We start from the raw sequence: 72089 nt of genomic DNA, 5'->3' as shown, positions 1-72089 counted from the left end.
GGCCTATAAAGAGAATAAAATGAGGTCCACCTTTTACCAAATTTACAGGAAATTCTTAACTTGTCCCGGAGACAGATTCCATCCCCCTTCACAATCCTCTCCCTCCCCTTCCATCCTTCCATCTCAGGCCTTTTCCTTGCCTTTTCCACGGCTTTGAAAGCCCCCCAGCTCTCAGGAATCTCATTCCTCCTCACTCAGCTCCTCTTTCCCTTTCCAGCCTGTACCAAGAAATCTGAAATCTCAATTAAACTACCAGGCAGGATTATCCCATCAGAGTCCCTGACAAATTTCAAATCCCACGCCCTGAACTAAGCCGAGCCCCAGACCCTGCCCCTGGCCCCCCAAACCTCTGGGATTTTTTCTTTGACCTTCCCCTCCTCCCAGCCTCCCTTCTTAATCCTCCCAGTCGGGAAACAAGTCCAGGTGGCTCCCGAATTCCCCTGGTACTCTTGGCTTTTGCCAGAGCTTGCCTAGGGTAACTCATTCCATATGTCTGTTCCCTTTGCCCTCCCCTCGCCTCCCCCAGTCGCCCACCTGCCTTCCTTGCTCAGATTTCTTTCTAGCCTTTCTTTCCCATTGCATGTGTGGCTTGAGTCCTGGAGCTGCCTCTCCTTTGCTCCCGGCCACCTGAACAAAGGAAAGAGTAAGCTGGATCTCCTGGTACTGATTCATCCCGTTCCCTCGCTTTCGGGACTTAAGAACTAAAAAAGGGCCAACCATGCAAACTCTTTCTGCTGAGAAGGGTGTGAAAGGAAGGAGAATCATGGGAGAGCTCCCATTTAGATAATACTGTAAAGGCTACAGCCACCCTTTCCCAGAGTGGCCGTCCCTCCTTTACAGAGGCTGCCCAAGATCACACAGCCAAGGCTAGGAACAGTGATCTTCTTTACCCATTCCTTGCCTGTCAAGTCTCAGGGACATGGATTGGTTTTGTTTTTTTGGCCTCTAAGCAAATAAATACTTCCTGTGTGTAGCATTGGGCTTCTACTACAACAGGTGCTCAAAAATATTTATTGATTAACCACCCAAGACAAATAATGTGGCTTTTTCCTTAACTCTTTATGTCTCACTTGAGGCTCAGATAATGGTTAGCATTAGAAAAAATACCCTTACCTTCCCTCTGTAAAAATGGAGATTTGAACCCCAGACTTCAATCCCCAGAAGTCTTTGGTACTTCTCAGAATTCCCTATAATCTCACCTGAGTCCTCACCTGAGTACAAGAACACAATTTAGTATTTAAAGGGCTCTCTGCCTCCCAAGAGCCGCTCTTCTTCTGCTTCTAAGCACAGGTGTCTCTCTACCTGGCAGGCAAGATGTAGTGAGTAGGTTGTGAATGGGCTAATGTGCCCTAGGCACATGCTTTTCTTATTTTGTATTTCTTTACCCTTGATTTCTAATAATCTTTAATAAACCTCAAAAAATATAATACTTTTATTATAAGAGACTAATTTAACTGTTACACCTCTTAGAAACAGTATTTAGAATCCAAGGCAGAAGAGTGGTAAGGGCTAGGCAATGGGGATTAAGTGACTTACCCAGGGTCATACAGCTGGGAAGTGTCTGAGGCCAGATTTGAACCCAGGACCTTCCATCTCTAGGCCTGGCTCTCTATTCAGTGAGCCACATAGTTGGTCCCAAATAATTTTTTTTTTTTAAAACCCTCACCTTCAGCCTTAGAATCAATACTGTGTATTGGCTCCAAGGCAGAAGAGCAGTAAGGGCTAGGCAATGGGGGTCAAGTGACTTGCCCAGGGTCACACAACTGGGAAGTATCTGAGGCCAGATTTGAACCAAGGACCTCCCATCTCTCAATCCACTGAGGCACCCAGTTGCCCCCTAATAATTTTTTTTAAGATGCCTCTTTTAAAAGATTTCCATGTTGGATAGGTCTTGATCAGTGACACATGTAAAACCCAGTAGAATTGAGTGTCAGCTTCAGGAATGGGAGATGGGGGGAGGGAAGGGAAAGAACATAAATCTTGTAACCATGGAAAAATATTCTAATTTAATTAATTAAATAACAATTTCCAAAACTTCAAAAAAAAATTCCATTTTGGAAATACCATGCAGGATCACAGAATCTGTGTTGGATCAGACCTCAATGTTCAGTTCATCAAATCTGTAACTCTCTGAACAAGAATCCTTCTATAACTGCCTTGGCATTTGCTCCTCTTGAATTCTTCTGGTGAAGGCTATTACCTCCTGAGAAAGTCCATTCCAGAATGGAGCAAACATTTATTAGATATGTGTCAGGTACCGTACTAAATACTTCACAAATATTATTTCATTTGATCCTTACAAATAGAAATTCAGGGAATTAGATGTTATTATTCTCATTTTTATAGTTGAGGAAACTGAGGCACAGAGGAACTAAGTGACTTGCCCGGAGTAACAGAGTTAGAAAGTGTCTGAGGCTGGATTTGAACTCAGGTCTTCCCAACTCCAAGTGTAGTACTCTATCTGATGCATCAGTTAGCTGCCTCCCTAAATAATAATGACTCCAGTTACCTAGAGGTTTTTTTTCACAGGGAGTCTAGTGGAAGGTCATAGAGTCCAACTGGTATCTAAATAGAAATGACTCTAACTTCTTTGATGTCTTTGCTATTGCTGCCATATTTAATTGATTAAAAGGTTCCCTATTTTCTGAGGAAATCTCTATTCCCCTTCTGCAACTCAGCATGTCCCTCTCATCCTTCCCTTTAGCTTCAGAAAAATCATAGAAACATATATTTAGGGCTGGAGGAGGCCTCAGAAACCAACTAGTTCAATCCACTCCTATTATAGATGAAGAAACTATAGTTCAGAGTTACTGCTTTCTCGAAGTTGCTCAGGTAGAAAATAGCAGAGTAGGTCTTCTGATTTTTTCCCATTGTGCCATCTTCTCAAATGAGATCATGTTTGTAAAGTGTCTAGCACAGTGCCTGGCACATAGTAGGCACTTTATAAATGCTTATTCCTTTCCCCTTGAATATAAAAAAGAGATGGCAGAGCCAAGAAAGAAGACTTTGTCTATTGCAGAAATTCATGGATTAATTGCTCTGGTGCTATCAGTAGACACGTCCAATTGAACTGTGCTCCCAATATCTTCCCTGCCTCTTCACCTATATGCTTACTCTCGAATTCAAGAATAATGTGCTGTGTTAGAAATCAGTAAAGCAGAGATGATCCTAGAAGGCTTTCAACTTAAGTAGGAGCTCCATCAAGTAAGCCAGAGCAACTGCCTGGCCCATCCCAACCAACTAACTTGGGCTTCCTATTACAGAAACACAGAAGATATAAAAGCATTGGCATCGGGCTGTAGAGCACAACCCTCCACTCAAAGGAAATAAAACCACAAAACAAATCTCACCTACCCTGAGTACTTTCTCCTTAGCTTTGTCTCTATATCTATTACCATTCTTGTATGTGACTTATATTGCCTGTCTCTACTTCTCATCACTTATTTCTTCCAACACTCCAGCACTTAGCACATTTTTATTCATTCATTTATTTACTCATTCTTTTATTAATTTATATTCAGAAAGATTTATCATTTATTTTTAACATTAAAATTTTTTTGAGTCCCAAAATCTCTTTCCTTTCCTCTTGACCCTCCCCTACCCCTTGAGAAGTGTAATAGAAAGATAATCTAGGAGATATTTCTGGTTGTAATAATTAAGATACTCTGGCTTGACTAGAGAGATACTGGGGAAAACCTGAGGGTGCCTAGTTGTAATGGAGCTAGAGATACTTCTGAGAGATAGAGAGATACTACTAGAGGGGATACTCTGGGGTTGCCTATTGATCATTACTGATGGCTGATAGATCAAGATATTTCCTACCCTCCACCCTTCACTGCCTAGTTTTCCACCCACATCTCCTGCCTCTCTTCCCCTCCCCCTGTTATTCAGCCACCCTTCTAAGTAATTCACAGGTAAACTGTGAGGTTTAGAGAAGATACTCTTATTCTCTTTCTCAAGTAAGGAGGTTTATTGGGGAGGACAAGGATGGAAGATGAAGTGAGAGGGATGAGGATTTCCCTAATCTATAAGGAGGGTTAGGAAGATTTTAGGAAATGTCAGTCCTGTCACAGCTGTGACACAAAAATCTGTCAGGGAGATGGGAGGACAACTGTTTAATTTTCTTTCTTCTTCCTTCAAACTCGTCTCAAATATACAATCAGTTCTTGAAACTCTAAGCCACCAACAAAAGTTAATTTCTTCTCAGCCTAGCTCCAGAAGCCCCCCTGCTCCCAAGGGTCCTTCAGCCTAGGACAGAAGCTAACAGGGGTCTAGTTCAGAGCTTCTTCCCCCTTCAGCCTGGCTTGACTCTCCAACCGTCTTTCCTGGGAACATTCTATTTGGAATGTTCTTTTTTGATTGACAGCCGAGGTCCTTTACTTTGTCTTGCATGCATGAAATTCTCTCTTCCTTCATGCCTCTTCCACAGAAGGTAAGTAATATAATATCAATTAAATATGTGAAATCATAAAAAACATATTTACATAACCAGACATTGCAAAAAAAAGGCAAGAAAAATAAAGGAAATGAGAGAACTATACTTTGATTTGTGCTCATAGTTCATCAGTTCTTTCTCTGGAGATGGGTAGCATTTTTCATCATGAGTACTTTGGAATTCTTGGATCACTGTACTGAACAGAACAATGAAATCTTTCACAGTTGATCTTCATTAAAATATTACTATTACTGTGTACAATAATCTCCTGGTTCTACTCACTTCACTTTGCAACAATTCATACAAGTCTTTTCATGTGCTTCTTAAACTATCCTGCTTGTCATTTCTTATAGCACAAGAATATTCAATCATAATCATCTGCTACAACTTGTTTGGCTATTCTCCAATTGATGGGCATCCTCTCAATTTCTAATTCTTTGCACCACAAAAAGAGTTGCTATCAATATTTTTGTATGTATAAGTCCTTTTCCTTTAATCTCTTTGGGGGTATAGATGTAGTAATGATGCTTTGTCAAAGAGTAAATCCAGTTTTATAGCCCTTTAGGCATAGTTCCAAATTATTTTCTAGAATGGTTGGACAAGTTCACAACTCCTCTAAGTTCATTAATATATTTATTTTCTTTCATCCCTTTAGCATTTGTCATTTGTGATAGATCTGAGGTGGTGCCTCAGAATTGTTTAAATCAGCATTTCTCTTATTTCACAGTGATTTAGAGCATTTTTAAATGCGACTATAAATAGCTTTGATGTCTTCTTTTGACAACTACCTGTCCATATTCCTTGCTAATTTATCAATTGGGAAATGGCTCTTTATTTATATGTGTGTATATATGTGTGTGTGTGTGTGTGTGTGTGTGTGTGTGAGAGAGAGAGAGAGAGAGAGAGAGAGAGAGAGAGAGAGAGAGAGAGACTCAGTTCCCTGTATATTTATCATAGAGACTTGTGGTAAAATTTTTATATTACTTCATTGTTTATTATACCTTTTTATCAATATGTGGTTTACCTGATTATCTCATTTAATTAAATCTATTTTTGCTTTATTTGAAATCATGATTCCTACCCCTGTCTTTTTTCACTTCAGCTGAAGCATAATAGATTCTGTTCTATCTTGTTATTTTAACTCAATGTGTATTTTTGTCTTTTGTAAACAATATATTGTTTTCTAATCCATTTTACTATCCATTTCTGTTTTAGGGTAAAATTGTCCCTTTCAAAATAATTCTTATAATTATTAACTGTCGATTTCCCTCCATTCCATTTTCTTCTGTTTATTCTCTTTCTCTTATTCCCTTTACCCTCCTATTAACCTGTTGGGTTAGATTGATTTTTATAATCAACATAGTTTATCTATCATCTATCTATCTATCTATCTATCTATCTATCTATCTATCTATCTATCTATCTATTTATCTATCTATCTATCATCTATTTATCTGTCTATCTATCTATCTATCTATTTATCTTTCTTCCCTCTTTAAACTAATTCTGATGATGCTGAGGCTCAGACATTGCCTACCACCCCTCACCCATTTTTCTATTCCACTATAAAATTTATTTCTTGGATGTCTTTTATGTGAGCTAAATTCTCCCATTTTATCTCACCCTTCTCCCTTCTCCTAACACATCCCTCTTTCTCAACCATTCTTTTTTTTTTTTGAGATCATCTCAACATAGCTGACTCACATCTGTGTCCTCTGTCTATATAGATTGCTTTTAAGTGTCCTAATAGTGATAAAATTCTTAGGTGTTACATATATTATTTTCCTATAGAGGAATGTAAACAATTTAACTTTATTGAATATCTTATGATTTCTTTTTCATGTTTACCTTTTTATATTTTGCTTGATGACATATTTTCCATTCAGTTCTGGTCTTTTCATCAGAAATGCTCAAAAGTTCTCTATTTAATTAAATATTTGTTTTTTCCCTTGAAGGATCATACTCAGTTTTTCTGGGTACATTATTATTGGTTGTAATCCCAGTTCCTTTGCCTTCCAGCATATCATATTCTAAGCCCTCTGTTCCATTAATATGGAGGCTGCTACATCTTGTGTGATCCTGTCTGGCTCCATGATGTTTGAATTCTTTCTTTCTGGCTGCTTATAATAGTTTCTCTTTGACCTGGAATCTCTGGAATTTGGTTATAATATCCCTGGGAGTTTATGTTTTGATGTCTCTTTCAAGGTGATTGGAAGTTTCTTTCAGTTTCTATTTTATCCTCTGGTTCTAGGATAGTGGGGCAGTTTTTCTCAAAAATTACTTGAAACATATGCCAAGCCTCATTTTTAAAATCATAGCTTTCAGATAGACTAATAATTCTTAAGTTATCTCTCCCCTACCTATTTTCTAGGTCATATGTTTTTGCAATGAGATATTTCACATATTCTTCTATTTTTTATCCTTTTGATTTTTGTTTTTTTGTTTCCTAAGTGCTCTGTTCTTTTCTTCTTTGTCACAATCTCTGTTTGGAAGAGTCAGCCATTGTCATGCCTTTAAATGTCAGCTTTCTGCTGGTGACACCAAATCTACATACCCAAGTGTGACCTCTCGCCTGAACAGCAGTTCCAAATCCAGTTGCTTCCATATTTCCACTTTACATTCCCTACCCATCTCTTCAAATTGATGTGCTTTGAACTGTTGTCCTCTGTCTTTGAAAGTCAGCTACTTTCTCCAACTTCTGATGTCACAATACACCTGATCACCCAAATTATTGAGCTTAGACTCTTCCTTAACTCCTTTCATCTTTCATTGTCCATAGCTAATTAGTCAAGAGATTCTATTTTTCTAGGTCTCATGGACTCACCCCCTCTCTCTTTGTGCCTAATCCACATGACCAAATCCTCATTAATTCATTCTTGAATTTTTGATAACTCAAGTGGTCCACCTTAGCTCCCTCTAATCAAATCTGATACTAGATTAGTTGTTATTACATATGAATTTTATTATTGTCATTCTCTTGCATAAGAACATATTCGAAATTTCTCTTACCTATTAGATCAAATCTGAATTTCTTAGACTAACATTAAGTCTCTGCTACAGTCTCATACTTTCTCTCACTGGGTTATTTTTCATTAAGCATTATTCTCTTGTATATAATGTTTGATTTATCAAATCATATAAACTTCTCAAGGTCATCTTCTACTTATTTTGAATCTCGTATAGCACCCAACATAGTGCTGAGAGCACAAGAGTATTAAACAAATGCTTGCAATTGGTAGGTATCAATGTTCATTTTGTAGATGACTGAATGATATCTAAACCTAACCTGATACTGCAATTGTACACAAGTCCAACCCTTTTATTTCATGGAGGGCAACAGACTTGGTAAATGATCAAATCTTTCCCTTGATCTTCTCTTCTGGCCAAACAATTCCAATAACCTCAGTTTTCCCCAGCCTTTCCATAATTTAGAAAAGTAAAAAGAGATTCTCACAAATTTCTTTTCCTCCAGTAGTGAATCTAATTTTCACTTTGCATTATATGTGAAATGATTAATGAGAAGATCATGAATGTGGCTTCAGAGAAGGTGAACATATAATACCACATTGGGAAGGATGGGTTGGTAACCTCTAAGGTCTCCTCCAGTTCTGAGATTTTATTATATAAAATGAGCTAATACTTGTGAAGTGTTTAATAATACTTCTAGTGCTAGATAAATGCTTTTATTGTTCCATCATTTTCAATCATGCCTGACTCTTCACAACCAAATTTTAAGTTTTCTTGGCAAAGATACTAGAGTTGCTTGCCATTTTCTCCTCCATCTAATTTTACAGATGAGGACTCTATGGCAAACAAGGTTAAGTGACTTACCCAATGTCACACAGCCAGTAAGTGTCTGAGGCCAGATTTGAATATAGGAAGAGTCTTCCTGACTCTAAAACCAGGACTCTAACAATTGTGCCACCTAGCTGTCCATATAAATGCTAGCTATGATTTATTATTACTATTCATGAATAAATGTATGAAGGCTATTTGCTTGACACTGGGGGAAGGGTTTATTTTGTTTTCTGTCCCCAAGAAAAGTGTTAGAAAAGGGGTCATATCAGCTGCCAGTCAATGATAGACCAGATCTAATTTGAAGATCAAATAGGATGACCTGTTCAGGATCACTGAACCAGGGCATCCTAGGTTCTTCTTGTGAGCTCTATCTGAGGGCAGATGCCAACTTCTCTGGGAGTGTCTCAAACTAAGACCAAATCTCAGCTGCCAGAATTGATATGGAAAATTCACTTCTGGAGGGAGGAACATATCTTTTCCAGGACCCTAGTCTTTTTTCCTTCCAAACAGTTATAGTGAGCTTGGGCATGCAGGAAGGCATCTGCCCCCACAATATTAGCAACCCAATGGCAGAACAGTCATAAACAACTCCATGTTGTGCTTATCTCTGCAAATATTGACTTTGAAGGATCAAACATGTACCTTAAAAACAACAATATTTTTCTGCAGAGAGAAGGTTTTGTTCCATTTATCAAAGACCAACTGGGGACAGCTGATAGCTATAGGAGACATACCTGGGAGGTGAAGGTCTTGGATGAGCATCGCTGCTCCTGTTCTGGAAAACCCCTACTGAATCACCCCAGCCAGAGGTAGCCTGTTCTGAAGACACCTAAATGTACACAGAAACACTGTGGTTGACTAACCCTTTACAGCAAAGTTGTTCAAGTTAGAGAATTTGTAGAAGGATGATAGCTCATATCTCTCTCTCTACTCCTTAAGTCGTGCAGAGTGCATTCCTCACAATTCCAGCTTAACAGATGAAGAAACAAAGGCTCACAGAAATAGGTGATTTATTCTTGGTCATGGAGTTCCTAAGTGTTGAACTTGGGGTCTAAATCTTTGGTTTTTCTGACTCATAGTGCTGTTTTCTTTCTGACTTTCCAGGAATAGCAATGATTATTATTACAATTAATATTTATATAGAATCTATTACATGTCAGGCACTATGCTAAGCACTTTACAATTATTATCTTATTTGATCCTCATAATAACCCTGGGGCTTATGTGCTATTATAATCCTCATTTTGGAGATGCGGAAACTGAGGCAGATGGAAGTTAAGTGACTTGCCTAGTAGCTAGTAAGTATTTGAACTCAGGTTTTCCTGACCCAGACTCAGAGTTCCATATACTGGATCACCAATATTCTACTAACCTGCTTCTCAAAGATTACCTTCCATTTTAGAATTAATACCATGTATTGGTTCCAAGGCAGAAGAATGGTAAGGATCAGTAGTAGTAGGCAATGGGGGTTAAGTGACTTGCCCAGGGTCACACAACTAGGAAGTGTCTGAGACCATATTTGAACCTAGGGTCTGGCTCTCAATCCACTGAGCCACCTTGTTGCCCCAGGGAATCTTATATTTTAAAGTCTGTAGCCCCTGGACCTCATCCCTAATGCTTGATCATTCTTGATTACTCTGATGACTCAGTCAGTCTGATACCAAACCAAGAACACTACTTGAGTTGGATAACTTGACTGGCTCTTTGGCAAAGGCCACAGATTATCCTTGATGGATTGTAGGGTCCTAGAACTACAAGTGGCAAAACTGGAATTCAAAACTATCTTCTGATCCCAAATCTAGTGCATAGTGTAAAAAGGAAAGCTTGCAAACTAGAGAATGTGTGCACTCACCTAATATTGTTACCCAAAATAGACAAACCAAGTAGAATGGGTCAAGTAATAACTTGGCTAATGGCACTAAACTGAAGGTACAGAGGTATGTATATGTCTCTGTGTGTTATATCTATCTGCTTGTTTATGGGAGATCAAGAGTGGAAACGTGAAGGAGAATAGTGTAGCAATAATAGACAGGTGTGTATTCAAAGTCTCTCACATCCAATAGATTCTCTCCCAAAGCACTGAAGAAATCTCAAGTTCACCATGTTTAGGTAAGGTAGGGAAGGGTAATTGACTTATAGAACTTGCATGTAGTGACAGAGTAAAAGATTGCAAGTAAAAATACTAATGAAGATAACAGTGAACATTAAAAGAAAAAAGGGAAAAGAGGAGATAGAAAATTCAACAGAAAGAATCCATGAAAGACAAAATACATAGAAAAAAGGGAGAGAGAGACACAGAGGGGTACAAAAATTCTTTGGCAGGAGGGCAGAAGGGAAATTGAATTGGGGGTGGCAGCTGGAGAGAGCAGGGTGAGAAGAGAGCAGGCACACAGCAAGGCTGTGGAAGTGAGTGGGTGTACTGGAGGTGGTGGTGGAGGGGGAGGACTTCAGAACAACACACAGAGATGAGAACAAATGGGAGGTACCCCCAGACAGTCTCTGTGCAGATTTTCTTCAGGCACCAATAGCTGAAAGCAATGGGAGAAAAGAGTTGAAAGAACCACAGAATTTCTGAGTTGAAAGAAAACTCAAAAGGTCATAGGATCATAGATTTGGAAATATAAGGGACCTTGGAGAGCAGCTAGTTCAACCTCTTCCCTTTACTGATGAGGAAACTAAGGTCAAGTGACTGGCCCCAGAGCATACCTGTACAACAGAGCATCTGAAGTCAGATTGTAACTCAGGTCCTCTGACACCAAATCCAGCTTTCTTTCCACAATTTCAGAAATATCTGGCCTTCTCTTTACTCACACCCTTTGGCCTTCTTCTCTTGGACAACCATCATCTTATCCTCCAGCACTGGAGAAACTTTTGTTCTGGAGCTCCTTCTCTCCTGGTTGACTACCTTCCAAGGACTGTTATTTCAGGGAGAGTTCCAGTCATGTATCACTGTACTCCTGACTCTTTAGATATCTTCATAACCTTGCCAATACCCTTTTCCCCCTTACCTATACCAGCTCTAGAATTATGAGCCATAATGAAACCAACTTTGTCATTGTTCTTGGATGGTATGTATCCCAAAGTGCCCCTTCCTTGTCACCATTCCTCTTTGTGTGTTCTCCAACTTTTATGGAGGTAAGATAATATCTTTTTTTCTTTTTGTATCTGGGTCTTCATATTGGGATCATTGTAAGCATTTTAAAAAGTCATGTAATCAATTCATTCACTACATTAGGTAGTCTATTCCTCATCTAGCTCAACTTATATTGTCATTGTTGTTCAGTAAGTCAGTTGTACCTGATTCTTCAAATCTTGTGGTGCATATTGAACCAATACTGTCCATGGGGTATTCTTGGCAGAGTTACTGAAGTGGTTTGCCATTTCCTTCTGTGGATTAAGGCAAAGAGGGTTAAATGACTTGCCCAGGGACACACAGCTAGTAAGTGTCTGAGGCCAGATTTGAACTATCGTTCTCATTCCAGACTCGGTGTTCTATTTACTGAGCCACGTAGTCCAATCTATACTTGACTAAAAATCTCTTCTTTTAGCATTTCTAAACAGTGGTCATCCAACCTTTATTTGAAAATCTACAGGGCTAAGGTTAGAGAACCCAGTACCTTCCAAGGCATCATCTGCTCCCACTATTGGACAGTTCTAAGTGTTATGAAAATTTTCCTTCATTTTAACCAATATTGTGTTTTCTGGAACTTCCATTTATTATTCCTAGTTGTATCCTCCAGGGCCAAGTAGAACACTTATAATCTATCTTCTTCATAAAAACCCTTTAAATATCTGGAAACAGTTATTGGCTTGCCCCATCCCCCAAATCTTTTCTTCTTCTAGTTGTCCTTTTCCAGAAACTTCTAGTTCTTCAAGTAGGCATAGTTTCCAATCTCTTCACTATTCTAGTTGACCTCTAATTATTTTTGTCAATGCCTTTCATTGAATGTGGCTCCCAGAGCATGCATTATCCAGAGAACCACAGAACTACATTTCCCCTTCCTTCTCTTCCTCCTGGATACAAGATGATTCTTCCTAATCAAGGTATTAAAACCCATGAAAATTTCTCAATTATGATCAATAACTATATACAAATAAACTATACACAGGATAAACTGGAAATAATCAACAAAGAGAAGGCACTATAATTAAGGAACATCCAAAAACTGGAGCCCAAAGTGGGAAGAACTTAACCAAGGTTATTCAGGTTTTAAATATCAAAGCCAGGATTTGGACCTGGGTCTTCTGACTCCAAATTCCCTACACTTTCCATTACACCACTCTGAAAAATTGAATCAATCTCTGAAAGGAATGTGAAATACTTCCTCACTCCCTTTCTTCCTCACCCCCCACCCAACTTAGTTCATTTTTTCAAAGTTGGATTTGGGAAGATTTCTTGATGAATATATTTTATTTCTTTTCTCCTTCAGAAGGTCACCTCTTCTGTTAAGCCTTTCCAGAGTAACCAGTCTCTACTCATTTATTATAATGAACTCCAATGTCCTTTTCTCCCACTTATGAACAGAGAGAACACATAGTAGGCATTTCATAATTGTTTATTGACTGACTGGCTTATGAGAGACTGGCATATATGATCTCTAAGAATCTTTCCAGCTTGTAATTCTGTGATGCAAGACACAGTTTTCAAATTGAATTCCATAAGCCCCTGGGATTTCCTGACTTGCCCCGGGTCCTCCCCAAATTTTCCTGTCCCCCTCCCCCCAACCACCGAGCCAAAGCAGTCTCACAGGCTGGCATGAGAGGCTCCAACTTAATTACAGAGTGAACAAGACTTACCCGTAGAATGGGGGTCTATAGATCATTCTCCTAGGCGGGAAATAGCTCAGGGATGGAGGGAGGGTGGGGTAGTGGTGGGGAGGGGAGCAAGGAAAGCTTAGTAACCCTTTGAACTGATTTTTCACCATGGAATTTGCAAGAAATCATTTTGCTTGTAGCATCTGCCTTGCATGCCATTAGACTCTTTTGATGATTCCTGGGGAAGGTTGCTTTTGGGCTTGGAGTGGGGGAGGGAGGGACAGGATTTATCCATGTGGATCAATGTTGCACAGATCATTTTTCCATACCCATGTATGACAAGGACAGCTGCTGGCAGGGCCTTCAGTAAAAAAAAAAAAGCCTTTGCATGTGGTTTTTGTGTTCAAAATAGGGATGAAGGTGAGGGAGGGAGAGGCAATGGACTGTGTGTGTGTGTTTGAGTACTTTGATGAGACAAGGGTGAGCTGGAGAGGAAAGCAAGCTTAGTAAATTTGCTTGGGATCTTACATTTCTTTCCCCTTGGAGAAGTTGGCATGGCTTTCTTCTGTTTGCTTGGTTTCTGCCTACTACAGCTTGGGACCTGAATCTGGGTGGTGGTGGGGAGGTGGGTAGGGATGAGATAATGTTGAGGGGAGAACTAGTCTGCTCAGACAGTAAGTAATCTGTGAGGCTGGCATTAGTAAAGAAAGGAAGAAAGGAAGAAAGAAAGAAAGAAAGAAAGAAAGAAAGAAAGAAAGAAAGAAAGAAAGAAAGAAAGAAAGAAAGAAAGAAAGAAAGAAAGAAAGAAAGAAAGAAAGAAAGAAAGAAAGAAAGAAAGAAAGAAAGAAAGAAAGAAGGAAAGAAGGAAAGAAAGAAAGAAAGAAAAGAAAGAAAGAAAAGAAGAAAGAAAAAGGAAGAAAAGAAGAAAGAAAGAAAGAAAAGAAGGAAGGAAAGAAGGAAGGAAGGAAGGATGGGAGGAAGAAAGGAAGGAGGAGAGGAAGAAAGGAAGGAGGGGAGGAAGAAAGGGAGGGGATGAGGGAGGGAGGAAGGAGGGGAGGAAGAAAGGAATGAAAGAAGAAAAAAAAGAGGGAGAGTAGGGAGAAACAAAGGAGGGAAGAGAGCAAGCAAGAAGGGAGGGATAAATAAAGGGAAGGGAGAGAAAAAAATAAAGGCAGAAAGAGAACAAAAAAGAAGTTATCAAGAAAGGAAGAATGGAGGAAAGAAAAGGAAAGAATTAAGGAGACCGAGATGGAAAGAAAGAAAAAGTATAGAAAAAGGCAGAAAGAATGAGAAAAGAAGAAAGGAAGGAAATAAAGACCAAAAGAAGATAAGGGGGCATCAAACCCAGTAAAACGAAATATAAACTCCCCAACCCTCAAGTCAGTGTCTTTTCCAGCTGAAAGGCGAAGGTGGAAAGTCGCTGGCACTCTGACAGTAGCTGTATCGTCTCCTTTCTAGGATGGGTCAAAGAGGATTTGGTGGTGGTGTGGGGGAGTCTGGAGTCGGTGGGTGGACTGTGGAGGGGAGTGGGGGGGGATGTTGCAGATAGCTTTAGGATTAAGAAGTCGACTCTGTTTGGGTAGCTCACGGGTTGGCATAAGATGGGCTCTTGTTCCGTAGGGTCTGAAAGGTTTATTTCACCATTCTAGATAGGGTATCTCCAAACAGATGTAGTCTTGTTCCTCGAAAGAAAAGATCTGCCTGGGAGGAGGGGAGCAAGCAACACTCCGGGAGGCCTCAGCCGTGTTCAAAATTTTCACAGATGCTCCAGGGTTTCTAGAAACCTTTTCAAGGTCAATCCTCTCTCACTTCCTCCCTCTGGGCATTTCTCTCGGTCCCGGTACTTAACACCCCCACACCCTCACGTCTTCCTCCCCAACTCCCTGCGGGCCTCCCACCTTGCTCACTTTTCTGCTTCTTCCCTTCCTCCTCCATGCCTCCCTCCCTCTAAGAATTCCCAGGGATCTCTCTCTCTCCTGTCCTCCCCCTCCCTTCACCCCTTGTACTTTCTCAAAGAGGGTTGCTCTAACCTGACCACAATTGAACGACTACAGTCTCCTGTTCCAGGAGTATCTGAGGGGAAAAAAAACAAAAAACAAAAAACACGACTAGGCTTTGGTTTTGTTTTCAGAGTTTTGAAGAGATCCTTTGCTAGTCCAAACCTCTCCTTTTACAGGTGAGGAAACTGAGTTCTAGCAAGCTGAAGAAGCAAACTGAAGCCCTGGTCACAGAGCTGGGTCATAGAAACTAGTTTTTCTAATTCAAATCAAATGTTTTCCCCTCTTTACTTACACCAAGGCTTCTTCCTATGTAGATAATGTGACCTAAGACAAAAGAATGGAACTTCCTTCTTGGAGATGGAATGACTTAGCATTACAGCTACTTGGAAATGGAAAGGATGTTAGTGGTTTTCCCTTAACAAGAGGAAGACCAGAAGGAAATACAAACAAGCAAGACTTTTGCATATTAAACACTATTTTCTTTCAAGCTAAGGTAAGCTGAATGTAAGAAAAAAAAAAGATATACATTTTCACCTACAACACTCTTTTTCTGTTCTACCTGGAATATGGAGATGGTGTTTAGTTTATTTGGTGTTTGGTAAGCACAGAATCTTTTTTTAATTAAAAAGGGGGAAAAAGGACCAGAATTTTAGAGGCCATCTAGACTGTTCTCCAAATTTGACCACAATGCATCCCCCTTTGCAACATTCCTATTGTTCATCCACTCTGTTTGAATGTCTCCAGTGATGGAGCAGAAAGAAGATTCTTTATTACATAGTCCATTCCATCTTAGGAAAGGTTGATATTTAAATTAATTCAATTAAAAACCGTTCATTTGCTCCTATCATGTGCTAGGCACCACAGATTAGATGAAATCAATCAATCAATTATTAAGCACCTACAATGTGTCAGGCATAGTTCTAAGCTCTGAATGACAAAAAACAAAAAAAAATCCTACAAAAGTTCCTGTCCTCAAAGAGCTTAAATTCTAATAAATCAGCCCAACAAAAATATTTTTAACTGTCTGCTATGTAGAAGGTAATGTGCTAGAGATGTGAAGACAAAAATGAGGCAGTCCCTGCTCAAAGGGGCTTTACATTCTACAGAGGGAGACAACATGTATAGAACTTAGTTGCTAGAAAATTCTTATCAGTGATATGTTACAGCAATAGTTAGCTATGGTGCAGTTTGGAGACTTGTATTTTCCCCTGTTCTTCAACTCCCAATATTCCATTTCTGTCAACTTTCAAATGGCAATGGTCAACCATAATTTTGTTATTCAGCAATGATCATGAAATAATTCCCTGTAAACAAAGAAGATGGGAATATTTCCTTCTGATATTAAAAATGTTTTGTAAATTCCTTAGGATATGCCTCCAAACTCCACAAGATCAGAATTCCCCCATCTGGCAAAGGAAACTCGTTCAAAATTTAAAAAGGAAATAAACTTCCCAGCCTGGGGAAGTTGACTCAACCAAGTAGAAGCTCCAGGTGTTTGGTGCTCAAATGAAAAATAGTATTTTAAAAACCCTTTAAAATGTACCTCTAAAATCCCCTCCAGACAAGGGACCTGCATATCCTGGGGGATTCACTGATGTGGAAGGAGAGAGAATGGATGGAAATTGGGGACCCCACTTGAAACTCCCTACTGTTAATTGGTTTACTTTTTCAACATTACACTCTGATGCCCCCTGGGGGTTAGAGATTCGATCAACTCAAAAAAAAAACAGGTTATTTAGTGGGCAAAAATTGGGAGCAGGAATTGGGGAAGCTTGAATATTACCCTTTAGGGAGAGATATTTTTATATGAGAGAACTGTAATGTGAGTCCAAGTAAGCCCAATATTAATAACGTGAATTCTGACAGCCTCTTTTGGAAGGGAGATTTATCCTCAAATGGCAGGAAAATGGCCTTCATGATGAAGAAAGTAATATCTTCTCTTGGATAAATGTTTCTTGGTTATAGGTCCGTACAGATCTGATTTTGTCTATATGGGAAGACTAAGGAAGACTTTAGTCTTACTCACCCAATCTACACTCCTTTAGCAGGTTGAGTCTCCAGAATATAGCTGGCTACATCTTTCTCTCAAGGTTCTAGGGGTACTCTTGAGAGCCAATAGGGTTCTTTTAATGTTATAAGCTTGAGCATTAATTCCAGTCTGTTTTCCACAATATGATCACCAACAATTAAAACCCTAATATCATTTAACCTATTGGTTTCTCTTTGATATCATTAATAACCAGTTAACACCAATTAGCTCTTTACAAAAGGATATCTGCTGAAAATCTATAGCAAAAATTAAAGTATAAAAATATCCCTTCCAGTTGGGGCATAATCTCTCCTTTACTACTTTGGTCCCTAGGGAGAGTGGGCTCAAACTCAATGAGGAGTGACTTTTGCAGATATTTGCCCTGTCCATTTTGCTTGTGAATGGAGCACAGGAGGTGGACAGAGCTATTTCTTTACTTGCAGAATTTGGTGTCTTTGCTGCCTAATCTGTCCACAGCTGGGCTGGACCCAGCAAATTGCCCTTTAGGATTTGGACTTGCCTACTGACAAACTATGGTATTTACTCCAGAACCAGGACCTCCACGGGTTCTTCTGACCTTTTGAGGTTTACAAAGTCACTCTTCTCTCTCCAACAGTCATGCATGAGATGGAACAGAAAGAACAAACAACAAGGCAGTAAAACAGCAGGGCCATGGGTTCAGGAGTTACCTGGAGACTTGAATTCAGAGATAAGGGCTCAAGGTCTCTCTTCCCATTCAAAGATTTAAAAAGTTTATTCTGTTGATGGATTAGCCCATTTTGTATACTTACTTAGTTCTGGCTGAGCAGCTTAACAAACTTTTTTCTTCCCAATTTAATAAGCAGACAGAAAACAGTCGCATAATACTTAGGCATGCTTTGAACCCAGAAGCAGGGTCCTTTCATTATATATCATTATATGCCTCTGGAAATGGGATCACCAACCACCTTTACCTGGGTGAACTGCAGTCAAAGCCCATTTCTCATGCCTCAGGAATTGACTTTCATTGGCCAGTCCCTGTTACACTTAAAAACATACCTCGAATGTATTCCCTTCTCTCTATTCATCCAGCCTTTTGTTCAGGATCTCATCAACTCTGGCCTGGACAATCACAACAGCTTTCTAATTGGTCTTTCTGCCTTAAGTCTTTCCTCTCTCTAATCCAACCTGCCCATAGGCTCCCAAATGGAAACTCTTAAACTGTTAGTCTAATCAAGTAATTCCCCTGTTCATGAGGCTTCAGTAGACTCCCTGTTGTCTTCAGGATAAAATATAACTCTATGTTTGATACGTAAAGCCCTTCGAGATCTGGCAGGAGCCAGTCTCTATGGACTAAATTTATATTATTCTCTCTTACTTACTCTATGTGCCAACCAGACTGGTCTACTTGTTTGTTCTCTGTATACTAGACTCAATCTCCTGTCTCTGCATCTTTGCACAGGATATCCTTGAATGCTTTTGATCCTCATTTCTGGCCCTAGTTCTCTTCAAGGCTCAGAGCAAACAGCCTCCTATAGAAAGCCTTTCCTGATGACCCCTCCCTCTTACTTTGTACATTCTTCCTAATTATTCATCAGTGTATACACTGCTTCTCCATTACTAATTACCTTTTCCTTTGACCCTAAAAGATAAAATTCTTTGGGGACCTACAATGCTTTTCCATAAAATGTACGTGTATACATATATGAAATATGTTTTATGTATATGAAAATATTTTATATAAATATATGTGCACAAACTTGTGTGTATATACATATATATTTAAATTCTATCCCATTGTTTAACACTATGCCTTCCAAGAAGGAAAGTGTTTAATAAATCCTTCTTGACGAATTCCATTGAAAGTGGCTCTGTTGGTCCCCAAATGATAAATTCTCAAAGATATTAACAGGCATTTTTTCAAAGGAAGAAATCCAAGCTATCCACAGCTATATAAAAAAGAAAAAACAAACACTTCAAAATCAATCATTATTAGAGAAAGACAAATTAAAGCAACTCTGACATTCCACCTCACATCCACCAGATTGACCAAGAGAGATAACAAAAAAGAAAATAATAAATGTTGGAGAGAAAGAGGCTGTGGGGAAAAAAAAAGTAAGTGACTTTCTTGGTATGCTACTAAGTACCAATGATACTTTTTCTCTTGGTACTTTACTTAGTCCTCAGAAACCATCTAGTTCAAGCCCCTCATTTTATAGATGGGGAAACTGAGGCTCGGGGAAGTTAAATGACTTGCCTCAGGTTATAGAAAAATGGAAGCATCTGAGATAGGTTTTAAATTTGGGTGCCAAGGCCAAGGCTCCCCCACTCTCTTTACCATGATGGTTTTTTTTTTTTGAAGCTGATTGGAGTTGCAATAGTTGTATTGCATTTATACATATATATGTATAAATAAAATACATGGGGAAATAGAGACAGAGGGGAAGGTTTTCTGTCTGTTACTTTCATTAGTGTTTAGAGAATCCCAGAACTTTAAAATGCCAGAGCCAAAAGGATCATTAGACACCACCATCTTCTCTCTTTCAATACAAGGAAATAAAGAATCAGAGAAGCTGTCTTGATGAAGATGACCTAGTTGGTGGCAGAGACAAGAGCAGAAGAAAGTAGGTTAGAATCCTGTGCCAAATGCTAGGACATGCAAAGTGTTCTTTCTCCTATACTCAGTACCTTTCCTCAACACTTTCTAGAGACCTTGTAGGTACTTGGGTAAGGCTGGCCTTTGAAGTCTAAGGCACATTTAGTGGATGGAATCTGGACATGGGATTCAGCAAGCCAAGTTTTCAGGGATGTTGGTGAGTCAAACCCATGGCCACTAGTAGTTTTTGGCTTCCCAACAATCATATATAGCCCCCTTTCCTTTCTTTTCCTCCTCTCTTCTCAACTCTCTCTCTCACTCTTTCTTCTTTCTCTTTACCTTATCTCTTTTCTAACTTCTCTAGATCTCAGATTCCTCATTTGTAAAATGATGGAATTGGACTAGACGAGCTCTAAATCTTTGCTAACTTCCAGTCCTAAAGTCCATGAACTCTTGATTATGTTTTTCTTTCCTTTCTTCCTCTCTTCCTCTGCAACAATACTTATATCTCAATGCTCCCTTACATCATAAAATCACAGAGTTGGAATTGGAAGGGACTTTCCATATTATCTAACAATACATTTGAGGAAACTGAGACCTAAAAGGATTAAGCAACTTGCCCAATGTCACACAGAAGTGTCAGATATATAATTTGACCACAAAATCTAGAGATAAGCTTCCCTCTAACCTAATGTCTTCCTTTGTTGCCATTTCCCTTTTTTTGATTCCTCCTATGAGCTATAGAGAGAGGAAAGAAGTAGGAATTATGTTTTTGTTTGTGGATATGTGTTTATTCACACAAAGCTCAATTTGGGCTAAATAATAGCTTTGATTGCTGACTTACAACCAGGAATCTGATGACGTCCTCCATTTCTCCTCCAGATACCTAGGAACCTCTATGTACTCCTCTTGGTAGTCCTATTATTCCTCTCCTCCCTCACACATACTCTTACTTTATAACCCCACACATGTTAATATCCTCCCCCTGGACTTACAAATAACAACAAACCCTTGGTTGGTCTTGTAGGTAACCATCAGTCAATCAGTTAGCAGCCATCACAAAGTCTCTGCATCTTTAAAGGGCAAGTGATAATGTTAGAGCTGGAATGGGCATTAGAGAGAATCTAGTTCAAGAATTCTTTACCTTTCTGTGTCATTGATACCTTGAAGGAATGTTCCAGAGCTAGCTCCTACCCAACTAGTTGTTAAATTTTCACTGCAAACTTATACAAGTTGGAAATCAGCAAATGTTTCAAAATGGTCTATTGTTTTGTTGGTTGCTTCAGCTTTAAAAAGTCATGAGAAATGTTAATAATGAAGATTAAACCTAAAAGTGTGTCATTGGTTGACAAAACATTTATCAGCATATCTTTGCCCTTTTGGTAATGTGGTAAAACCTATGGATCCCTTCTTAAAATAATGTTTTTAAATACCTAAAACATATGGAATTACAAAGAAAATCATTATACTGAAATAGTTTTCAAAATATTAAAAAAGGTCATGGACCACAGGTTAAGAACCCCTAATCTAGTCCAATGCCCCTCATTTTACAAATGAAGGAACTGAACCCCACAGCAATTATGTGACATTTCCAAGGTCACACAGATAACAAAGGTAAAATTCAAACCCATGACTGCTGGCTTCAATCTTGCCACTATGCCATTCGAGCTTTTGGTTCTCCTATCCCTGCTCACTAAGACTGCTTCCACTTTCATCTAAAGAGTTCCTAAACTACATCTTCACTTTGATCAGGGTGTTCCAATAAAGAGAATTGTTTATTGCTAGTCAAATATGCTTCTCATACAGTCATACATAGAATATTCTTTTGCCTCTGTGCCCTCTACATGTCTGGCCACGTCATACCCAGATGACTTCATCTAGCAAGCCCCACAAGGGCAGAGCCCAAGTCTCTCCAAATCACTCCATACAAAACCTGGCACTGGCCCACATGCAAATAGGTGCTTGTTAAAAACATTTTGACAACAGAGATAAGGAGGATGAAATAAAAATGTTGGCAAAATGCCTGGAGTATATTCAAGAGGTGGCCATAAAGCATTACTGCCCCATCATCCCAGATATGTATATGTGCCTGCATTTTTATTTTTAAATTTAGACTTTATGCTGTGATGCTCCCTAGTCTTTAGCAGGAAGGCTTTAAATCAGAGCATTGGCTCACAAAGTTGATGGGCTAGTGGGCTTTAGCTCCCCTTGATTTTATGCCTTTGTGGATATTAGGGGCTGGGGGAAGACATGAATAAAGGGAGGTCTTGGGTGCCAGGTATAAGAGGTGAAAAGAAGGGGGGGAAATGTCTTCCCTCTTGGCATACTCTTTTTCTCCTCTGAACTTTGTCCTTCATTGTTTTCCAAGGGAAAGAGAGAGAGGGTGATGGGATGGAAGGAGGAGACAGTCTAAGCAAGTTGTTCTCATTTCAAAATGAATTCTTGAATCAGTCTGACCCTGGAAAACCTCTTTAGACAGGAATCATGAGACCCTTATGTTGGCAGAGAGCAGAAGAGCTAAATGGGGCAACTTCTTAAGAATTGGAAAGGACCTCAGGAATCCCATATCTAATTCAAAAAGAAGTTATCTATATCCTTATCCTCTACAAGTAGTCTTCCTGCTTTTGTCTGAAGACCTCTCTATTAAAAGCAAAATAAACCTACTACTACATTTTTGTTATCATTTACTTTTTTAAAATAGGTAACAATATATTTAATATAACAATAACACAACACATATGATTTGTTATGTAATAAATTATAATAGGTGTGATTATCCAAGAGAAACAAATCCTCATATTCACAATGTCCAAAAGCCTATGTTGTCTTCTCCATCTGACCACCTTCCTCCCTAAGAAAGTAGGTAATATGATATAGGTTATACGTATTTCCCTGTTCATCATATTGTGAAGCAAAACACATATTGCTTACACTAGAGAAAATTTCATGGAGGAAATAAAGTGATGAATGGTATGTTTTAATTTGCTTTCGGACTTCATCTGTTCCTTCTACATGGTCGATATCCTTTTTCTTCATGAGTCCCTTGGAATTATCCTGGATCCTTGCCTTGTTGATAATAGTTAAATCATTTACAGTTGATCATCATAAATTAATTGCTGTTGCTATGCTCATCATTCTCCTGGCTCTGCTTACTTTACTTTGCTTCACTTCACATAAGTCTTTCCAGATTTTTTTTTTATCATCTTGTTTGCCATTTCTTATGGCACAACAGTATTCCGTTATGATCATATATCACAACTTGTTCAGTGATCCCTCAATCGATGGACATCCCTTCAGTTTCCAGGTCTTTGCCACCACAAAAGAGCTGCTATAAATATTTTAGAACATATAGTTTCTTTTCCTTTTCCCTTGATCACCTTGGGAAATAAACCTAGGAGCATTATTACTGGATCATAACTCGATGAGTATAATTCCAAAATGGTTAGATCAGTTCATAGGTCCACCAACAATCTATTAGCATCTCTATCTTTCCACATCTCCAATGCTTGCCATTTTGCCTTTTTATTATTTTAGACAATCTGATAGGTGTGAGATGATAGCTCAGATTTATTTTGATTTGCATTCTTATATATTTTAGATATGAAACCTCTATCTAAGAAACTATCTATAAAATCTCCCCCCCCCCCAATTGTTTACTTTCCTTCTAATCTTGGCTACATTAGCTTTATTTGTATAAAACCTTTTCAATTTAATGTATTTAAAAGTATCCATTTTACATTTCACAATTCTTTCTATCTTGTTTATCCATGAATTCTTTTTTATCCATAAATCCACTAGGTAATATGTTCTCTTTTCTTATTTGCTTATTATATCTCCCTTTATGCCTGGGTCATGCATCCATTTTGATCTTATCTTGGTAAATGGTGTAAGATATTCGTCTCTATCTAGTTTCTGCCAAACGGTTTTCCAGTTTTCCTAACAATTTTTACCAAATAGTGAATTCTTATCCCCATAACTGAAATTTTACCTTTGTCCAGCACAAAGCACTATAATCTTTCATGACTGTTTGTCCTATGTCTATTTTGTTCCAGTGTTCTACTTTTCTATTTCTTAGGCAGTACTAGATAGTTTTGATACTACTTTATAAATCTAATACTGCTACTTTTGGAGAGCTCTAGTTCTCCTGTCTTCAAGTCTAAATTTGCCTCTTTAAACTTCCACCAGTTATACCTAGCTCTGCCCTCTGGGGCTAAACAGAACAAGTCTAATCCTTCTTCCAAGTGAAAGCCCTTCACATCCTTGATGACAGCAATCAGGTCTCCTGAGAGTCTTTTCTTCTTTGGGCTAAACAGCCACATTTCTTTCAACTGATCCTCAACTAGCACGAACTTCAGGCCCTTCACTATCCTGGTTGCCTTTTTCTGGCCTGCCCTCCAGCTGAACAATCTCTTTCTTAAATTATGGTTCCCAGAATTGAACACCTTGAACTCCATGTTGTTTAAGCAGGTAGAGTACTGATGGGCTATCAACTCTATTAATGGAAAACTGGAATTTAGTTAATGGAAACTCTGCCTGTATTAATTCAATGAATGATTTTCTTAGCCTCATTGGCCATCACATTTCATTATTCACTCACGTAGAGTTTGCACTTCACTAATCTTCCCTATAAAACCTTCCAGATTTCCTCACCTCCAGTTATCTAATTGTGTCTTCTTCATCTTATACTTGTAAAACTACTTAAAAAAAAAACAACCTCATTTATATGGCCTCAGATATTTTCTAACTGTGTGACCCTGGTAAAGTCTCTTAACTCCTTTTGCCTATCTCTTACTGCTTGTCTGCCTTGTAATCAATACATAGTATTGATTCTAAGATGGAAGGTAAGGGTTAAAATATTAAATTTTTACATGTAGTCCAACCCAGTCCTCTTTTGAAGTGAGAATACAAGGTGGAGGACAGGTTGGTTTGCTGAGTATGAACAAAGATAATGAGAAGGGGTTCTGGAAAATTGTGCTGGTCCATCAGAGTAACTCATGAATAAAATGTTTTTGGTTTACAAAACAGTTTATGCACATTATTATACTGATCTCTACAATCCTGTAAAGTGGTTAGTATCAAATATTGTTATCCTCAACTTACAGATGATAAACCTGAGCATCTGAGAAGTTTACCCAATATTTAAAAGCAACTTGAGACCAGAACCCAAATCTTCTGATTTCCATGGTTTCTGATTATGAGTCTAAAGCTGACATTAACCAATTATTTACCTCTTTGCTTCATCCCCACCTCCATTTCTGGTGGAGATTCATTCATCATTTCAAGATGAATAGTGTTTTTAGAAAGGTGGGCTAAGTGCTGTCCAGAAGGCTGGCTGAGTCAAGAGAGTAGGAGGACGTAAATAGAATGTTAGCACTGAAACTGGAGGAAGAAGATGAAATCTTGGCATTGTTTCATTTTGTTCATTTACAAAATGATCATTAAGCTCCCCAAATCCATCTCTCATATTTTATGTTCACATAAAGAAAATAGCTGGAAAGGATCTCTTGTTCTCATATTCTTTCATTGAAGCAAATTAGACTAGTGGACATTTTAAGCCCCTATATGGAGCCCAAGCTTTCTAGATTTTTTTTTTTGAGACATAATCTTACAAAGGGCAAGGAATCTTAGGAGGGAAGGGAGCAGAGGTTGGGCACTGGGATACTTAGCTATTGAGTAATGTAATGGACCTCCTGATATTAGGGCATGGAACAGGAATTCCTCCTGACAAGGATCTTTGTTTGGGCCATTCCCAGGGAGTCTGAAAGGTAATTAAGCAAGAGTCTTGTCTGGAAGGAGAGTAGGAGAGATGATTCCATAAATCAAAGTGTACAATGAATGGAGACAACCCTTGTCCATCTGCTATTGTTGGGGGGTGAGAGAATTGTAAAGGATGGAGCCCTTGGGCTTTCTCTCACACCTGGTAGACACAGATGACCTCTCAAGGACCCTTTCCAGTGCTGTGGTCTGGAATCCATAATCCTACACAGATCACTTCTGAGTTTTGGATCACTGAGGGAAACTATCCAGGAGCAGGGAAGGTGGAGGGTCAGAGTGGGGAAATGATTGTACATAAGCAGAGGAAGTACCAAATAGCATGAAAAGAAGAAGGTGCAGGATATTGTCCCTTTACCGCCCCCCCAAGATTGCCCCCATCTGAGTGTGACTGTGAGCAAGAGCATGGCAGGTCTAGAACGTTGATCCTGCCAGAATGCATTTGAATTAAAGGAGTCTTTTTAGGCACCTACTATGTGCCAGCTTCTGTGTTTGGCATTGGAAGTACAAGTTCAAAAAAAGGAAACATGCTTCTCCCTAGGAGCTCACATTCCACTTCTGGGGCAAACATGGATTGTAGGAGTTTGAAACTCCTGGCCAGTCCTTAGGGGGTGCTGTTTTAGAGGTGACTTGGGGGTTGAAATTAGTTCATTTCGTACTGAAGATCCAGGGTAGAGACCAAGATTAGCTCTATCCTGCTTATATGACTCCAGAGACTAGAGGGGAGAGAAAGAGACGCCCCCAAAGGGTATCAGTTTGGGGCCATTTGGACGCTCTCAAACGCGGCTTCTAGATTTGTGCCAGAGAACTGTGTTGGGAGTGGAGTTTTTGAAATGAAATAGGGTGGCAAATTTGAGTGTCCTCGACGTGCCCATGCTCTGTTCTCTTTCTTGATCTAGGCTTTTCTGGTAGTGACCCTAGAGAAGGCAGAGAGAGAGAGGGCAGCGAATGGAAGGGACAAAGGAGCTGCAGAGGTAGAGGGCAGAAGGGGACTGGGAGCTGACCGGAGCGAGGTATGTGTGCGCTTCTGGGTCGGTTAGCTTAGCACCGCTAAAGAGGGGGTGGTCTCAGAAGGGGAGGGGAGAAGTTCGGGGGGCGGGGAGAAGTGAGGCCCTTTAGGACCCGGCAGCTCCGGGTGGGGAGGAGAAGGACCAGAAGGAGGCGGCTCTAGAGCTCCGGAGGTTGCCACCTGCCCCCACCCCGCCCTTGTTGTCACAATTGCCAACATGCTGCCGAGGCTGAGTGGCCCCGCGCTGCTGCTGCTGCTACCTCTGCTGCCTTCGCTGCTGGTTTGGGGAGGGAGCCACGGGGCCCTAGCCGAGGTGCTGTTCCGCTGTCCCCCTTGCACCCCAGAGCGCCTGGCCGCCTGCGCTCCCCCTTCCGCAGGGCCAGTTGCGCCTCCAGCGGTGCCCCCAGCTGCCGCCGCCGCCGCAGTCTTGCCCTGCACCGAACTGGTCCGGGAGCCCGGCTGCGGCTGCTGTCCGGTCTGCGCCCGGCTGGAGGGCGAGGCGTGCGGTGTCTACACCCCGCGCTGCGCCCAGGGGCTCCGCTGCTACCCACACCCAGGTTCGGAGCTGCCACTCCAAGCTCTGGTCCAGGGCGAGGGCACTTGCGTCAAGCTACGGGACACCGAATATGGCACCAGCCAGGAGCAGGTTGCAGGTAAAGAAGGGAAGAGGCTGTGCAGAAACCTAGACAACTATTTTGTAAGGGAAACTTGAGGGATTGAGGGACTGCCTTTCCATACTTATGGAGAAGAATTGGGAGGGGAAGTGTGAGAAAAATGAGCCACAATTTTAAAGGAGGGCACCCAAAATCCATTTTGGGTGAGAGGGTGGATGTTAGGACGGATGGGTGAAGCGAAGGGGGGGGGGGAATTAGCATTTATATAGCCCCAACGAAATGCCAGGCACTGTGCTAATAAGTGCTTTATAAATATCTCTTTTGGTAGAGAGGTGGAAAGAGTAGGGGATTTTGCACTATAATCCTAACCTGGGCTTAATTCTTTACTCTTAAACAAATCCCTTGGGTCCAGTCTTAGTTTCCTTATCTGTACAATGAGGGTGCTGGATTCTTAAAAGCACCTTTCAACTCTAATGATCCATAAAAAAAGAACCTAACTAGTATTTGAGGGACGGATAGAAGGAAATATCTGGGGGGCTTGAGGGTGGAGGGAAGAGCTTTTCTCCCTCCTCATGGAGGGGAGAGGGTGCAAGGAGAACTTGGATTATGATTTGGAAAGAGAACCTTCTCAGATCCTGGGAGGAAGGACCTTAAATACACTGCTTTGTGTGGGTGGAGAAAAGATTCATGCCTACCTCCTCTGGAAGGGGGTATTGAATGGGGACAAAGGTGCTTCTTACTCTTTAAAGATTTTCTCACTTTTAAAGGTTTTTGGAATGTAGTGCTCTGCCCACCACAAGGTACACTTGGCTCACTGTCCTGCCTAGATGGAGAAAGAGATGGACATTTATCACTTTCTTTTGTAGTAGCAAGAGCCTGGGCTTGTGGAATCAAAATGCTTGTGACCATTTACCAGCTGTGTGACCTTGGGCAAGTCTTTGCCTCTCCCCAGGGTCTCTCATTTTCATTATTTGATAAAATGAAGGGAGCATGATAGACCTAGAGGCAGAAAGAAAAGGACATGGGCTATTATTTTGGAGGGAGAATTGCTTTTTAAAAAAAAAGGCAAGACTTCTATTTTGGGAGGGAACAGGGAGGATACTTCCTACAATGTTGGAAGCATAGAAAAGAGGAAACATTTAAGTGGGAGAAAGAGAAATGCTGCTCTTATGGAAGGCAAAGAACATTTGAGTGAGCACTCTTATGGGGGATAGTTGGTAGTGTCTTGGACAGTAGGGAGGACCAATCTAACTTTTTAATAAAAGCCCTTCCCTTCCAGATGGCACAGAGGCATTTATACTTTGTGGGGGTGGAGGAGGGTGATGATTAGCTTTCAGGCATAATTCAGGGAGGCCATGTGGCATAATGGAAAGATCCCTGGACTGTGAGTCTGAAGACTTGGATTCTAATGTTCTCTGTGTTTAATTCGGTGTGTGACCTTGGAAATAAGTGACTTCACCTTTTTCAGCCTCAGTCTCCTCTTCTTGTAAATGAAGGATGTTGGTTTGTGTGATTTCAAGTATAATTTTCTAGTTCTCTAATTCTGTGGTTCCAAGACTCCCCCTACTCTCATCAATTCAATTATGTGGCTTGTGCCTCTGCCCACATTTCAGGAATCTGAGAGGTGCAATTAAGTCTCATACAATTTACATTTATTGTTCAACTGGGAAAGTCCTTGAAGCTTCCTTCAAAAGATTGGAGGAGCTGGTAACTTTTTTTTTAGTGGAGAGGGGAGGGAAACATTTTCCAATAGTTATCTTCCTTCATTATAGGGGAAAGCTATTTCTTTATTAAAAACTCATTTAAGCAATTTCTAAGTGTGATTTAAAAAAAAAAAGCTCTATATTTCCCCAAACAATGAAACTCAGCAACATGTTTGCGTTATATTGGCTTTCGTATATTTTATATTTCATTTCATTTTATTATTTTGCCAACTGCCTAGTTCCCTGGAATAGTAAGTAAAATGTTTAGGAAAATTATAATTCTTTTATTTCCTGTTGTAGATAAAAATTAGGCAGTACCTGCATGTCTGTTGCATTAAAACAGAGTGGGCTTAGGATTTCAAACTTTAAAGAGCATGAAACCCTGTAGCCTTGCTTTCCCAGACTTTCCCTCCAGTCAATCTACCCCCTTCTTTGCAATACTCCCCCCTGATCCCCCTTCTATTGTTTTATGCCCCCCTCCCTCTCCGAAAGGAATTACAGAGGAATTATGGGTCAGAGTTGAAATCTTTCTCCTACTTCTATAACACATTTTGATCTTGGCTGAAGAACGAGAATACCTCCTTTCCTTTCTCTTCCTATCTTTTGCAGAATTGCCTCCTCCTTCCTTTTCCTCTTTTCAACCTTGAAGTAATTAAAATGAACCCTTCAGAGTACAGTATTTTTTTTAAGGCCCATCCTTACACTCACTATACACCTGCCCTCCCTTCCCCCCTTTTCCCTCCCTCAGACCCATCCCATTAATTTCTCAGGCTCCCTGCAGTTGGGGAAGAGACACTGTGGTTTAAGATTTGAACTTTTTGACAAACCAAACATTTTTATTGGCAGGTTGAGCCTTTCTAAGGATTCTGAATGAAAATAATTATTTGGAATTTAAATGTTTTAATGATATGTACTAAGTTTTTTGCTTCTTAAATGTTTAATTAAAAAAATAAAGTATACTGCCTTTGCCCTAATCCTAGAAACTGATCTCCCTGCCCCCAAATGCCATAAAAGTTAGGGTGTTGAGAAGAGAACAGATGTAGGCTAATTCTATTCAGCCCTCTCTTGCAGCAGAGAGGGGGAGGGGATAAGGATGGGGGTGGAAGGGGAAGGAGGGACAATGGGGTGAGTTCATGGGAAGAGCGTTGCTCTGGATTTTCTGTCTGGGTTATGGGGCTCCTTTCTGCTAGAGACCTCCAGCTGCTGCCTCCTCATCCATCCCCTAATCCCAAAACCCAACCTGGGATTGCCCTTTGCTCCTGTAGTGTCAGTGGCCCAGGTTCAGTTGTGGATGTGAAGAAAGGCACCAACAGGGGTTGAAAATGAAGAGATGGGGGAAAGGCTGAATTGCCCCTGGGATAAGGGGTTTGTTTGGGACTAGAGGGGCTGGGACTGGCTCCCCAATGTCCCTAGTGTCATATTATATCTTCAGTGTCACAAACTGGAGACACTGAGGAGGAGGGATAGGACACATTGGGAGAAGGGCTGGGCCTGGTGAGTGCACTGGAGGAATAGAGGCAGGGAGTGTCAGGACATTGGACTGAGAAAGTCAAGGGGGATAGAGAGGTGACTGGAGGGAGAGGGGCTGGGGAATGGACTCTGGGATAGAGGGTTTAGGATTTGGGGGAAGAGGAGCTGGATCTGACAGGATCGGAAGAGAAGGGCCAAGGAGATGAACACTGGCAGAAGGACTGAGATTGTGGGGATTCTGGGGATTCTGGGTCTGGGGATGGAGGAAGGAGAGGTTGGAATTTAAGGGGAGAGTGATTGAAACTGGGGAAAGACTCCCGGCAAATTGGACAGGGACGGGGAACACTGAGGAGAAAAGGGTTTGGGAGGAAATAGGTTGGGAAGGGACTGGAAGGGGGCAATAAACACTGATGGTGAGCATACTAAACCCCAGGGCTGAATGGAAGGCTCGAAAGACTTCCTAACTCTGGACAGTCCGGGAACTTGGGACGACTGCAAGGCTCAGCCCAGAAAACTACTTGTCAGTTCCAAGCCGGCTCATCCTTTCTCCTGCCCCCTCAGAAGAACAAGCCCTGGGAGCTTAGATTCCTCTGTGAGCAGGTTGCTTGCAAGAATTTTAAAAATACCCTCTTAAGGCAGCAAAAACTCAGCAGTTCCGGCTCTACGCTGGACTCTTTTGTCTTTGTTCCCAGGACTGGGGGCTGCGGGCGCATGCTTCCGGATCCCTAGCCTGAAAGAAGGGGGCAGGATTGGACAAAATGGGACAGCATGGGTCTGGCTGGGGCTGGGACAGCACTGGACTGTATGGGGCAGGATAGAATGAGATGGGATAGGATGGACAGATAAAGGGAAAGATTTCAAGAAGAAAGAACTGTGGTGAAGGGGGGATTGACCGAGACGGGGGTGGGGGGAGGATAGAGGAGGACCAAGGGAGGGAGGGAGAGCAAAAAAGAAAAGGCGATCTTTGATGGAGGGTAAATGGAAATAAAGCATCACCCAAGGAAACAGGCGAGATTGGGGAGGCGGGGGCGGGGGAATCACCTCCTTTAGGTGCGTGGGGGAGGGGTGGGGCAGGAAGTGTCTGGGGGAGACTAGGAGTTCAGAGCCCGGGTTTGCCCCAGGCTTGGCTGGGTGATTTCGCCCTCCCTCCTTCCTTAGCCTCAGTGTACAATGGGGAGGATTATGCTGAGGGGAGGAGCCAAGCGAAGTAGCTGTCTGGCCGGTGCTGATATAAAGGTACTATAGAAATGCTAAGTAATTCAAAGTCCCCAGGCCAGCCTTTGCTTCTGCTGTTGCTGGGGGAGAATAAAGGGGGAGGGGAGAGTTCTGATTTACAGTAGGGCTGGCTTGCTTTTCTTTAAAAAAAAAAAAAAGGCACCAGGACTTTTGGCTTCGAAAGCTCCTTTACATCCCATCTTGCATAAATTTGCATACCGACTTCTGGAGATGTGAATGAATGGAACTCAGTGCCGCTGACTCCCCGCTCTTCTAGTCTCCAGCCCCCACCATCTCCTCCCCATCTTGGGTTTCTAGACAGGACACCCCGAACTCTTCCTGCTTCTCTCTCCGATTCACCAGTGCAGGTTGGAAGAGAGGGCGGAGCGCAAGGCTGCTGCCCACTGGAGAGACATGGAGTTCCTTGGCTGGAAGGACAGCCAGGGTGTGGCCTTGGTGCACTCGGGGGCCAGCGTGGGCTGAGGAGAGCATCCCAGCCTACCCAGCCTGAGGGCAGAGAAGTTCTGGGCTTTCTGATTTCTCTGTTTGGGATACTTCATGTTCCAATCTCGAGCCAGCTCTTTTCTGAGTAGGTAGAGTGGGCCGCCTGGGAGTTGTGGCAGAAGAGCCCAAAGGGTTTGGTTTGCTCTTTACCCAACACATAGGTCTTCTGTTGAGATGGTCAAAACATCTGTGCTTTTGGGTTGAGCCATCTCTAAGAAGTGAATGCATATTATTTCTTGTCGAATAGACTCTTTGAGCCTTAGTTTGCTTATCTGTAAAATGGGGATAGTAATATTTTTTGTATATTAACACTGAAAAGGTAAGTTTTGATATTTGAGAGGCCATACTATGTTGGGAAGAAATGTGAAATTGTAGGTTCATTGATTTAGAGGTAGAAGTGACCTTAGAAGTAAATTGGTTTAATCCCCTATCTGTTTCATTCATTCATTTTCCAATTCAGTAAGGACAGTACCTGACACATAGTAGGTGCTTATTTATCATAAAATATTTATTGACTATTGGGGCAGCTAGGTGGTTCCATGGACAGAGAAGTAGGTCTGGAAATGGGAGGACATGGGTTCAAATGTGGCTTCTGACACTTGCTAGCTGGGCAAAGCACTTAATCCCAATTGTCTAGTCCTAACCACTCTTCTTATCCATAGAATCCTTATGGATTCTATGACAAAAGATAAGGGGAAAAATATTCTTCAACTATTAACTCATCTCCTATGAGCAATGGCAGTGTGCCAGATGTCAAGATAAGAGATAAATCAGTAGTTCCTTCCCCCAAGGAGTTTATATTCTTCTGGAACCATAAAACATGCACACAGATAAATTTGCAGCAACTACAAAGGAGGGAGAGTGGAAGGGGGGGGTCATCTGTAGATGGCACCTGAATGGATCCCTTTTCTTCACCTTTTATAGAAGAGTCCCAGAAAGGTTAAATGATAACCATGATAGATCACATTTACACATAACTTTATAAGGTTTGTAAAACATTTGTATACACTATTTCATCTGATCCTCATAACAGCTCAGTTATGTCAGCATGTTAGTAAAATAATTTTCCCGTTTTTACAGTTGAGGAAACTGAGGCAAATAGGATTAAATTACCTGCTCAGTGTCACACAGCTAGTGTCTGAGTACACATTTGAACTCAGGTCTTCCTGGCTCCAAGTTCAGCTCTTCATCTGCTTTATCAGCCTCGTCTGCCTTCCATATTTAACTGCTATAAGAAATTTGCCCAAGGTCATGAAGGTGTAGTTACTGGCAAAGGCAGGTTTTTTTTTTTTTAAACCCAGGTCTTCTGACAGTCATTTGATGCTCTTTTCACTGCTGCCATCAGGCTGTTTACCTGGCTTATCAGGTTAGCTAACTGGCATCTAACAGAGATACCATTAGAAAAAGAGACCCATTGAAAAGGTAAGTTTTGATATTCAAGAGAAGGTCAAGAAAGGTCGTGAGAATGAAGGGATCTGCTTCTAGTGGGGAGAGAAATGGGCCCTGGGAGAGTGAGCTAATGCCAAAAAAGGGGGGTGAGGGAGGAATATAACATAGACTTCACCTTCAGAGTGCCTATGCAGCTGACTTCATTATCATGATTTGAATAACTTTTATTGATGCCTTTTGTCATCTTCTGCTATATCCACGAAGCCCTTCCATCTAGTAAGCCCAACTTTGTAACAAAGAAAAACAGTTAAGCCAAACCCACCAACACAGTGCCCCAACTTCTGGAGGTGTATGGCGCACTATAGACTGGCAGGCTCTTGCTGTTCAATTGAAAGAGGAGGGAGGTGCATTTCCTCCTTTCTCAGCCAAGTTGGTCATTAAAATTACTCAGCGATTCAAGCACGGACATTAAAAAAAGGAAACAGGAAAGAATGATTTTTGAATGATGCAGTGGGTATCAAGCTGCATGGAAATGCCTCTCTTCCTCCTAGCTCCCCCTTCCCTTCATTGCTCTCTCCCCTGGCACCTTCCCAAATACACAGTGACCACTGCTGTGGCCATTCTCCCCTGGGAAAAACTAGTTGGGTTCTGTCTAGGTGGGCTGGGACTCAGTGACCCACTAGGCAAAATCCAATGAGAAAAATGTCATTTTAGTGATGGGATTTAAGAAAAAATATATATACCCCTAATCCTTCAATGAGAAGGTTTAGTAGGCATTATAGTTTTATAAGAAGCAAGGTGCTAGCTTCAGGGGATCTTGGTAACTTCCTCCTTTATTAGGGTCTACTCCTCTTCTTCTGAAGCCAAGTTAATGCCCACATGATGACAGTTTTTTGTGTCTTGGAAAGAGCACTAGGTTATAAGAGCCTTGTTTGAATTCTAGCTTTGATATATTTTACCTGTTTGACTTTAGGCAAATTACTTTTAGTCTCTGAACTCTTAGCCCTTTTGTCTATCAAAGGATCAGAGTAAGACCCAAATTCCTTTTTAGCCCTAGAACCTGTGTACCTGGGGAAGATTTTAGAATTGAATAACAAATCCTAAGATAAGAGGACAGAATCACAGAATCATAGAGTTGGATGTGACCCAAGTTGAGTTTTTCTAGCCCAGCCTTTATCTTTATCTGCATTTTCTGTACCACCATTCCAAAAGTGTGGTAGTCTAACTTTTGTTTGAAGATCCTCCAATGAGAGAATTCAGATTTTAAGACAAGGAGAGGTTTTTATGAAAAAATAAATAAAATAGATAAATCATTGGTTAACTAGGTTATAAAAAGGAAAGAAGAAAATCAAATGATCAGTACCAAAAATGAAAAAGGTGAAATTACAACCAATGAAGAAGACATTAAAACAATTACTGAAAGTTATTTTGCCTAGCTATATGCCAATAAATCTGACAATCTAAGTAAAATGAATACTTACAAAAATATAAACTAACCAGTCTAACAAGAGGAAATGGGATACTCCAACAATCCCATCACAGAAAAAGAAATTAAACAAATCATCAAAGAATTCCCTAAGCAAAAGACTCCAGGGCCATATGGATTTGCAAGTGAATTTGACCAAACATTCAAAGAATAACTAACCCCAAAACTAAGTAAACTATTTGGAAAAACAGAGGAAAAGGGAATTCTTCCAAATCTCTCTTTATAATACAAATATGGTACTGATATCTAAACCAGGAAGAGCTAAAACAGAGAGAGAGTTCAGGTTCCTATTCCTAGATTGTGCATTAGAATTAGGATCTTAGTGACCACTGATCTTAGAGACCATCACAAGGTCTAAGGGATCATTGTGTCCAATTCTCTGATTTTACAGAGGAAGAAACTCAAAGAGGAGTGATTTGTTCAAGGACACACAGTTAGTAAATGGCAGAAATGATTTATTAGGAAACTATTCTGTACATTGATCTGAAATCTATCCCTACCTGGTTCTTTTTTGGGGGGCCCAAAGTATTGGGGGCCCAATTAAGTCAGTTTCCTTTTCTATGTGACAACCCTTAAAATTTGTTTTTGTTCAGTCACATCTGACTCTTTGTGACCCTGTGGACCACAGCACAACCAGTACTGTTCATGGGATTTTCTTGCAAAGTTACTAGAATGGGTTACCATTTCCTTCTCCACTGGATTAAGGCAAAGATTGCCCAAAATTACACAACTAGACTGGATTGGAAGTCAGTTCTTCCTGACATTCAGTTCTATCCACTTAGCCGTCTAGCTGCCATCAACCTTTACAATACTTAAGAGTAAAATAGTATCTTGTACATAAGAAACAATCAAACTATACCTTATGTCCTTGAGAGAACCATATAGCTCCTTTCACACATATCTGATAAGAGTTAGAAAAAGTCAGAGCCTTTTAATTGAAATGTAATTATTGAGTAATTCCTTTGATCACTCCATTAGGTACAATGTCTTATCTTTAGCTCAATGGACAGAGTGATGAACTTAAAGATCTGAGCTCAAATCTCACTTCCCATATGGAGTTGCTTTGTCAAGTTAGTCATTTAATCTCTTTGAGTCTCCAGTTCCTTATCTGAAAAATAGAGATCTATAAAAATAATACATGAGTCAATATAAAGTGAGATACTATTGTTAGCTATTTACATCATCAATTTACTGAGCACCTTCAGATTCCTGCCTTCAGACCTAGATGACAATGAGTGCTCACTATGTGGAAATAGAATTTTAGCAGAGGAAGCTAAGTCTTTGCCCTTAGAGAAGCTTTCAGGCTGTCCGGGAAAGACAAGGGAGAGATGGGATATAAAAATGGGGCTTGGCCCCAAGAACAAAGACAACAGAAACATGGATTGAACCATGATAATCTGGAGGACAGTGAAGCCATTAGAATAGAATAGGTAGTGATGGTTAAACTAGGGTTAATGTTGGAAGGGCTCATTGTGCTCCATTTCTGATCCTAGGAAAATGGCAACTAGCAGCTCCTTCTCTTGGTCTCTAATATTGGGAACATCATGTCCTTATGATGAAGGATGCTATGGAAAGATTCTATTGCATCATGTTGCCTCTCAGTGGGCAGGGCACTTGTCCTGCAATCAAAAGACCCCTCTTTTTGAATCCCGCCTCCAGCAGTTCTCATCTGTGTGATCACTGGTGAATCTCTTAAACTCCCTGAGTCTCCATTTCTTCCTCTGTAACATGGGGAATAATAAGACAAACCAATAAACTGTTCTGAAAGTTCAAGTTTATCATAATGCTGACTCCTGGGGAAAATGAAGTTACCATCCTAAGGTAGTTTCAGGGTGAGTCCCTGAATTAGGGTGACAGCATCTTATTTTTCAGATGAATTTTCCAGACTTCTCTTTCTTAAGTAGCCAGCTTCCTCTCCCAGGAAACACCAGCACTTTCACCTGTGGCTGTCATCCATGGGCTACCTTGCCTAGGATGCTAGGCTGTCTCCTCTAGCTTTTAGAATATCATCAGATTTGCCTGGAGCTCGGAGATGCTGGTAGTGGGCCAGGCCAGAGACTGGTTTTAGTGAAGAAGGGAGGACAGAGAAAGTGGAGATGTGTGACTTCTTTCCCCAGGGATGTGGAGATAACCCCCCCCCCCAAATGCTCCTTTGGAGTGGGGAAGGAGAGTCTAGAAACCTAGATGGTTAAAACTAGAAGAAACCCATGGAAGCATCTTGTCCAAACCCCCTTTTTTATGGATGTGGACACTGAGACTCCAAGATGTTAAGTGATTTGTCCACAGTCACACTGTTGAGTGAGTGGCAGAACTGGGACTAGAAATTAGACCTTCTGACTCATAGGCCAGAGAGCTTTCTACTCAGCAACACTGTCCAATTTTAGGTAGCCTTAAAGAGCTGTGGACACTTGCCTAAGTACTAGATCTTGGGGGTTTGTTCTTGTTCCTTTGACTGATACCTCCTATGGTCCCCTCACAGCATCCGTACCTCCCATCTGGGACCAGGACAGAGCTAATATTTCCTTTATTTCCCTCCCATGAAAGATATAGACATTGCTCCTCCAAATTAAATTTTTCTCTTTTCCCCTTTTTCCTCCGTTCCCCCCACCCCCTCCTTCAACATACATACCCATACTCTGTTCTTCCTCCTCTTCCTCCTTTTCTTGGCTCCCTAGTTCTTTAACAAAGCCAGAGAAGGTCCCTTTTGGCTTAGATCCTGAATGTCAGTCACAGCTCAGAGGGAGATCTTGCTCAGAAAGCCTTCTCCCCGGGAAAGGAATACAGAGTCGGCTGCAGTCAGGAATTTTTCCCCCATCCTTTTTCCTTGGGGGAGGTATTTGGCAGCCCATGTCCCTCTTTTGGCTTGGAGCCATCTCATCTCTTCCTGGCTGTTGTGAGGCAGGGCAAGGGTGGGAGATTGGAGAGAGGGGGCAGGGTTGGTACCCTTCCAAGTTTCTGAAGAGAGAGTAGGTGGAGGGGGGAGAAAGGAGAACTGGCCCACAGGCTCTCCCATTAAGCTTTCCCTGGGAGAAGCCTGAGGAGGTTTCTAATTAATGGATGGGTGTAGGTGTGGCAGACCATGTTCATTCAAGTAACCCAGCTTATAGAATCTTAAGAGGGGAAGGGGGTTTAAGACCAACAACTTAGTGCCAAGCTCTTGAGTGGTAGATGAAAAATGCTTTCTCATCCATAAAATGAAGATCATAATAGCACCTACTCCCATGGTGGTTATGAGTTTTGAGTCAGATATAGTGCTGCCACTGCTTCATTTCAGCTCTGGCTAGAGATGAGAGAAGCCCCCCCCCCCAATTTTTTTCTTTTAAACCCTTACCTTCCATCTTAGAATCAATACTGTGTACTGAGGCAAAAGAGCAGTAAGGGTTAGGCAACAGGGGTGAAGTGACTTTCCAGGGTCCACACACAGCTAAGAAGTGTCTGAGGCTAGAACCCAGGACCCCCTGTCTCTAGGCCCTGCTCACTATCCTCTGAGTCACCCAGATGCCCCAAAGTCCTTTTTTTAATGAAGACAAGAATTTTCATCAAATCTGGGAAAAAAAAAACTTTACTTGGATTATCAAATTAGCAAATGTTAGAAGCTGCTGAACTTATAACTAATGATATTTATGCTATCAGAGCTAAAATTTCTTTAATAATAGCAAGTTTTTTTCTAAATCATTTCCAGTTTGAAAAGCACTTTTCCCAATCTCATCTGTGGAGAGAGGCAGGTAGATCTCGAAGATGAAAAGTTTTAAGAGTACTTAGAGATCATTAAGTCCAATCTCATATTACTGATGAGGAGACTGAGATTCATAATCCTCATTTTAAAGAGAAGGAAATTGAGATCCAGACATTTATCCCCATTTTTTTGTTCAGTTGTTTCAGTCCTGTACTAATCTTTATGACCCCATTTGAGGGTTTTTTGTTTGTTTGTTTTTTTGGCAAAGAATGGAATGATTTGCTATTTCCTTCTCCAGTTCCTTTATTACGGATGAGGAATTAAGGCAAATGGTTAAGTGACTTGCCCAGGGTCACACAACTAATAAGTGTCTGAGGCCAGATCTGAACTCATGAAGATGAATCTTCCTGATCCCAAGCCCAGCATTCTATCTACTTTGCCACCTAGCTGCAGGCACAGACATGTATCTTGCTCATTAGAGTGAGTTAGAATATTGCCAACCAGTTGGTCCTTGACCTCATGTTTTCCTTGTCCTTCATGTTTTTCCGTTACATAGTGCTGCTTCCTAGAAGAGGATTTTGAGGTGAGCAAAGCCCATGCTTGCTTAGCACTGGTAGCATCTCAGGAGGTGAATAATCAAGTCACATTTACAGTGACTAAAGTCACTGAGCTCATGTCTCCATCTTTCTGGTCTTTTCTGTTCTTGTGATTCTTCTTGTGTATGTGTGTGTGTGTGTGTGTGTGTGGGTAGGGGTAGAAATTGAATGACTGGTGTCCTTTTGTAACTCAGGAACAGAACCATGACCAAGGCTAAGACTTCTGTTTCCTACAATGACTTTAAACATATTTGATAGTTTTACCCTTAACTCCAGAAAGAACCCTTTCAAGCTTGAGAAGAATGATTGAGACAAGATGTGTAGTTTTCCTCATGCAAACTCCACTTATGGGAGGTGCCTATGGGGTCCATTTCCATCACCTCTGAGGGTGGAAGCCAAGTGGTTTTTGGAGGGTGGGCTCTTTCTCTTAGTGCTAGAGACTGTGATAATATGAAAATAGCAACTCTCTAGCAGCAGCCGGATCAGTCTGTAGAGTTTCCATAGCAACTGTGGCAGGAGGTGTGGAGGGGCATAGTGGGGAGGGGGAGCTAGTAGTGGGTCTTGTGGATCACAAAAGCTTTTGAAGTTGGATGGGGCCAGCTGGTGGACGAATGACTGGAGGGTTTGTTCTTTGTCCTGGTGAGGTTGTGATTGGCATCAGGAGGGGGTGGGAAAGAGGAACTGAGAGAATGGAAAGAGCCAAGGTGGAGATCAGGGATCTATTGTGAGGGAATGGAGAAGAAACCAAATATTTCTCCCTTACTCAGTGATCAGATCCTGGAATCTCAGAATTGGAGCTACTGAATCTCAGCGGTGGTAGAGCCAAGGACCCTTATCAAGGATATTTAGTCGAACTCCATCAGAGAAGAGATCCCCTCCATCACCTTCCCCAGTCCAAAACTGGTCGTCTAAACTCTGCTGAAAGATCCCTAGTGATGGGGAGCTTGCTAACATTACCCAAGTAGTCCATCCCACTTTGGGACTATTCTGATTCTTGGCAAGGTTTTCCATATATTGAGGCAAAATCATCTTTCAACAACTTTCATTCCATGGTCTAGTTCAGCTCTTTGAATCCAATCAGAATAAAGAAGAGCTTACTTTCATATATTATCCTTTCAAATTCTTGAAGCTAGCTACCAGGTCTCTTGACTCAATATAAGTATAATTTTGCTTGTTTTCCTGCTAAATATCACCTCCATTTATCAATGCATGTCATGATCGAATTCCCCAGTTCTGGATATACTTTGTTCCCTACCCTCTGGCTCATGATATATGAGATTTAAAGGGAGAATTTTTACTTTCTTTGAAAGAAATGAGGTGCCCATTGAATGATAGGAATGGGGAGGAGAAGGAATGTACATCACATTATGACCATTTAATTTGAAGAGAATTGTGAAATTGGTAAGTATCTTTCTGGGTCAAACCCAAACTAAAGGACAAATCCTCTCTAAAAAACATATACATCAAGTCTTTACTCTTTGCTTAAAAAACATCCAGTTCTAGGAAATCATATCTTATGAGATAGGCCATTCTATTTTTGGATAACTCTCATTATTAATTTCAAGTTAGTTTTCCATCCCCTTAATATTGACCTCAAATTTGCCTTTCAGTGATTTTCATCTGTCCATTGGTCTTACTTCTGTCTCTGGGGCTCTGTGTACCATGTCTAATCTCTTATCGATATGATAACCCTTTAGGTATTTGAAGATATCTATCAGGCTTCTAAACTTTCTCTTCTCCAGATTAGTCATCCTTATTTCACAAGTTCATAGAATTTGGAGATGGAATGATTTTGGGGTCATCTACTCCAACTCTTTCATTTGCCAAATGAGGTGTAGATAGGTATAGTGACTTTACGTCTCTTTTTTTCAGGTAAGTACTTGAGATAAGCAATATGAGCTCCCCAATTCCAACATGATATTAGATTTGGTGTAATTACTAAAGTAGATGGACAGTGGTTCCTTCACCTGATCCTTGAAATGCCATGCCCTTTGAGTGCTGTCTTGCCCCAGCTAGGCTTCTGAATGAGCCACAAGTTGCCAAGGTTTCTTGTCAAATATGCCTAGAAGAGCTTAGAGTGCTCCAGATGTAGTCTGACCAGGGCAGAGTGTACAAATGGCCAAGCAGCACCCTCATTTGGGACCCTCTGCTTTTTTTTTACATGCCAGTTAATTTCTAAAGATTCTAGGGGAAGTCCTTCACTGAGGTGTGTCCAATGGAACATCATGATATAAGACACTTTCTTGACTAGTGATTCTTATTATAAGTCTGCAAGCAACTAATTGAAAGAACTTTCTAATTTATGTCCCACTGGGATCGCGGCTCTCTCCAGAGTTAAGAGGCTATATATTGGTTGTCTCTTCTCTGCTGACTCTTCAGCCAAGAGGGTAGAAATGGGTGAGGCAACTGGCCTTGCTCATTATTTTGAGAGAAAATTAGTGAACTCTTAGTAGCTAAGAAGAAAGGAAAAAGAGTAGTGACCCATTTAAAGACACTTATTTATATTCAGGATGCTCCCTGTGCTGGTTAGAGAGAGTGTTCAATCCTGGACATTTTTGCAAGTTTTCTGATTCTTTGCATTCTCTCTATTCAATTTCAATCAGACCACGGCATCTGGGAACATTTATTTGTGGTCATGAAGGAAGTTCCCTGGACAAGGAAGGGGAGGTTGGTTTGAGGGGAATGCCTGTGACAGGAAGAGGGATCTAATTTTTTCTTATTGTTTTTGAAACCCTTGGTGGTTGCATTGTATTATTAGAATAATGCTTTATGGTCTATGATGGGAGATTGCTGAAATGAGCCATAAGGTGCTGTATTGGGAAGAATTCTGGAGCCAGAGTTAGAGTACCTGGGTTTGAATCCTAGTTCAATTATTTATATTGTGTGATCCTGAAGATGAGGAGGTTGGGTAATGGGTAATATGCTCCCTTATTGTGTCTTTCAACCCAGTCTCATGACCTTTCTCATTCTTAGCCTAACTCTATGTGAGAAGTATTGTGTGATGGGAGGTGTGGATTGGATAATCCAATCACTTAATCTTTCTATGCCTCAGTTTCCTCATCTGTAAAATAAGTGCCTCTAAAAGTCCCTTAAATCCCTCTTTAATAACCCAATGAGCTCCTTTCTTCTGTCCTTAACTCCTAATGTTAGTGCTACTGGGACTATACCCCACAGTGGGGTGAGAAGATAATAGGGAGGGAGAAATCAAGTAATGTTACACTCTTTTATGTAAAGTCCAAGCAAGAAGTGTTTTACCATATTTGAAGCATTGTGCCAGGTGCAGAATCAGTTATTTTTTGATGGGGAAGAGTGGAGATGCAGCCTTGCGGGGAAACAGGAATGAGCATTTTGAAATTGGAAATCACCTCAGAAGAGGCCAGATGTTGGTACATGCAAATCACCTCACAATATTCATGTTCCTTCTTTGTCTAGAATGGCACTTAGGGAATAGATAGTAGTAGGGACTGATGGCTTTTTCTAGACTCAAACTGTGTGGCGAATGCAGACACGGATGCAGGGTTAACTACACTCTTCTCTGTCTTCAGCTTTAGAGATAGACAGAGTACATTTTGATTATAATAAAGTCATCCCAGGGGCAGCTAGGTGGCTCAGTGGATAGAGTAGGAGGCCTGGGTTCAAGTTTGGCATTGGACACATCCTAGTTGTATAACCCTGAGCAAGTCACTTAAACCTCAGTTGACTAGCCCTTCCTGCTCTTCTGCCTTGGAACCAATATTAGTATTGATTCTAAGATGGAAGACAAGAATTTTTTTAAAGTCATCCAGAAGGAGCATTGGAAATAATTAACCTGGTAATTAGAATATAATATTTTATTTGCATTTTTATAGTGTCATGGGGCTATAAGGACCCACCAAAGGTCATCCTTATTGTCTGTCTATCTCCATGAATGATACTTATACTATACCAAATAGATGGGTAACCTCTCCTACTTATTAAGGATCTCTAGAGAAAAGAGATTTCCCTAATCTCTTTGATACTGGTCCTGATCTTGCCCTGAAATTCTTTTATTGTACCTAAGCTAAATTCCTCTGCTTCTGTTTATTTTATTTTACTTATTTTTTATTAAAACCTTTACCTTCTGTCTTGGAATCAATTGATTCCAAGGCAGAAGAGAGGTAAGGGCTAGGCAATGGATATCAAGTGACTTGCCCAGGATCACACAGGTAGGAAGTGTCTAAGATCATATTTGAACCCAGGACCTCTTGTCTCTAGGCTCAGCTGCCCCCTCTGCTTCAGTTTAAGTTCATTCTCTCTTCAGCCCACCATGGAACTAGAGAAGAGCTGGCCACCATCAGGTGCTCTTCATGATAATTGTTGAATGCATGGAGACTGATCCATCCCATAGCTTGCTTTTCTGATCTTTCTCCTCAGATCCAATGACTTAGTCCTTCTATTTTGGCTGGGTCTTTACTGTGAGCTCATTTCCTGCTTTCTCCATAGTCCCCAGAAAGTCACAGAGGACTAGGCTCAGAGCTGTGACCATGATGTGGGTCTGAAAATAAAGGAAGGACTTTCCTGCTCCAGTCTGCTCAACCCAGGCACAAATTCCCCTTTAAAAACAATGGGGGTTGCATGCCTTGTCCTTTAGCTTCCAGGGACCTCATAGGGTTTGGTATTTAGGAATCGGTGAGGACCCTCTTTGGCCAAGAGAGTATCCACTTCCTTTGCCCATTGGGTGGGTGGAGAGGGGGAATGAAAGGAGTGGTTTAGAGGTGAGAAGTCAGCCTCCACCAAGGCCACCCAGAGTGTGGGCAGCGTGTTTGGGACAACTAAAGCTCCCATCGGCTCACCCACTTGGTACTCTAGCACGCAGGCCACCTTGCCAGGGTTTCTGGAGCACCCAACGTCAGGGAAAAGCTCCCTCCCCCTCTCCCACCTGCCCCCATTCTTTGAAAGGCATTGAAGCTGATAGTACTATTTACCATCTCAGTATTAGTCTCTGGGAGCACTTCAAGGGCAGAGCAGGCCCACAAGGCCAGAGAGGACCTTGGCAGAACCAGCTTGTTTTTGTTTTCCCAAATGGCCCAATCTCCACCCCCTCCCTAACCCCTGCCCGAGCACCCCCTACTCCCACCCCCATGCCTTCCAATTCCAGGAAGGACTCTGGTGTTTATAGAGCAGTCCTCTGGAGAGCACCCAGGCAGGGAGGCTCCTGAGATGGCCGGCATATTTAGCTTGTGCAGGGGTGCCTGAGATAAACACACTCTCTAGCAGCCTCAGGAGAGTAGGAGCCAGGAAGGACTTTCTCCTCTCTTTGTGTTTGTATATGAATGAATAAAAGCCGGGAGGTGGCACAGTGGAGAAAGTGCCAGGCTTCAAGTCAAGAAGTCACCCTGAATTCAAATGTGACCTCAGACATTTATTAGTTGTGTGTGTGACCCTAGGCAAGTCATTTGACCCAGTTGGCCTCAGTTTCTTCATCTGCAAAATGAGCTGGAGAAGGAAATGGCAGACCATTCAGTGTCTTTGCAAGAGAATGCCCCCCAAAGGGGGTCACAGACAGGACTGAAATGATGGAACAGCACTGAATGCCCAGGTTTGAATGCATGAGTCTGAACTTGAAAAACATGCTCACGAGGGAGTGTAAATGAATTATACATACACATGTATGTGTATGAATGGACTTAACCCTTTTAAAGACACTTACAATTAATACCCTGTATTGGTTCCAAGGCAGAAGAGTGGTAAGGGCTAGTCAGTGGGGGTTAAGTGACTTGCCCAGGGTCACACAGCTAGGAAGTGACTGAACCCAGGATATCCTATTTCTCTATCCACTGAACCACCTAGCTGCCTCCTACGCTTACCTCTTACAGAGATTCCTTTGAACCCTGAGGCTAGCAATAAAGGTGCATATCCCTATGATCCTCCTAGATTTGATGAATGGATTAAAAAAATATATTTGTAGTACATTCTAGAACTGGAATCTAGGTGCCAGCTAAGACACAAATGACTCTTTTGGATGAGAAGATGGGGACATTTGAGGGCCCAACTTCTGGGAATGGAAGGCCATGGAAGATAAAAGGCAGGAGTCAGAGTCATTGTTAATGGATGACCACATAGTAGAGGGAGGTTGATGATTGAGGATGACTCCAGACTGGGTCTTTTCTTTGTATGGGCTAGATTCTAAGGGAGACAGACCAAAGGGTATGCCTAGGACTCAATATAGAAAACCCTGGAGGAGTGGCAGGAGATGGGGATGGTGTGGAATAGAGTTTATTACAGCAAGGAGGATATGGAGTAAGAGAGTGTCATTAACTAGTTTGGATTTTGCCCTGGATGCCAGCTTCAATTTAACCATATATCCAGTCACATACTAGCTTGGGCTAGCACACACATTTTGGAATTTGGGAGTGACTGGGCTCATCTGCTATCTCTGAGTGAGTTTTTGTTTTATTTTTTTTTTAAGTTTGGGAATGATATAACTGCAGTGTCACTCACCCAGTAAATTTGAGAAGCTCTGGGTTAAACTTTAGCCAATGCATAACAAGATCCTTTTCCACCCCACTTTTTTATGGACCCTACCCACCCATTGACCTGAATCAACAATCTAATCCGTGGGTGGGCTGTGTTATTGAACATATCAGTCACATGCAAGAGTCTGGTTACCCCAGCTGCACAGCTGGGAATGGCCAAAGGGACTGTGTTTTTTAATTCTTTCAATCATGGAGAACACTTTTCTGGTGGCTTGTGAGTTTAATTCCAGTCTCCAACCCCAACCCCATGTCCAGATTAATTTAGAAATTTACTCCCTGTTTTTGCCCTGCCTTCTCTTTTCCCCTTTCATCAACGTCGTGATAATCATGTTATCTGAAAGTCCTTCATCCTAGGTATAGAATCAAGAAACTGAGTTTTAGATGTTACCCATTTTCTTTTTAACTCTTCTCTACATGGCTCCATACCAATCTGGGGGGAAATACATCCCTATTCCTTATTTCTCTATAAGGATTCTGGGAAGACAGACAATCTAACAAAAATAGTGATGTTTATAATAAGTCCCTTCAAAATCCAGAATTGGTATTTGTAAAAATAAATAAAACACTTTAATTTATTAATAGGAATGAATGGAGGTAGTGGAGAAAGAGGAGAGAAGAGAACAGAAGAGAAGGGAAACTTCATCTGTTTGCACTAGGGAAGAGACCATCTTGCCAGGGTTCTGGGGGAATGATGGGTGGGTTCAAAAATCCATGGAGAGCCTGGAGTGGATAGCTTGAATTGTTCTAGACCTGACTGGATGGCCTCCAGGAAACCCTTCTAGTCCTAAGATTCTTTGACAATGAAATGAGTGCTGGCTGCCTCCAAAGGCATCAAATAACCAACCCCACTCTCTCCCTGGAGTATGGGTCCTTGGAGGGAGGATGTTTCTATCCAAGCCCCTGTATGTTCCATTTGTGAAGCTGGGTCCAAACTTCTAGCCCCAGGTGGGAGAGCTGGAGTTTCCGGCAATGATACCTCTCTGAGGGGCAAGAAAGAAAAGGGGAGCCAAGATAAACGCTGTGAAAATGAGCCTTGCATTTCTCTAATTTGGAGATTCTCAGCTTTTCAGAATTGCAACACCCTGTTTGTCTGATTTCACCATACTAGCTCTCTGGTTTTGTCCCCCTTCCCCCGGAATTGCGTATATTTATTTTTCAAATTAAAGTGAATTATTAAAATTAATCTTGATTGGATAATTTGAGGTAATTGGAGACATCCTGGGATGTTGTGAAATTGGGGTTGGGTAGTAGCATAGTTCACTTTTGCTCTGAGAATTTCCATATCCTGGATTTTGGAATACAGAATGGGAAGAAATTATTACTTTAGGTGATAAATGGAGAAAACTAAGGGTACTTGTCTAATGTCTTTTAGCTGGTTACCAGTAGGGTCAAGAATAAAACCCAGGCCTTTAGACATCCAGCCATCACTCTTTCTTTAAGACTACAGGACAGAATATGAGGGTGTATATGGCTGGAAAGGGTAAAAGTCTATCTACTATGGGGCAGCCTTTGCTAATTTGTGGACAGCCTTTTATGACCTTGCAAATATATTGGGGGCTTATTTATGGTCTTATTTCAGTTAGATTTCTGGCCTCAATTTTGGCTTCTGGAAGATGGGAATATTCTTCCCTGCCCCTTTTTATGTTATAGGAATATAGAGACATCGCCTACTCTGTTTTGAATCTTAGCTCCAGAATAGGATGGTACAGATATCATTACCAACTCTTCTCATAGAAGCATCTCTTCTGTTCTTAAACAGGAGAGGTCTTGTAGTCTCACTAAACACCTCATTCCACCTTTTTGTGTCAAGAAGTTCCATTTTATGTCTTTCCTTGATTACATTTTCTCAATCACTCTTTAGTGAGAAAGAGGAAAAAAAAGGGCCATGATGTTATCTTCCATTATAGTAATCTCTTAAGTGACCAGAAGACTTAAGAAAATCCCCATGCCTGCTTTTTCTTAGCTTAAGGAATTATGGTCCCTGTAACTGAAAGCAGATAGGGTCCAGGAAGGTTTGTGCTTCAAACAGAAATTTGGGGAATGCCATGAATCAGGACAGAATTGATTATTGTGTTGATTGTCTAGATCAGAGGTGTCAAACATATAGTCTGGCCAGCAACACTCTAGAGGGTAGCTAGAACCAGAATAAAATGTAACTGGAGGACAGAGGGTGGGAAAGCTAGGTGCTCAGTGGACTGAGAGCCAGCTGTAGAGACAGAAAGCCCTAGGTTTAGATCTGACCTCAGACATGCCCTGGCTGTGCTCCTGGACAAGCCACTTTAACCCCCATTGCCTAGCCCTTACTGCTCTTCTGTTTTAGAACAAATACACAGTATTGATTTTAAGATGGAAGGTAAGGACTTTTTTTTTTAATGTAACTGGGAAATATTTAACAAGAAAAAATACAACAAAATACAGCTAACTCTACATTAAAAAAAAAAACTAAACCAAACAACATCTTACTTTCCATCTTAAAATCAATACCATGTATTGATTCCAGGGCAGAAGAACATTAAGGGGCTAGGCAATGGGAGTGAAGTGATTTAAGCTAGGAAGTGTCTGAGATCAAATTTGAACTCAGGACCTCCTGTTTCTAGACATTGTCCTCAATCCACCGAGCCACCTACCAATAACATTACATTTTCAAATTAAGTCAATATGTACAGGGATCCTTATATGTGAATTAGTGGCCCTATTTCGGTTTGAATTTGACATCTCTGCCTTAGACTTTAAAAAGTTATGAAAAAATGTTAATAATGCAGATTAAACTTAAAAGTATAGAGAGCCACTTGTCATACATTTAGTAGCACACCCAAGGAGACAGGTCCAAAAACATGTAGATATTTAATAAAAATTAGGCTGAATCAGTCTCTCTTAGACAGCAGAAACGTGGATAGAAAATTTTGACCTTCAGGTAAGTTCTCACTAGCTGGTTTTGTGTATGCTCAGGTAGGTTTTGTTGATCAGTTGATCAGTTTTTTCAAGGAACAGAAACCACATTTCTCTAAGTTCATCTCCCTGCGAGTTTACTGTTAGGACAGCAAACTCACTCAGTGGACTTCATCCCTCAGCAAGCCAGGGTCTTGCAACCCAGAGAGCTAATGATAGACTTATCTGGGCAGCAGACCCATTCTGGGTGTCAAAGATGTTAGGGGATGTGAGGTTTTATATTAGAAGAGACAAAGGGAACTGGAATCTCTTAGTGATGGGCCAGTCCAGCCTAAGCAAACTCCATGGTCTTTTGAATTCATCATTTAGAAATATTCCAGATAAAGCTAAGCCCAAGGACTGGTAGAGTGTCTTCAGAGTCAGGGACTACTGTACTTATGGATAGCCATCAGTTATTCTATCTGTCTCTCCACCTGTCTCCTATCTCTGCAAAGGGAGTAGATCTAACCAGCCTAGATCAAATATGGATTCTGGAGTTAGAAATTAGACTTTGAACTACGTTCCCCAGAATTCCTTTATCATTTCCCAGAATTCCTCTCCTCTCTCCACCATGTTGCATAGTCACATTTCGCATATGGTTGGATGTATTTCCTGCCCCTCTCTCCTCTCTCGAGACCATGACTGAGTTAGCTCCCTTTTTACTCTAGCTTTTTAATTTTAGTTGTTAATAAATCTTATAAAATACATTTGGAGTTATTGTATATTAATTTTTAAGCTTAAAACTTGACCCCAAAAGAGAGGAATACCCCAATTCTCAGTGCCAGGAAGAATAAAGTGATAGAACTAGAACTAGAAGGGACCTTAGGGAGTGATTAGGTCTGGAGATGGAAGGTCCTGGGTTCGATTCTGATCTCAGATACTTCCAAGCTGGGCAAGTCACATAGTCCCAGTTGCCTAACCCTTACTGCTCTTGTGCCTTGGAACTGATACTTAGTGTGAATTCAAAGACAGAAGGTACAGGTTAAAAAAAGAAGAGTGGATGTTAGAGGTCATCTATCCACACCATTCTTTTTACAGTTAAGGAAACTGAGGCCTAAAGGCACCTTTTTAGTGGTGTTAATTTGGGCCAATGGCAGTATTGAGATTTGAACCTAGATTCCCTGAGACCAAGGCCATAATTTTTCCATTGCATCACCTGCTTCTCAGAGTGTACATTGGCCTTCTAAACCTCAAGAAAATTCTGTTGGCCTTCATGTTGACAGTGGGAGGGAGATAATACAATAGAGCTTAGTCCTGAGGCCAGGTGTCTTCCAGGAGGCTGGGAGCAAATTTGACCTTTAGCCCAAAGTTAATGGGGCATCTCAGGATAGGCTACCAACCTAAGTCATGTGAAAATTTGGAAGCAAATACTTGGGATAATGAGTGTGCCCAGCACATGTAAATAGCTGTTTGAGTTTGGCTATATTCCTTCTTCATTCTCCCTTCCTCACCTGACTCTTGACCCTCAAGGCAGATCCAATCCTTTCAAATTCTTCTTTAAAACTATGCAAGTTTTCCCAAGTATCTGTGAGAATCCTTTTGTCACTTGGGCTTGTCCCTGGGTCTAAGATTTATTGGACTCTTCCCAAGATTCTTGGGAAGGTTTAGGGATATAAAGAGAGAGAAGAAGAGATAGGAAAGGAAAGTCATCTCTGGAGACCCTAGTATCTCTACTGCTAAAATTCAGGACCACACAAAGTTAAAGTCAAAAGCACTAGAATTAGAACCTCAAGATATGGGTAAGTCCTAGTAGTGTATGGGTGATTATGAGCAAGTGACTTACCTGCAATCCTATTTCCTCATCTATAAAATAGTGGTAATGATGTTTGGCACTTCCTACCTCATAGGGTTGTTGAAAGGAACGTACCCTGAAGACTCTAAAGTATTCTAGAAATGAAATGTTATTATTATTCAAATGAGTAGCTAGATGTTGGGGTGAGGGCATGTTATGGCCTAAAGTCTGCACTCAACCTCCTCAGTTTGTGTGATCAAAATTAGTCTGGCACGTGGTGATGGGTAGAACAAATTTATTCCTTTGGTTTCCCACCTTGATGGTCAAGGTTTGGGAGAAATAGAGCTCCTATCTACTCTGGTCAACCTTAGGCTGAGTATTTTGGCTTGATTGTGAGTAGATCCAGGCCACAAGTGGCATCACTGGGAAACCCATTTGTTGGCCAAGGACTAAGAAATAACAATGCAGCCTGACCACTGTGGATTGAGTAGTGTTTCCAATATTTACAGTGACTCAAAGAAATCTCTCCTCCCTCACCATTTCTTTAGACTAGGAACATGTGTGGGAAAGCTAAAGAACTGAAACTAGGTATCCTGAAGAAAAGAAGGCTGAGAAAATGGGAAAAATGTTCTTACTCTTTTAAGGTAAACAGAGACTCCACTACTCTTCATAGGTCCTTAGATTTAGACCTGGAAGTTGGCTTAGAAATCACCTCTACCATATACTATGGCTTACAACAATGATTCTTGGCTTACCAATAATCCTTGGGTATCTTGTAGTGATGATTAAGGGGCCATTTTAGAGAAGGGGCAGACACTAAATGTAACTCACTTTAAGAGAGGTATTTCAGGCTTGTGATTCGGGTGAGAAGGACCCTTCAAAAAGTTCCTAGTGGCCCCAAAGCATTAAATGGTCCCTTCCTTTCTCTACCCATACAACTTTCGAACACACAGGAAAAAACTAGTTGAGACTTCAGAGATAGGATACCAAAGTTAATTTTATAAATGAACAAGGGTAAATTTATGGGAAGAATTACCTAAATGAGACTTGGGAATTTTAAAACTGCAGTATCGAGAGCTGTCAGTAATTGAAGGAGAAGAAAAAAGAAGAGAAAATATGTTGGATGAGCAGATTTTCAGTCATCCTCATCTCTGATTATGTTACCTTTTAATTTGATAGTTGCTCGTCTGGGAGGGTCTTATGAGTACTGGGAGAGGTGTTGAGGTCTCCCAAAATTGTTCTCCTCTCCCACCACAAAGTGAGAGAATATTAGAAACTGTCTGAGACAAGGGTGGTGGTGGAAACTGCATGGGATGAGGTCAGTTGAGGATGGGATATTTGGTGGGTGGTGGTGACGATGAAGGTTGTTTCATTTTAAGGCAGGTAGCTCATGTTCTGAGGAGATTATCCCAACTTCACTTAGTAGAAGAGTTGGGACCCCAGAGCAGAGTTAATGATTCTCCCCTCAAGTTCCAGGGTTATTTCTAAGGAGTTCCAAACATTGTGTGGTGTGTCCCCACTGGCGTGCTTTCTGCCACAGTTATTAGGTGATTATCAATTAGTCAGTGAGACTTAAGTAGGTTTTAGAAAGGAGTATTTATGAAGGCAGTATGGTAAGAATAGCTTGTGTAAAACATTTTCCCTCAAATCCGGGACCTATTCCCTCATTCAGAGCCTAGAAGAAAGTGGGCTTAAGCTTTAGGGAATTCATGTTGCAAAGAGGGAACTCACAGGTCCTGGAAGTCCTTTTGCAGGAGTCCTCAAGATGTTCCCTGTAGATGTATTCTAGTCTTTTTCTATTGAACTCTTTGAAAAAGAGTTTTGAATTCACCTCCTTGGCTACCAGTGTAGACACTGATGGGAAGATGAGAAAACCTATGGTGAAGCTCATAATATCCTTCTCTGGTCAAGGATAGGAGGAAAGAGATCTAGTGTCAAGCCCCAAGGCAAGATATTCTTCCCTAAATAACACCACCTCAGGGACTTTGTTCCTGACTTCTTTGGATCCTCTGAATCCTCTGCAGGTGAAAACTAACTTGATATTTTGGAGACAACCCAGAGAATGTGGTACAGTTTTCTCTGCCAATCTGAGCACTTTTCCTGTACAATATCACTTCTTGTTCATCTAGTGGCTTATTAAAGACATTTACATTGATCAAGGTCCTTTCACACTCAGCTGGAATGTCTTCAATTATTTCCACCTGGTCATAGTCCTGTGTATAGCATTTTACTCCTTACTTTAGGCAGAATAAAATTTTTGACTGATTTATTTAGTTGACCATTACAGTTTCCCTTTAGTTTTGATATTTGCTGTTTAAGAAAGATAGCAAAAAACAGATTATAGTACAATTGCAATCTAAAACAAAAGAGAGAGAAAAATCTTGAAATGTAGACTAGAAAAATAGATGATTGGTCTGATAATGATGGGAAATCTGTTCTTATTCCATGATGGTTACTCCTCACACACCGCCTCAAGGAGGAGGAAGATCTGAAAACTTTTTGCAGCAGGACCAAAACACTTTGCCAAAGATGTGGCAGGTATATTGGAGCCTTTCAGGTGCCATGGGGCCCAAATTTATCCTATATAAGCCCCAGAAATACAGCCCAATATGTCCATGCCAACTACTACTTGCCCTGACAAATTGGTAAACTTCTAAGACTTTAGCTAAACTAGTTCTTGAATGATAGTTAATTGCTTGGCCTATCTTGACAGGCTTTCTGCTTTGGTGTAAAAACTACCAGAGCTTGTGCTTAATTGGAATAGATTTCAAGAACTCAGTGCCCTTCCTTCCTTCCTTCCTTCCTTCCTTCCTTCCTTCCTTCCTTCCTTCCTTCCTTCCTTCCTTCCTTCCTTCCTTCCTTCCTTCCTTCCTTCCTTCCTTCCTTCCTTCCTTCCTTCCTTCCTTCCTTCCTTCTCTCTCTCTTTCCTGTCCTCCCTCCCCTCTTCCTTCATTTTATAAAACTTTAATCTTTTGTCTTAGAATCAATTGATTCCAAGGCAGAAGAGTGGTAAGGGCTAGGCAATTGGGATGAAGTGACTTGCCTAGGAGCACAGCTAGGGAAGTGTCTGGGGTCAGATTTGAACCCAGGAACTCCTGTCTTCAGGTCAGGTGCTCCATCCACTGGGACACCTAGCTGCCCCACCTCTCCCTTCCCCCTTCAGTGACATTTCCTCATCATGATTAGGTAAGTATTGGTGCAGGATTTTGACAGGGATGGATGGAATCTAAAGGGCATAAATGCTAGCTCCTGAACTTAAGTTAAAAAAAGCAACAGGATCAATACAGGGTGAGAGGATCCCAAGTCAACCTTTCATGGGGAAGTCTTTAGAGAATACACTACAGGTGAAACAATAGTGTGGAGTCATTGCCAAAAACATTAATGTGATCTAAGCTTGTAGTGATTTAGAGTGGCCAGCCCAAGGAAGGTGATATTGGTCCCCTGTCCAGGCTACACCTGGAGTACTCTGTAGAGTTCTGGCACCCTATTTCTGAAGGGACATTGACAATATATAATTAGAAATGATCAATCAATCAATCATTCAGCATTTATTAAGTGCTTTCTGTGTACTAGGAATTGTGCTAAATAAACAAAATACGTACAAAATATATATAAAAAGAGTCAAAAGATAGTTCTTACCCTCAAGGAGATAGGAAGTTGGAGAACAAAGGGACTTTGTCTTGGGTTGGAAGAGTTGGGGATCCTTAGCCTGGAGAAGATAGAAGACATGTGTGAGGTGTGGGTATGGATGAGAGGAAGGAATGGAAAGGCTGTAGCTAGTACAGTTCAGATATTTGAGCATCAGAATTATTTTGCATTTCTTTAGGTAGAAGAACTAGGACCACTGGGTAGAAGTCACAGAGAGAAAGCGTTTAGATTAATATGGGAACTTTCTAGTAGTTAGAACTACCCAATGATAAAATAAGTTGTCTTGTTAGTCAAGAAGCATCCTGCCACTGGAAACTGAACAGCAGAGGCTAGCCAAATACACATATATGCTGGCAAAGTTCAGATGCTGGATTTGAAGTCAGAGTAGAGGCTGGGTTTAAGTCCTGTCTCTGACATTTTCTAATTGTACAATCTTGGGCAAATCCTATAACCTCTCTGAGCCAGTTTTTTCAACTATTAAATGGGGATAATAATACCTGTAATACATAAGTCACAGAATTGTTCAGGGAATCAAATGAGAATATATACATTAAGCATTTCACAGCCTCAAAAAGAGCTTGATAAACACCAGACATTGTTTTAAGTGCTGGAGATACAGATACAAAATTATGCTAGTTCCCACTCTCCAGGGCTTTATAATTTATTAGAAAATGATCAACATCTTATAGATTTAGATCCTGCTCTCAAAAAATTTATATTCTACAAGAAAATAATGGAATCCCATTGATCTAGAATCCTAGGATCCTATGATTGTAATATATAGGAAATATATATACTCAGTCTTTTTGTATCTTTTGTATATAGTTAGCACACTAGATAGATAGATAGATATGAAAAAATGTTTCAGTTTAGTAAACTTCCGAGTAGAACAGAAGCTTTGAGACAGCAGGGACTAGTTTGCTTTTATATTTCGGTTGCCAGGGACTAACTATTACTATAACTATATAGATACTATATATATGACATATATATATATATATATACTATGTATATATATATAACTATTTAGATACTATTAAATATCTATAGAATAGATACTTAATAAAGACTTACTGATTGCTATTGTATATGGCAAGGATATTATGGAAGAACTTTCCTTCATCTTAAGGTGGTGGTTGGACTAGATTATCTTAGAATCTCTTCCAAATCTAAGACTGTGAAGTTATACCTAAGGAAATGAAGACAGTGGATTTCCTTTGTGGAGAGAGATTTGTTTGGGGGGGGAGGAATAGACTTCTGAAAGTCTTTCGATTTCATCATTTCTAGGATTCTCCCAATAACTAGTGATCCCTAGAGTTCCATTCTTTGAGCCCCATCCTCTTTCTCTTTCAGCCCCATTTCCCCCTCTGGTTTTCCTTGCTGTAAGGATAGTAGAGCAGGAGTTTGAGGTGCACAAAGGGTTCTTTCTATAAAACAACAAAAACTCTGTTTCTAGGATAGGGGAGATGCCCCTGCTCTCTCTTCTCCCCTTTGAGTCCCACTCTTTGAGCCTCTTCTTCATTCTCTTTTAGTCCTATATCCTTCTCTAGTTTTCCTTGCCGGATGGTTAATAGAGGAGGAATTTGAGGTGCTATTGCTGGGAAATATTCAGATATTAAAATATTAAATATTAAAGCCTGAGGATCTCCCACTGTGGTCCTCTACAGATTACCTATTGGTGATGCCCAAAGGAAAGAAGAATCGTGTTTCTTTTTCTACCATGACAAGAGCAATGGAGAGTTAGAATTTCCCTATGAGGCCTGTATGGTTATGCCATGGAGTGCTTTATGGAGATAGAGAGTATGAGGTTATGTGCTGATCTCAGTTAACAATTGTTCATTTTGGAGCAGGGAGATGACTCAAGTGGATGGAGAGCCAGGTTTGGAGATGGGAGGCCCTAGGCTCAAATGTGGCTTCAGATACTTGCTAATTTTATAACCCTGGACAAGTCACTTAATCCTAATTTCCTAGCCCTTACTACTCTACTTAGTATCGATTCTAAGACAGAATGAAAAGGTTTATATATTATATATACTTTATTTCATTCCTGGAAGTTATTGAAGTTACTCAGCCCAGTTCTTCCTTCTTCTGCTTCCTGCCATCTTTCCACCTTTGGTAAATGAATAGGGCTTCTTTGATAGGAGGTCTTCCTTTTCTAAGATTGCTCTTCACTGTCCTTTTCTGGTTGATTATGATGGTTGACTTCAATGCTTTAAGGATGAGCTGCCCTGACTTGGGAAGTTGGACTTCAAAGACTCTGAGTCAAGTTTTGACTTGTTTTTTCCATCTTTCAGAACCTTATAGGACAAGGATGAGAGAATCCCAGTTTTACCTTTGGACTTAGCCCAGATCCGAAATGAGTGCATTTTCTTTCTGCTGCATACTTTACTTACAAGATAGAAAGATTGGAGGAATACTTAGCTGCAGTTGATAGCCAGGTTTAAATACAATGGAAGAAGGCTCATCATTACCCTATAAGGCGATTCTATCATATATGGTTTTTAGCCTCCCAGGCTTACATATTTAGAACTTAATGGGACTTTAAAGATTTAGTCCAGCCGTTCCATTTTACAGATGAGGACACTGAGGTTCTAAGAAGTGAGGTGACTTGAAAGCAGGTATCACAGGTATTAAATAACAGATATGGGACTCAAATCAAGATTTGATCTCTTCTAATACAGTGCTTTTCATGCACTGTCTTTCATCTGAGCTCCCCTTTTTCCCTTTCACTGTGACCAATGGTTCTTCTTCTGGAGTCAGTCAGTCAGTAAACATTTATTAAATGCTAATTAAATTAAATGCCCAGTGCTAAATGCCAGGCCTACAAAGAAAGATAAAAACCAGCCCCTGTCATGGAAAAAAAAAAAACTCCTTCCCTTATTTCATTTGCTCTTTCTATTCTGTGGTGGAATGGAGAAGTAGAAAATCAGGCATATTAGAACCACATATAAAATAAGATTAAATAGTCTAAGTGGATTTTGGAGGAGTAAAGTACAGGAGCTTTAGGGAATGCACTTTGCAATGCCTTTCTTGCTGAATTTTTAGTTCATTCTTCTTGACTCCTAAGTGTCAAGTTGTCATAAAAATTACATTAGGGAGAAACTAGGTTGCTCAGTAGATAGAGAGCCAGTACAAGAGACAGGAAGTCCTGGGTTCAAATTTGGCCTCAGACACTTCCCAGGTGTGTGACTCTGGGCAAGTCATATAACCCCAGTTGTTTAGTCCTTTCAGCTCTTCTGTCTTGGTACCAATACTTGGTATTGGTTCTAAGATAGGAGGTAAAGGTTTTTTTTTTTAATTACATTAGATAATGAATTGAAAAGTACTTTAAAATATAAGCTATTAGCATTCTTCGTATTATTTATTATTATTAAATTAGTATATCATTCCATTGTTCTGCCACAGCTATGCCTGAGAATCCACTGAAGTCATTCAGTATACCAAGGTCTTGTTCTCTACATCACAGCCAATGTCAGTAATGTTAATATTTTATGCCAAAATGGTTTAAAAATAGAAAAGTGCATCTGTCAAAAAGATTAGATATGGAAGAATTGGAAACCATCAAACTCAATAATAGTGTTCAATAAAACTGAGAACGTAAGTTCTTAGAAAATTCCCTACTTGATAAGAATTGCTGAGAAAATTGGACAGGATGATTGTTAAGTTCATAATAAAATAATTTAAATAAAAAAACTGGAAAGCAGTTTGGTAGTAATGGAGTTTAAACCAAAAGCTTATACAATGTGCCATAGTAACGGATATATGAATTGAATATTAAAGTTTGTTTTACTTTAAAAAAATTGGAAGAGAATCAGAGTAGAAAACTTTCAAATCTATGTCAAGGATGAGGATTATTAACCATCAAAAGAAAAAAGGTGATCACAATATTGGGTGATCAATGAAACTAGAAGAGAAACCAACTATTGTGGGCAGGAAGGAGACTAGATGAGGAAATGAGAAGATGGGACCTTTGCATCAAATATCATTGAATGGCAAATAGTTCTCAGAAGAATTACAAATTATTTAAACTATGTGCTCCAAATCAGTAATAACGAGAACTACAAATCGAAACAACTGACTTTCTGATGTTTTTATATCCAGTGTGTTGGCAAAGATGACAATAGATGGGAAGAGTTAATGTTGGAGGAGCTGTGGAAAGACAGGCACGTTAGCAGACTACTGATAGAATTTTAAATTGATCCAACCATTTCTGGAAAACAGTTTAGGTTTATACTAGGAAAATTTCTAAAATATCTATATCCTTTGATCCAGATATACCACTAGAAGTCATATATCCCAAAGAATTAAAAATATTTATAATGGAACTTTTTATAGTAGCAAAAAACTGGTAATGAGGGGATGGCTAAACAAACGATGGTACATGAATGAGTAAGGGAGGTAGGAAATTATATGTCCTGAAATTAAAGTGGTATTAAAATAGACAATATAAAAATACACATATTAAGTACTTTATAGTTCACAAAATACCTTTTGTCAAACAATTGAGTCAAATGGAGATAGAGCCCAGCTAATCTCCATTTTACAGATAAGGAAAATGAGGCTTGAATCAGCTAAGAAGTGACTGATGTGGATGACTCCATTTCAGGTCTTTTGACTATGTCTAGTCCTTTTCTCAGAATTTCTTTGTAAAGAGTTAAAAAGGAGAGATTTTTCAGATGCGCATTGGAGGCATAAATAGGAAAAAAGGTGATTGAGAAGGAAAGGGAAGGCTAAAAAGAAACTGTGCCTGGAAGGGCAAAAAAGCCTACCATCAAAATGATTTCTCTTTCAAAGCTGACTTCTTGTTGGGACCTGTCAAGAGGGTGTTCTTGGTGGAAAGTTCTGACTTGCTCCCTTACTACCATCCTGCTGTTTGGACTAGGGGAAGGGGGCTGGGCTGGGCTGTTATTCCTTACATTTTGCATGGAGGACTTTTGGGCCTTGCTCAGGCATATCCCCAAGTTACTTCTGGCAGATTTACTGTCAAATCATGCACTGTCTGACTTTAGAATGCCCTGGGAATTTAGAGCCAGTTTGAGCACTAAGAGGGGAGGAGTAGAGGGGTACAAGGTCCTTTCACTGATCCCCTCAGAAGCAAAAACAGAGGCACTGAAGGGCTTCTGTCCTCATTGAAGGGCTGAAGTTGAAGAAAAGTCTTGACTATGACCCTGTACGAAGAAAAATAAATGGAAATGAATATAAAAAGCATCCTGATGAAAACTGAGAGGGAGCGAATTATAACTTGGTATTTTATGAGAGTAAGTTTATTTAACTGAAAACAGTTGCAAAGCAAGTTTAATTGGTTATTGATATATAATATCATAAATCATTGTAAATAATAGCAATATAAAAATGAGGGAGGTATATTTTCTATGAGATGCATTCCTCTCCCTCTCTCCATCTTTTCCATCTTTACCTTATTCTCATCTTGCATTCAGTATTCCCATGATCCCCTCCCAGAAAAAGACAATTTCTTGAATTCACTCAGTTATCAATGAATAAATCAATAAATAAAATAAATCAATGAATAAATATCAATGAAATATCAATAAAATAAATCAATGAAAAAAATAAAAAATCAATGAATAATCAATGAATAAAATAAATGTATATAAAGCACAATATGGAATCATGAAATACCAAAGATTATTTCGTTCAAGCCACTCATTTTACTAGTGAGAAAACTGAGTAAGGTCATGTAGCTGATGAGTGGCATGGTCAGGACCAGAACCAAGGTCTCCAGATTCCCAGTGCCCTTTTTACCATGCTGTACTACCATGATTCTAGGATATATTGCTCTCTTCTCTTTCCCCACAACTCCCCACATCCTTCCTCTTTACTGTAACCAGAGAAGAACAGGCACAGCCTAGCTCCTTTGTACATGGTAAGGGGATGAATTTGCTCACAACAGTCATGGAACCATTGAGGGATGGGTCCTGGATTCTAGAACCTGGGTGTGCTCAGAACAATTGGCCACACAAAGTTATTTCCTTTGCTCAATGTTGAGTACTGCATTGGGGAATGTGTTCTATTCACTGACTCCTGTAGTCAAGTCTTGCACTACCTCTGTAGCCTTGAAATATTTTCCTACAAGAGCCTTGACCAGTTGGTGGGTGATATTCACAAATGAGGTACCCCCTAAAAACACTGCAATGTTGTTCTCTGTCAAACTGTTCCTTTGGGTTCATTCAGGCTCAGTAGTCCAGGTGATATGATAACGGGTTATAAATCAAGTCATCATCTTCTTCCCCCCTGTTCTGTATAAATTTAGACTTCAGTGGAGACTTAGAGGGGTCATAGGAGAGAGCAATGGAGGTGAAAGACAGACTGGGACATGGGCTACTTCCACTCCAGGTGATAGAGAAGAAACTTGCTTGCTCCCCTCCATTTAGAAATGAAAGTGAATGGTGTAAAAGGAAATTGTTTTCTGTTCTCACCTCCTTCCTCCCCCCCCCCCAACTTTATTTCCCTTTGGATTAGTCAGTGACACCTCAGAGAGCATCCTTGCCATTTAGTGACTGAATTGGGACAGGAAATGTTTCAATTAGACATGAGGAGCAACCTTTCCAATCTCAAGGGTTAGGAGGGAGTTGGGGAGAAAAATTGTACAGTGACCTTTTAGGAAGATCTTTAAGGGAAAACTATAGCAACATCTCTCAGGACTTGTGGTAGAATCCTTCTTCCCTCAGGATGCTGGCGGAAAGGACATCTGAGGTCCTTGACAACTCTAATTTTTCTCTTTGGCTCTTTGGGTTTTCTCCCTTTGCTCATGACTGTCCCTGCTTACCCCCCCCCCAAGTAATTTTGGTTCTTTGTTGTCTTCCCATTAGAACTGTTTATCCTTGAGTCTGTGTCCTCTTCACCCACATTACTTGTGTCCAAAAAATTCAGTTGAATTAGGGGCTAGAATTCAAAAAAGACCCCCACGGCTGCTTTTGAGGGAGTGATCTCTCCTTGTTCCCACACATCTCTCAGACATAATCTCCTTTTATTCAACCTGCATACTCTAGAGGGAGAAGGACCATGATTCTAGTGCTCTTCTGAGGGCTTTGAGCAAGATTTTTTTCAGACAAGATCTAGGGTGGGTTTAACCCCTTTTTAAATTATAGGAAGAAAAATATATAAGTGAGACATGATTCAGAATTTTCTGATTTTGATGTCTGAAAAAAACCTAGAATGGCTTTCTCCAGAGAGCTTTAAGAATGGGATACCATCTCTTCCTTTCCCCGTAATCTTCTAAGACCAGAGATTCTTCATGGTTTTTTATGTCCTGGGTATTTTTTCTTTTGGGCTTTTTGGAAAAGCCATAGGACTATTTCAGAATAATGTTTTTAAATGCCTAAAATAAAATGTATAGAATCACAAAGGAAACTAATTATATTGAAATACAGTTACTAAAATTTTGACAGAAAATATCTTCACAGACTCCAGATGAAGATCTAGTCAGAATACCAGAAATTAAAGAGGAGGGGGATAGTGATCTGCTCACCTTTTAAAGTAACATACACATATATGAAAGTTGGAAGACAAGTTGGGAAAACTGAGAGTCACCTTTTCCCTTTTTCTTTCCTCTAGACACTATTGATGATTCAGATGGCGGACTGGCAGAGAACCATGTGGATGGGACAGTGAGCGTGCTGGGTGGTGGAGTCCGGAAGCCCCACAAGTCTGGCATGAAGGAGTTAGCAGTGATCCGGGAGAAGGTCATAGGGCAGCACCGACAGTTGGGCAAAGTCAACATGCATCATCATATCCATGAAGACACCAAGAAACTTCGCCCCCCTCCTACCAGGGTTAGAGCAGCGGGAGAGAGGGATGGGTGGTAGAGTGTGAGCTCATATTGATAAGAATCTGCATCCATTAACAAAATTCAACTTCTCTGAGTAAAATGTTAGGGAGACGACATGAGGATGGTATGCCTGATAAAATTGTGGAAATGGTTTTGTACTAGGAAGCTCAAGACTTGGGTTCTAATCCATCTTTTTGTCCTTTAGTAACAGTGTGACCTTGGATAAGACACCCTGTGGACCTCAGTTATCTTTCCTGCATAAATGGGATAATAGCAGACTGATCAGATATATTGTGTGTAATGGAAAGGAGTCAGAACCTGGGGTCAGATCCTGGGTCTGCTGCTTTGTCCCTTATGGGACTTTGGGTCTCAACCTCCATGGCTCTCAGGTTCTTTCTGGTTCTAAATCTATGCTCCTTTTCATTTCTTATTATCTATGATTTTTATTTGATTCTGAGATTAGACCAGGGAAAGATATGTATATGTGTATAATATATATGAATGTGTACATATGTGTATATACACATGATATATATGTATATTCAGATCTGAGAGCAGCTAGGTGGTGCAATGGATAGAGCACTGGGCTTGGAATCAGGGAGGCATCTTTTTTTCCCTATTTATTTATTTAAAATATTGTCCCATGTTTACATGATTCATTTTCTCTCCCTCCCCTTTTCCCTCCCCCCTCCCAGAGCTGACGAGCAATTCTACTAGGTTGTACAAATGTTGTCATTTGATACCTATTTCCATATTATTCATTTTTGCCATAGATTGATTTTTTTTAAAAGCCTAAACCCCAAATCACATACTCAGGGAGACATCTTAATGAGTTCAAATCTTGCCTCAGACACTTAATAGCTATGTGACCCTGGGCAAGTCACTTAACTCTATTTGCCCTAATTCTTTATCTGTAAAATGAGCTGGAGAAGGAAATGGAAAACCATTCTTTGGCCAAAAAAACCCCAAATGGGTCATGACTTAAATGATTGGACAAAGATAACAAATTCAGACCTGAACTTCATTTAGGACCTCTCCTTAATCCTGCCACTCTCCATCTGGGAATATGGCAGAATCTTATGGGATAGTGGAGAATGACACCTTGGCTGGCCTGGATTGATGATATGATCATTAGAAATGGCATTCAACATTGATTTTGTGCTTAAACATTTGTGGAGAGCTTCATGTGCGTTATCTCATTGGAACCTCAACATATTCCTATGTGGGTGCTGTTATGTGGTATCCAGACGAGGAACCTGAGGCTTAGATTAACTAATTTGTACAGATTCCCATGCATAGCACATGCCCAAGGTAGGATTCAAATGACTGTTCTTTTGCCCAACATCTCCCTACTCTTCTGCTGGGCAGATGTAGTGGTGCTCCAGTTAGCCATTCGAATTCTTCAGTGGTCATTTCTTCCTGCCAATGGTTTTTCCAAGTCTCTGCACCTCCCCAACCCCAGTCCTTTTCTAGTCCATAGAAGCATTTCCCCGAGCTGTGGCAGGGCCAGGGAGGGGAGAGAGAACTCAAACTTGTCCTCTTGTCTGCCGTGTGGGAGTTGGCTCCCCTCCTTGTCGGTCAGCAGACAACTTCTCCGCCCCCAGCCTTCTTTTTCTCTGTCCCTTCTCTGAACTTCCTCTCTTTCCTTCTTGGCCCTGCATAGACCCCCTGCCAGCAGGAGCTGGACCAGGTCCTGGAGCGGATTTCTACCATGCGCCTCCCAGATGAGCGTGGGCCCCTGGAGCATCTCTACTCCCTGCACATCCCCAACTGTGACAAGCAAGGTCTCTACAACCTCAAACAGGCAAGTGGGCATTTGGTCTCAGGGTATTTGAGAAGGGATAAGAAAGTAGGTCTTTCCCCCCCCATTTCAAATTTTCTAAAACTAAATGAAATAAGCATTTCCATATACAAAGAAAAAGGAAATTCTGCATGAATGAAATCAGAAATCTCCCTTATGTTTAGTTTACTTTTCTGCATATTTACTTACTAAATTCCATCCACAAGTGTCCTAGCCCCTCCTCACCCTCCCTGCATCCCGAAGGTATCATCTGGGACACCGCCATGTTCCTACAAATGAAGTCTTCCATGTTTTCACCTTCCTGTTGGTAACCTTCACAATTTATTATTCTTCCAGGATTAATTCTGTAACAGTGGACAATGTTCTCTTGGTTCCACTCATTTCATTGTTCATCATCCCAGGGAGTTCTTTCCAAGTTTTTAGAAATTAGCCTGCTCGTTGTTTCTTATGGTGGGATAGGAAAGTAACGATGGATTTGAGGGTATGGTTCTTAGCCCCTATGGGTGGCCATTTCCCATCTAACCAGACTGGTGACCGAGACACTTTCAAGGTTGAGAAGCTAGGTGAGAAAATGATGGGAAGGTGATAAGTCTGACTTGTCCTGGCTGGTCTTCCTCCTACACAACCTAACCCCAAAATTACATCTACTCATGTTATTCCGTATTAAAGTGATGAGACTTGGTGAATTGGAGGTGGGGTGGGTGGGTGGTTGAATCCATTGACCACTAGGCTGTATGAACCTTAGAACCTTAGTCAAGAGTTGTTTAAAATCTTAATGGATGATGCTGAAGATGATATTCTCCTCCATTCATCGCTCCCTCCTCCTCTTTTCTCTTCCCAGTGCAAGATGTCTCTGAATGGACAGCGTGGGGAGTGCTGGTGTGTGAATCCTCATACTGGCAAGCTGATCCAGGGGGCTCCCACTATACGAGGAGATCCCGAGTGCCATCTGTTCTACACAGAGCAGGAGGCTCGGGGGGCACATGCTCAGCGAATGCAGTAGTCTAGAACCTACTAGTGCCCTGATGCCACCTTCTCCTCAACCTTCCTCCCCAAACATCAGCAGAGAGAGGAGAGAGTGGCCAGGAGGGTGGGAGTGCTGGTGGTGGTGATGGTGGTGGTGGTGGTTTTTCCACAAGTTTTGACACATGTATTTATATTTGGAAAGAGACCAGCACCTTGCTTGGCATATACCCTACTTTCCCCCTTTCTTGCATGAAATGCCTACTCTCTGTCCCTTTCTCTCTTCCCTTGCTGGGAAGAGGAGGTGGCTGGGGGTGTGGAAGCCAGTGAAGGTCTGGGAAGGGGAGAAGTTTTTATTTTTGAATCCCTATGTCTCTTTCACCTAAGATTAAAGGAAGGAATAAAAAACAAAAGCTACTGTGTCTCAAACATCTCTGGGGCAGAGGCTGTCTCTGGAAGTGGTGGCAGTGGAGTGGCAATCTCTGAGTAGGAGGATTGGGATATAATTGGGTACAAGTTCTTTAGCAGGTCACTGGAGATCCAAAGTCCAAATCAAACCCTATCAACCCCAGGAAACATCTCCTTGGTGGCACAGTGGATAGAGTACAGAGCCTGGAGTCAAGAATATTTATCTTCCTGAGTTCAAATCTAGTCTTAGACCCTCACTACTTGTGTGACTCTGGGCAAGTCAGGTAACCTTGTTTGCCTCAGTTTCCTCATCAGTAAAATGAAATGAAGAAGGAAATGGCAAACCACTCCAGTATCTTTGGTAAGAAAACCCCAAATGGGGTCACAGAGTCAGACACAACTGAACAACAAAATAGAGTACTGACCTCCAGCCCCATTTGCCTATGACCTTTGGGAAGGTGGCTTTATCTATTGTAAATAAAGTTCCCATTATTATTTTCTTTGTTCTCCATTAGAGAGAGAGAAGGGAATGTTCAAGGTCTATAAAAGAAGAACTTGTCTGTGAAAGAAAAGTGGGAAATAAGAAAGTTGCTGAGGAACATTGGAAATAGAAATCCTTAAACACCTAAGTTAGTGTTAGGCTATTGGCATATTACTTTAAGAGTCAGAGAAGCAATGAAATATAAACAAAAAATGATTCCCCTCTTACTGAGAAGTCCAGAGGTTGGGAAGCCAGGGTGTGAGTGGTACAGAAGCAGTGTGACTAGGAGAACCTGCCCTATGAGCTGAGAGATGGGATGGAGGGACTGAATGAGTTGATTTTCAGTAAGAGAGAGAGAACTATATCCATACAGGCCCTCTCCATGGTGGCATCTACGTGGAATCACAAGTCTAGCTGCCAAAGAAAATCAGCCAGGGATGCCTAGGGGGGTACAGAGTGCCAGGCTTGGAGTTGGGAGGACCTGGGTTCAAATGTGACCTCAGACACTTCCTAGCTGAGGGACCCTGGGCAAGTCACTTAACCCTATTTGCCTAGCCTTTCTCCTTTCTTAAACTGTTACTGAGACAGAAAGTAAGGGGTTAAAAAAAGAAAGAAAGAAAAAAGGCCAGGATGGCCCAGGATCAGAGGATATAGAGGGAGGTCTACCTAGAGACCCTCTAATATAACCCTATCATTTTACCCAGGATGAAACTGGCCCAGAAAGAGGAAGGGAGGGACTAACTCGGAATTATGGGAGTGTGTTTAGCAGAGCCAGGATTGAAACTCTGGATACCTCTTGCCTATAAATCCAGGACTGGTCCATACTAGCATGAGTCTTCCTTCTCTGGAGCCATGCTAGGGGGATTGCTAGCCTCCTGCCTTGCTCTGACTCCCACCTCACCAAATCCACGTCAATAATGAATCCTCAAATCACAGGCAAAGCTGGAAGGAATCTTAGAGCCTTCTCTCCTTCTAGATGAGGAAAAAGAGGTTCAGAAGGGAACAGATATGTTTACAGAATAACAAGAACAGTATTTTGTGAATTAGCTAAAAACTCACTAATACTTTTGGGATGCCCTGTATAGTGCTTTAGATTTTCAAAGCACTTTACAAATACTATTTCATTTTATTTTCTTAACCCTGGGACGTGGGTGCTATTATTATACCAACTTTACAGATGAGGAAATCAAGGTGGACAGCCAGGTAAGAGGATGAGGTTGGGTTTGAACTCATTCTGATTCAAAGTCCCAAACTGTCACCAGTAGCCTCCTGGTGGCCATGCAGCCAGGGCATTAATAGTGGTCTGTGGATATGAATCTTTCTTTTCCCGAAAATTAGCTCCCTGAGCTTCAAGCATCCCAATGGAAAAAAAAAAGCCATCTCTTTCCAATGTCACCAATCCCCTTTGAGGAATGTGCCCAATAAGTGGAGGAGTGGGAGGCTGAATTATATGTAGTTTAGTCTAAAGGGGTATTAGTGCATCCACTGCAGTTCCTGAAGCTGGAAAGTCTCTAGACATTGAGAAGAGGGGGCCAGAGCCCAAAACCCATAAGGGAAAACCCTGGAAAAGTAGTTCTGCAAAACTTAGTCAATGCCTTTTTTAGGACCCAAAATGGGACTGTGCTGCCATCGTGTGTCCAGATCAGAAATTCCAGCTGAAATTCTCCAGATGTTTCCTTTACTGTGGTGGAAAGACTGATGAGCTAAGAACGTTGGGCTTCCATTTTTAGCCCATTTCCTTCATTATCTTCCCCCCTCCCGCCTTCTTGAAATAGGGACAAGATCAAGGAAGGAAGAGAACATTCAGGTCTATCTCTATATGTCCATGTGAAGTTTTTAAATCCCCTAATCTTACCTTGTTAGGACCCTGACATGTATTGGATAATGCTTCTAACCTATATTGTTGGAAGGCGTTAATTAATATCCAGCCATATATTTTCTTCCCCATTGGATAAGAATGGTATGATTACTATTTCAGGGGTGGGGTAGGTCTAAAATTTTAATAGAGCTAAATGGGTTCTTCAAACCCCCAAAAGGCTGTGAACTCAAAGCTTAAGAAGATATGGGGCAGTAGGACATAATGAAAAGAACATGGGTTTGGAATTAGAAAACCTGGGTTCCATTTCTCCCTCTGCCATCTTGATGCCTATTGCTCTGGGCAACATAGAATCTGGGCCTCTGTTTGCTCAACTTCCAAAAGGAGGCAGAAGAACTAGATGACCTTTAAGGTCCTTTCCAGCTACAAATTCTTTATTTTATGATGTGCAAATGGAATAATTGACTCTCCCAGCTGGCAGAACCACAGAGCTGAATTTCAGAGTTGGAAAGGACCCTTAATCCAATTAATCTATTTCTAGTTCATTTTATACCTCTAGTTCTATGACTTCTAGTTTAATTTATACCTCCAAAATAATTTCTTCTGGTACTGAAAAAATGATCACTGAACATTTGTTGGAAGACATCCAGCCTATCGCTAGATCCTGCAGAAACACATTTTGAGGGATGGGTAGATAGTTCAGCAGATAAGACACCAGGCTTGGAGTAAGGAGGACCTGGGTCCAAATTTGACACTTCCCATGTGTGTGACCCTGAGCAAGTCAGCTCCATTTGCCTAGCCTTTTCTCTTCTGTTTTAGAGTTGTTACTAGGATAGAAGGTAAGGGTTAAAAAAAAAAAAAGAAAGAAACATTCCACTTTGGGACAGCTCTAATTGTTAGGGAGTTTTTAAAATCTGATATCAAATCTAAATTTTTCTTTACAAATTTGACCCTATTTCTGACTTATGAAACCAAATAAGTGGAGCCCTTCTTTTACCTGGCAGCCACTCAGATTTGTAAAGAAAACTATCGTGTCTCCCCCGAGTCTTTTCTAGGCTTATCATCTCCAGTTCCTTCAACTAATATTCATGTGGCAAGAACTGGAAAATCATTACCACATTGGTTTCTCTTCTCCCTGGGATCTCTAGTTTGTGAATTTCTCTATTAATATGTGGTGTCTCAAACTGACAACCATTTCAAATGTGTTCTGATCAGGACAGAGTACAGTGGGGTTATTATTTTCCAGGGAGCTGTGCCTTTTAATTCACATTATGTTAGTTGAAATGTTTTTCCTTTCAGTCACATCATGCTGGTCACCCATATTGAGCTTGCAGTCCACCAAAACCTTCAAATCTTTTTCTGACAATTTGCTGTCCAACCATGGCTCCGCCATCTTGTACTGGTGAATTTTTTAATAGAAATGTTAACACTTACAATCTTACAAGGTTTCATCTTATCAGATTCAGCCCAGTGTTCAATTGTTTTATATCCTAATTTCATCTCCCAGCTTTTTCTCTCCAATTTCTGTCATCTGCAAATTTGATAGCTATAGTATATATACCTTTATCCAAGTTAATGATAAATGTGGTAAGCAGTGTAAGGATAAGAACTGATTCCCGAGGCACTCCACTCCCCTGGAGACCTTCCAAGTTGACACTGACTTATTTTTTCCATCTTCTGGCTTTCTGGTAGCCTCATTCCTCCAGTAGAGGAATAGGATTTATGAGATTATATGGTGTCAGTTTGGCTAAAATTGCTCTGTGGAAAGTGTTATTCTGCATGAGATTCTATGAGAATTCTATGAGAATGAGAGGGATTCTATGAGAAACTTTTAGATGCTTGGTTCCATTTTCCCCATGAAAAATTAAATATGTAATTATCAAAATCCTTCTTATGGGCTATAAGATAACAATGTTCATATTTCAAGTTAAGCAGGAAAAAAATCTTCTTGATTTTCCATCAACATTTTCAAGATTGTCCTTGCTCTTATCTCAATGGCATTTCTATGCCTCCAGAATATTTGGACCAGCAATAATGGATTTCATTAATATAATTTTAAGTATCTAAGAGGTCTGTGATCAGCCAGGGAAAACTGGGAAGATAGGAAATAGTAGACTTCTGATTAAACCTGGTTTTGATTCCTGGCTCTTCCACTAAATATCTCTGTGCATCAATAAATCTTATCTTTAAGGTGACTTAAGGTTGTCCAAGTATTATAGTGGTTTTAGAGTTAGGAAACCTGGGTTCAAATCCTGTCTCTTCCATTCTTCTTTGTTTCTCTCTCTCTCTCTCTCTCTCTCTCTCTCTCTCTCTCTCTCTCTCTCTCCTTCTCCTTCCTTCCTTCCTTCCTTCCTTCCTTCCTTCCTTCCTTCCTTCCTTCCTTCCTTCCTTCCTTCCTTCCTTCCTTCCTTCCTTCCTTCCTTCCTTCCTTCCTTCCTTCCTTCCTTTCTTCCTCCCTTCCTCCCTTCCTCCCTTCCTTCCCCTTACCTTCCATTTGGAGTCAATTCTGTGTATTGGTTCCAAGGCAGAAGAGTGAAGGGCTAGGCTAGGATCTTGGGATCTTCATTTGTTAAGTTAAGGGAATATACTTTTTAGGTCCCTCATGACTCTTAATTGTATGGTTCTGTGATTCTTCTCTGGGCCTCAGTTTTTTGTCTGTAAATTAAGGAGATTAGAATAGACTCTCAAGTTCCTTACTGTGCTAAATTTATGATTTTTCAAGACAGTAATAGCTACTTGTTGGGTATGTTGTGGTGAGCATTTCTTTTGTGTCTGGATTGTACTATAAACTACTTTATAGATAATAGCTGAGGTCTATTTTAATTTTTAAATTTCATGGTTCTGAACCTTTAATTCTCTAGGTCTCAATTCCTTCATATATAAAATGAGACTGGATGACTCCTTAGTATCCTTATATCTCAAAATTTGGGCATCTAGGTAGATGCTGGAGTGCTGGGCCTAGAGTCAGGAAGACTCATCTTCCTGAGTTCAAATCTGGCCTCAGACATTTATTAGATGTGTGACCCTGGTCAAGTCACTTAATTGCATTTGCCTTAATTTCCTTATTTGTAAAATGAACTGGAGAAGGAAATGTCAAACCACTATCATGTCTTTGAGTTCAAAATGACCTAAGATACATATGAACTATATGACTTTGGACAAGTCTTTTAACTCTGCCTCAGTTTCCTCATCTGTAAAATGAGCTAGAGAAGGAAATGGCAAACCACCCTAGTAATTTTTCTTTCAACCTCAGTTTTTATCATCTGAAAAAAATGAAGGAAGAATGAATTGTCTTCAGAAAGAATGATTTGTCACTCTCAAAGATTTCAGCCATATTGAGAATGGAGTAAAAAGGGATTTTGGAACCTGAATGGGAGGTGGGACTAGATAATCCCTTTCCATTCCTTGGGTGATCTTTATGTCCCTATAACTAGAGTAGATTCTAATACAGACATCATCCCATCTGCTTTAGCATCCAGAGGTTAGCCTGTGATGGGATTAAGAGTTCACCTCTTGGGGAGTTGGGTGGCAGCATATTCTTTGTAATCTTCCAAAGAGATGGATTGGACAAATGCTACCATTTCTGGGCTTTGCTCTTCTGAAGTATCTGAGACATTCCTGAAGGGACTGATGACAGTACACCTGAGGATAGACTAGAGGAAGCCATTGCATTTAATACATTTAATATGGGTTCCATAAAGGAAGCAACTGGGCATGGGGAAAGGAGATGAGGAGAGATGGGTCATGGAGCCTCTGAAGAACAAACAAACAAATCTGGGTGGGTGATTTAATCTGAAGGAGAGAAATGTGCAGCATCCAAATAGTGCATATATGATATTTGCTAAATTCCTATAAGATAATAACTATTATTCTTCCCCATGGATGGGAATTTAGGATGGGCAGAATTTCTCAATTAAGCAATAAGGATTTAAATTCTAACCATCACTACATAGCTTGTGGCCCATTGCTTAACTTCCCCGGGTTGAATTTTCCTTAGATGTAAAATGGGAGAAGGTATGTTCAATAACTCAGGAAAAGCCTTGATCTCTCTGTTGTTGCTGCCCAGAATACTTTCTCAGGAGAGAAGGCTGGAGAGGTCTTCAAAGAGAAAAAAAGTGGACATTTGGTTTAGTCTAAAAGTTATTACTATCTTTTTCAATAGAGTTAGTGGTATAATGGAAGTGTCAATCCTAGCTCCACCATTACTTTAATCCTATGACCTTATTTCTTTTGTAAAATGAGGTTGACCCCAATCATCTTTTTTTTTTTAAACCCTTACCTTCTGCCTTGGAATCCATATTATATATTGGTTCCAAGGCAGAAGAGTGGTAAGGACTAGGCAATGGGGGTTAAGTCACTTGCCCAGGGTCACACAGCTAGGAAGTATGTGAGACCACATTTGAACCCAGAACCTCCCATCTATAGGCCTGAATCAATCTACTGAGCCATCCAGCTACCCCTTCAAACATCTCTTAGGTTTCCTCTTTCCATCAACCCATCAATCAACAAGCATTCCTTTATTCCATCTCATGACTAACTTGACGATTGAGATCCAATTCAGGAGAAGATGGGGTGGATGATCTACCTCTGTCTAAGAAAGAGCTGCCCTTCTTGGCCAGGAAGGCAGAATTGGGGGCAAATAGGCAAGGTTACACAAATATGAGATCAAAATAGAAAGCAAAAAGTTCCTCAAGGTCTATACTGCCCCCATGTATTATGAGGCTGCCTCAGGCAGCATTGGGTTCCCTTAAGCTGAGGTTGGATCCACAGTTTTGAGAAATGTTTTGGGGATTTTTGTTCTAGTACAAGTTAGATGAGGTGGTCTCTAAGGTCCCTTTCCCCTCTGGAATTCTGAGAGGAGATGACATGTGGGATTCTTTCCAGTTCAGCTGTTGTATGATGATTCCAGGTGTTAGAAACCCAAATGGGTAGCTGAAGGTCTGTGGGATCTCCTCTCTCTATTTTTCAATGGTTTAGGTACAGATCTACCTAGAGCTGGGGAG

The 72089-nt window shown here is 40.8% G+C and overlaps 1 protein-coding gene across 1 annotated transcript; it reads left to right on the top strand.

Moving 5' to 3' along the window:
• The first annotated feature begins 26268 nt into the window (after positions 1–26268).
• On the top strand, positions 26269–64794 carry IGFBP2 (insulin like growth factor binding protein 2). The gene is made up of 4 exons (XM_001363767.4): positions 26269–27026; positions 61404–61621; positions 63281–63421; positions 64260–64794. Exons 1-4 carry the CDS (start codon positions 26591–26593, stop codon positions 64419–64421), a joined length of 957 nt encoding a protein of 318 aa, XP_001363804.1. The 5' UTR covers positions 26269–26590; the 3' UTR covers positions 64422–64794.
• The last annotated feature ends 7295 nt before the right edge of the window (positions 64795–72089 follow it).

Source organism: Monodelphis domestica, chromosome 8 (assembly GCF_027887165.1).
Source record: "Monodelphis domestica isolate mMonDom1 chromosome 8, mMonDom1.pri, whole genome shotgun sequence".
Lineage (NCBI taxonomy): Eukaryota > Metazoa > Chordata > Mammalia > Didelphimorphia > Didelphidae > Monodelphis > Monodelphis domestica.
The sequence above is the reverse complement of the archived record's forward strand: the minus strand, read 5'-3'. Positions and strand labels throughout refer to the sequence as shown.

Coding starts and splice junctions, on each gene's coding strand:
- IGFBP2 (XM_001363767.4), top strand. CDS start 26,591: ATGCTGCCGAGGCTGAGTGGCCCCGCGCTGCTGCTGCTGCTACCTCTG. Junction 61,622..63,280: donor TTCGCCCCCCTCCTACCAGG/GTTAGAGCAGCG, acceptor GGCCCTGCATAG/ACCCCCTGCCAGCAGGAGCT. Junction 63,422..64,259: donor GTCTCTACAACCTCAAACAG/GCAAGTGGGCAT, acceptor TTCTCTTCCCAG/TGCAAGATGTCTCTGAATGG.